Genomic DNA, 72,089 nt, shown 5'->3' with positions numbered 1-72,089 from the left:
TTTTGGTTTTTTAGATCAAGCATTTGTATAAAATGTCAGACTGTTCTTCTTACAAGAGGAAGACAAGACACTTTGATCTACAGAAGCAAGGTAAGATTTTTTTCAGTCATTCCTAAGCAGCAGAGCCATCCTTAATGATTTCATTTTAATGAAATTATATGTGTATTTCAATCTCGGCAGCTACTACATCTTTAAAGAAAAAAGAAGTTGCTCTCTGGTGTGACAGGATGGTATACCTACTCTGCAATCTTGGCAAGTTCATACTGCAGATTATTAGCCCTGAGTTTTATGGAAAGAGCATAGAAATATTATAGACTCCACTCTTCCACAGGGATGTTTTCCATCCCCTAGACTTTATGAATGATTTTATAATTAAAATTGACTGTATTTGACCAGCTTGATTGCACAATGATCAATGAACAGATCTGTTCTGTGCATAATTCTGTAAGTTCACCACCAAGAGGTAGCTAGTCATCTTGCTTAAAAACATGTTTTTCCCTTACTAGGGAAAGGTGGCCAGGCTGAGGGTACAGGACATATGGAGAGGCTGTGGGAGCAGGGTGTGTTCACCCTGAGCAGTGGAGACTGAAGTGGGATTGCCCAGCAGCCTTCCTCCACCCATGGGAGGAGCTGTGGTGAAGACAGCCAGGTCCCTCTCCAAAGTGCACTGGAAAAGGGCAAGTGAATTTGTGCAGAAGCTGCAACATATAGAATTCCAATTGCACAAAACAGAAAAGCTTTTTCCTGTGAGAGAAGTGCAGCCCTGGCACTGGAGAATTCTCATCCTTGAAGATAGTCAAAACTCAGCTGGGCAAGGATTTGAGCAACCTGACCTGGCTTTGGAGTTAACCTTACTTTGAATTTGGTGTTGGACTCAAGGCTTCTTAAAGTCTCTTCCAACCTAAATCTTTTTTATGACTTTCCCCCAATGAAGGACAGTGACATATACACACATAAGGTAGTTTGTATGCATCCTACAGAAGACTTCTGAGGCTTTGAAAAAGGAGCTGATCCTTGACAATAGAGTCATAGAATCTGTAAGGTTGGAAGGGACCTCTGGAGATCATGTAGTCCAACCTCCCCGCTCAGCAGGGTCACCTAGAGAATAACAATAACATATCTTGCTTGGACTTTGGCAGCCTACAAAATGATAAGCACATGTTAGGAGGAGCTGACAGGAAAATCACAGCTTGCTTTCTCTGTACAATAGCCTGTTTTGTGTAGGACAATCCTGTATAGATGACTTGGTTAGCTCTTACCATTAAAAAACAGAAGCAAATTGTGTGCCATTCTCCAGCAGCTTGGCAGAATGGGCAGGATGGACTTTGCAGGATGAGCCTCCCCTTGCCCTCCTCCACTCAAGATATCAGGCTACAACTGGAGGCCAAGCACAGTCTTTCTGGATGCATGGACTGCAGTTTCTGCCCCACCCTAAATACACTTAGGCTTGGTAGCTGGTGTTGCCGCGTCCCTCCATGATGTCTGCAACTGCCAGGCTGTGGAGCAGCAGCCCAGCCAGCTAGTCAGGAGGCCGTGTAAATTGCATGCCTAAACCAAGGCTGAGGGGAGGTGCCCATCTTCTCTGCCTCAAGCTTGCTCTCTTCTCATGCTGAGTGTTGAAGCTACGTCAGTCCATCTCTGTAACAGGTGAAAGCTCTCTTGCTCCCCTGCACATAGTAGCCACAGGGAGAGAGGACAGACCAGTAGCACTGTATTTCCTGGAGCAGCTTGGCTTCCATGATGGAGCTCCTTCGAGACTGTCTGCATATAGAGACAGGACTGGAAAAATTTACCTGGTTCTTCAGTACATTTCCAATAGAGAGCTCATTTCACAACAGAGATGCAGACTTGGCAAAAGGTACTTGAAGGTTGCTGTAAAGGTAGGTAATATGATAAAGTGAGAGACTGATACCTGCCTCTGCCCATCTCAACAACTAGGAGACTTAACATTGTTGAACATCCCCTTGGATGTCCCCTTGGAAGCAGAGACACTCCTTGCTCCCTCCTTAGCATGGTTATCTGAATACATTTCATGCTTCCAGCTATAACTTGGATCTGAAAATCTGTTTTTGTGTGTTTAGTCTGAAGTTGAATGTGTAAATATGTGTCTGTCTCGACAGCCAAATGCAGTGTGAACACTTCCTGGAAAGCAGACATGAGTTGAACAGATAACCCCTGCATGACATGTATAGATCAGCGTCGAATATTATCTCTAGATGAACTTTCTATTAAGCACCAATATTGTAGGTTTCACTATTAAAATTAACAGTAGGCTTAAGAAAGGTGATGGAGGATGAGTCCCTGTGGGTCAGGCCTACTTCACGTGCCTGTCAGCTGCAAAAATCATCAACAAGCAGTCCTGATGTGGAGCTGCAGGCATAGACATGTTAGCACTGTCCTCAGCATGGCCCAGAGTCTCCCCAAGTGGAGCCTGGAGTCTGCTGGGCTGCAGAACCCATCCTAGCTCCTCCACTGTCACATAGTGCTTCTCCCCCAGCCCATGACTAGATAGCTCTTGTGTAGTTGCTGCTCTTCTCTTCACACTGTTACATCTGCTGGCTGGGAGGCCCAGCATCAGAGAGACTACGTGATCTGGGATTCCCTGTCTCTCTTTTCAGTCATCTTCTCTCCTCCTTGACCAGGACTCCTTGTAGCATCTGAGGGTTCTCCAGGTTTCTCTACTTTTTGTTCTTTACAACCCTCCTTGCACTTATGAATTTGCCTTCATTCCCAGCTTCTACCTCCGGTATAACCCTTTCCTGCCTGTATCACTCACCTCCTGGCTCTGTGTTACACCCATTCTGTGGCTGAGTCAGGCTTTTGGCTCAAGGAGGTAGTTTAGGCCCAGGGTCAGTTAGAAATTAAAATGAACTTTGGCACAGAAGAATAATATTAGGAAACATTTGATATTTCTTAACTGTCTTTGGCACCAGTAAGCCCTGCAAAAAGGGGAAAACCCATTACAGCAAAACCAGCCAGCACCCTGCAGACCAGGAGGTTACTGGATTAGGTGATGAAAACAGTATAACAAGCAAGAGAAGAAATGTTTGGCAGCTAAATAATGTTGTTATTACTCTTTTTATTACTATTAATATTTCATGATGTGGGTGCCCTGTCACAGGTCTGGGAGTAAATGAGAGCAGGCTTTCTTGGGAAGGGGGTTGCTATAAGGAGAAACATAGTTGAATCTCATTCCCTGTCAGGAGAGCTGTTGCTAAAGAGGTATTGGCAGATTTGGAAAGGACAAGGTTTTGGTGAGACCAATGTCCCATGAAGGAGGATGCTGTGGTTATGAGGCATAGTGGTAGCTGGGCCAAACTTCTGCCAATTCTGTCCCTTTTTGGCTTCCTTTTGCCTCAAAAGAGGAAGAGGTGCAAGGGTTCAGCTCACACACATCCATGAATCACAGCTTTTGCTGGTAAGAATATTTTTCTAGCTATGTCAAGTGACCATTCAAGCAATGCTTTTCTTTCCCTGTGCACATGGGAAAGCCTGAGATCTTTACTCATACTGTTCATGCTTTACCGGCAGCTTTTCAGCATGGTCCTGAGAGCTTGCTCTCAGAGAGATTGGGATAGTACGGAAACTTTGCTCTCAGTCATACCTTCCCCTTGACAAATGCTTTCAGTAAGGCAGATAGTGCAGTAAAATGAGCAGTCTGTGAACCTCAGCAGTAACTGAGGATGGGACTTAGTTTGTTTATACCATGTTGTCCACAGTAATGAGCACCTTAAATATAAAACTGCAAGGTCTTCTGCCCTAACCTGGCTGTATCCATATGTCCTCTGTCTTTTTTCTTTTCTTTTTCTTTTGGACCCTGAGCAGTCTGTGAGCCACAGACTGGGCCATCCTGGTAGTCAATTATCTTACCTCTACTGAAGTCTGGCTGCTGTCTCAAAGCTAGAATGGGAGCTCACGTTGTTAGCTGTAGATACCTTAATTGCAAAGAGTTACTGCTGAGCTACCTGGGATGGGAAGTACAAAGCACTGTGAGGGAGCAAGTCCTCTACTCCTTGGGGCTGCTCTGATCCCACCCATGATTTGCTGGCCCTGTTGCTGAGATCTTCAAGGTCCTCACGGGGGGTGCTGCAGACCTGCATGTAGGCAAAGGTGCCTCTCTGTCCGCGTGGCCTCGTGCATCACACATAAATGAGTAATTTGCTAATGTGTAGGAACTAAAGCCTTACCAAATTTAGAAAACTGAAGCAGATGGAGAGGGAAACTCCTCTGGCAGGTGCCTTTCCAATTGAAGAGGATGGAAACTCTTCTGGCAGCTGCATTTCCAAAGGAGAGGATAAGCGCATCTTCAGTGTGACCAAAGAAGGACACACTCACCTCACTATGGATGCTGAGGGGCAGCAGTACCTAGTGGTGCCTGAAAAGTGGCACTGGATATGGATGGGATAAGTGCTTCCAGGACATTGTGCACACACAGGGTCAGCCCAGTGTTCTCATCCTGACAGTACTCATGTACACTGGCAATTACAACCCCCCTAGGACTTCAAGTAGGCAAAAGAGGTCATGTCTGGGAAACAAACAGTCCGACAGTATCACTGCAAGGCAGTGATCCTGAATCTTGGGCTGCTCTGATCCTATCTGGAAGAGGACAGCAATGTCTGATGTCTAGTGGTAGCTTTGTGCTTAAGCTGGAGTCAAACTAACAGGACTCCGTGACGCAGGGTATGAGAAGAAACTAATCCCTGTCCCAAGCCCTAGACTGGAATGGTGTTCTAGAGGGAAGGGAAGAGCCTCTCCTGATGATAGGAGCATCTCTATTTCCCTGTAGAGCATGTGGTTATGAAGCAATGGAGCTGCCAGATGTGATGTGGACGTATGTCCATACATAACCTGTCAAAGTAGCTACCCATGTGCAGTGAAGCTGGTAGGTCACACAGTGCTTGCAGCCTTCTTTCTTTCCCAGTCTCACTGCACATTCCTTGTCTGCACCCAAGGGATTACTGCGTGATCATCCCCTTCCCTGCTCCCCCAGCCAGTGTGTGTTTTAGCAATATAGCCTATTGTGACCTGACTTGTTAAATCGTTACATAATCTGGTCTGTGGGGTTCCCTTCCCTCACCAAACACCAGAGGATTTCACAATGCTGTGGAATCGAATGCATCCTAGCATCATTTACATGCTTGCTCCCTTTCTAAATGTGACCCTGTTGTCTCTTGCTTCTAGAGTGGGAACAAGCTCTCCCTTCCCTGGAGCATTTCTGAGCTGATCCAGATTATTACAGGAACAGGGAGGCAAGGAGTCTGGGTACCTTCTTGGCTGAAATGCATACGTACCCACCCCTTTTCAACTGGGTCCCCACCACCAGGAGGCTGCCCATATCTACTTGATCATAGCTGTGTCATTGGGCTGTGCCTTTACTCAAGATGGACGCAGGCTTAAGCCCTCTCCCTGACTTTCCACGTGGTGCACTTGTATTCATCCGCGCCTGGGCCTGGTAGCATTCCCACTGATCCTTAGGATCGTCATTTCTGATAAGCAGCCTAGCCAGGGGTGTACTATGCTACTATGTGGACACATTCTTTGCGATGTTTCCTGTCTCTGTTCTGTAGGGCTTTGCACCCATGACATGCTAGCCTTTCAGCTGTGCTTCTAGCCCCCTACACACACCCCTAGTGTCCACTACGAAACTCTGCTGCACAATGAGTTAGTCATCATTATTTCCTGAGGTTCCCTCCCCTCCCTCCCCCCCCCCCCCCAAAAAAATAAAAGTATTAGAAAATGGTAGAGAATCAGTATGGGAGGTGCAAGTGGCTTGGAGGAAGTAATGGCTCTGTGGCCCTTTGTAAAGAAGTGAGGCAGGAACAGTGGGGTCTGCTGCCACGTGCAGCAAGGGTTTCTATTGCCTTGAACAAAGGGGCTGCCAACAGGACAGAACCACAATAATCTCAAAAAACTAACCGTGGCACATGTGGGGTTCTGCCCTTGTGTACCCAAGCTCCTAGGGAAGGGCCATCCTGCATCCCTCTTCACTATCCACACTGCTGTCCTGGCAGAATAAATAAGCCCAGAGCAATGTGCTGGTGAAGAAAAATTTTGGTTGTGTCTGCTGCCAGTATGGGAGGGACAGGGACCTGTTGTGGGACAGCCGTTTGGAGACAATAAGCAGCATGAACAGAGACAGGGGATGTGCCTTGGAGCTGCAGTACGTCAAATGTTTCTACAGCTGAGAGTATCCTTAGGCAACTGAAGTGGCTGGAGAAGCATTTGCCTGGTGATCAGCTAGATCTGCACATCTGCAGCAAGGAGCAAGGCCTCCTACACAGATTTGTTTAGGTGTGGTGGACACATTCAACTTCTCAGCAAAGCTGACTCTGAGAAAGCTCTGGAGCAACTGTATCTGTGTCAATGAGCAGAGCATCACCTCTGAAGAGAGTGCCCCACACACCAGCCATCCCTGCAACCACTCCTGGAAGCAGCAGCAGATGCATCTAACATGACCTGACTTGGCTGCATTTGCAGGACATCACCCAGGTAATGCTCATGCACCTCATGGGGCCCAAAACATTTAGCTTATCTCTGGGACTAGCCCTAAGGCAATATGAGGTCTTCTCCCCATCTGAGTGTGCTTCCTCCAAATCCAGGCTCAATCACTCACCTCATAAGCAGACAGCTCTATATGGAATTCCCAGACATGGCATGATGTGAAGGGGAGGGGATCTGCAATTCAATTAATTATTTAAGAACAAAATGGCTACTGTTCAATTCTCAGGTAGTCCTCAAGAGCTAGAGAACAGAGAAGAGAAATGCATCTATTGAGAAGGTCTCCAGTGCCGAGCACCCTCAGATCTTCTACAGATGGTCAAGCAGGATTTGCAGTCACCTGGTCACTAGCAGCCTGCAATGGGTACACAGCCTTGTGGTGGGGCTGACATATCTTCACAAGCAGCTGTGCGATCTTGTCCCCAGGTGCACGTAGATGAATGTGGTGGGACAGCAACATGGCACAGATGCGGAGGTCAGTCTCTCCACACTCATCTCAATGGCATCATCTACTTTCAAGGGCAGCCTCTTGGCAGCAGCCCCAGGTTTTTTAACTGGTTCCCCCTAGAATAGGCTGCAACAACACAAAATGTAAGTGCCCTCAGCACAAGGACTCCCTCACCACGCTTCCAGAGATCTGTCCATCCCCTCACATGTGTCGTCTCCTCAGGTCAGAAGTAAATACTGCTGAGATACACCAGCATCGGGAATGTTATTAGGAGAGTGCCAGCCACAGAGATGCTGATCCACACTCTCAGGAGCATTTCTTCATGCAATTGTTTCCTGACAATTGACTCAGCCTGCAAAGGAATAAGTTACTCCAGATTCACTCAAACATCATTGCAAGCTTTGCCATTGGGCTGCAGAACAGCCTTTGCCAGCAGAGCCCCACATGGTAAGTCTTACCGTGAAGTATGCTCCCCTGTACATCTCCTTCACAGAGATGGGTGAAGAGGCAATTGAGAGCATCTGGTCTGAGCTCTCACCCTAAACTGGAGGTTACCCTGAGCTGGAGGTTGCCCTGGTAGAGGTAGAGATGGCAAGTGAACAGCAGCCTCACTCAGTTTTGTAGGGGCTTCTCAGGGGAAATGGCATCATGAGGGAAACAGGGAGGACTGGCCAGCCTTATGCCTTTCCCCTGGAGGGGAGCTGAGAGCTCCTTAGTTCTCCATCACTATCCTCACCTTCCAGGCCACTTTCTTTATGGCAGCTCCCTGGTAGTTGCACGACCACTGCTGGAGCTTGTTCCCAGGAGGACCTCTGTCCAAAGGATGTCTTTATTTTTGCTCTCAGAAAGCCTGGGCGGCACTAGTCTTTGCCTGTAAAGCAAACTTGGCAGAGTTGCCATGTTGTTGCTCTTTGTGGTTTGGACCTGAGATGTGTGGTGGGGAATGTCTGGGTGTAGGGAAGGGCAGAAGGGACAATCAGTAACCTCAGCTTGGATAGCAGTGAGTGTGGGCCTGTTGCCAGACACCTGCAGGTTCCTACACAGAGCTTTAAGGATGGTCTCCAACTCATACACGTCTTACTCTTCTGTGGGTCCCTTCAATGCATTGCACATACCATCTGCCACAAACAGGAGCAGCAGAAGTAGGAGACATAGGAGATTGAGCACCCAGAGGTCCAGCTGGCAGCAGTCATGGGCAGTATATTCTGACACCAAGTGGGCACTCATTGCTCAGCAGAGATGGGGTTGTAGGGAATGGAAACCCTGGGAGCACGAAGACATGGGGATGCGTGGTGTGGGAGAGCAGAGGGACCCAAATATTGTGATAGAGTGAGGTTCAGGAGGGACAGAGTAAAGGTCTACGTGATATATTCTTAGCCAGGGCATGTGCCAATTAACCCACAATTTTGACTGTCTACACTGTAAAGTGTCTACACTGCTCTCAGGACCAGCACATGGGCATGGGCCATGTAGCGTCACTTGGCTCCAGGGCCAGAGGATGGTCCCAGGCACTTCAGCACACTTTGCTCATGTCAGAGCCAGGTGCCAGGATAAAATGCTGCACTTCTGGCCAGGGAAGTAGCTCTGCCGGAGCAGCTGCACTTCAAAAGTGGACAAGAGCTTTGTCTTCTCCCCACCCTCCAGCCTTGCAGGGATTCCTGCACCAGGCTGAGTGCTGTGCCCAGTTTGGGGAGCCCCAATATAAGAAAGACATGGATATTCTGGACTCCAATGGAGGCCACCAAGATGGTTGGGGCTGGAGCACAGGAAGCACAAGGAGAGGCTGGAAAAGCTAGGTTTCTTCAGCCTGGACACAGGAAAGCTTGGGGTGATCTTACTGCTGTCTGCAGCTACTTAATGGGAGGGTTCAAAGAAGATGGAGCCAAATTCTTCTGAGGTACATGGTGAGAGGATGATAGGCAATGGGAACAAGCTGGAACATGCGAAATTCTCCTTAGGTACTAGGAAAAAAAATTCACCATGAAGTTAGTCAAGTATTGGAACAGAGGCTGTGGGCCTGCATTCTTGGTGATACTCAAACATCAACTGGAAAAGCTCCCCAGCAGCTGGATCTAAGCTTTCCCTGCTTTGGACAGAGGGTCAGTCCCTTCCAACCTAAATTATTGTGTTTCTATTATGACACAGCTGTATGGTGCATTAACTTAATTCCCAGGTATTTTATCTCCATTACGCAAGGCTTTCATCTTGGTGGGTTTAGCCTCACAGCTGCTGTGTGTGACGCTTTCTTGCCTCACAGAAGAAGGAGAGCCTTTCAAGAGAGGCTAAGCAAAACTAAGGCTGTGCAAATCTGAAGAGCAAGTTTTCTCCTGCAGAAACCGTGCCAGGCTCTGGGAAGTCTCAGCTGTAGTGGGCAAGACTGAGTCACCCATTGGAGAATGGCATTTTCCTGGGAAATACAAGAAATCCCCAGCACTCTTACCATCTGTCTCTGTTGGTGACCCTCCACTCTGAGGAAGAAGCAACCCTAGATGCTAAAAAATTGCAGCAGGGCTCCCTGTCACCAATTTTGGGGGCCAGCCACCTTCCCTGGGCAGATTCTGCAGTGATCTGTAGACATTCTCAGTTCAGGAGTGTCTGACAAGTTTGAACAGAAAACCTTCACCACTCTGGGAGCAATGTTGGGCCAGCGAGCCCTTTGATTGCAATCAGTGAGTTGGCAAGAATCCCAAGAACTCGTACAAAAATGCTTTGAAGAGGCCAGATGCACAAGGTGTGTCCCTGTGAGCCTGTGGGGTGCGGAGCAGTGATTCATGGCATCTCTATGCGATGGCTGGTGTGCGCACATGCAACCGTCGGACCGCAACTAAGGCCCTTGTCTCCCTCTGATCACCAGGTGCCTTTTTACTCTCCAATTTTTTACCAGTCATGCTCCAAATTCTGCAGAGTTTTTATTTCCCTTTCAGCCTTCTCCTATTGTTGTCCCAGTGCCTGCAAGCTCCAGACAGAAAGGCAGACAGGGAATTTGCTTAAGGTGTTTATGGATACAGGGCTTTGGCTGCTGTGTGCATTCTGGTGCGGTGCTGGGCTTGCTGGGGATCACACTTGCTGCATCCTGCTGAGGAAGCATCACTGTCCTGTGATTCAGAGCAAAAACAGCAGTTTGAAGGAAGGTGTAACAAACTCCTTTCTTTAAGTATCTTTCTTAGAGGCGGGTTTGGAATGTTTCAAAAAGCTAGGAGATTTCTTCCTCTGGGCTAGATGGTGCAAACTCACCCCTAAGAAACTATTGTTTCTTGAAAGCCTTTATAAGCTCCCTGTTCCCAGCTCCACAGCCCAGCTCAGCATTTTGGATGAGTTATGAAACAGGCAGATGCCAGAGCATAGCGTTTACATTATCCGCCAGTAAATGATTGGATGTGATAAACACTGTCCCTGTGTGGGGACAGAGCAAGGGCTGTTCCTTGCCGTGGGGTAAATGACATTACAGGTTTGCAAGACCTGGACACTTTGTTGTTCAGAAGCCATCTGACGCTGACAGCCTGTTATTGATTTGCGAAAACATTGTTTGACGTTGATAACAAGCTTTCAGGAGAAACAAGTAGGACACAGGAAAACAACAGCCAGATATCGCTCTGCTGTTCTCTACCACAACTGGGAAGTGCACAGACTTATCTCCACTAGGAGAAAATGAGCACAGGAACATCAGAAAATCCTCCTCCATGTCATTACGCATTGGCCCCTCAACCTTGGGTAGTACTTGCCCCTCATCCTGGCTGGCCTCTTTTGGTCACTGTCTAATTAGACTGGGTCTGATGGGTGGCAGAGCACAGTGAAGCTGCTGCATCCCTTGGATGAGGTGTCAGGAAACTTGGGGAGGGGGAACTGAAGGCAATTAGCCCTTAGTTGTTCCGGTTCTGAGTCTCATTAACAAAGTATAGATTTCTAGTGTTGCTTCTAGTTTGGTACAGGAGCATCTTGGAGCCATTAGAAGAGAAAGGTGCACAGCCTTCATGCTCCTCTGGATCATGCCCTGCATTTTCTAATATTTCTCCTGTCTCTTTGAAAACTGAAATGAAGTCACAGCGATGTTCACAAGCTGCCAAGAAAACGTGAAACCTGAAGAATGAAAATGAAGCAAAGTCTTTTCCATGTCTTCCTACTGCTTTCAAGGAGTGACCTAGTGTCCATGAGCTGAAAGCGCCAGGCTTGTGGCCAGACTTCAAGCACCAATCCCTCATGCTGCTGATTCCCGAGAGAGAGAAATTACACAAGTGCTCTCCACAGCAACCAAGCAGTGCAGAGGAGCCTGCTCCTCCTGGCCCTTGTCTGGACCCTGTACTCATGTAGGCATCCCTGAGATCCAGTACTGGGGGAACACCAGGAAACCTCTGCCCTGGGCGCCGTCTCTCCTGGTCAGCTTTGCACCTCTTCTTGTGTATCAGCCTCCTGTGGCTTGGCAAAAGCTTGGCAGAAACTGGTCACACCAGCACTGAGGTGTCTGGTTCACTGTAAAACACCTTCTGTGGTGTGGCTTGGCAGAGAGAAACCTCTTTCCTCAAATTCAAAACTTGGTGTGTAACTTCTGATATTTTCTCCATGGAGGAGAGCATGGTTATAGGGCTGGCCCTGCAAAGGGAAAGGGGTCATGATACTATGAACACAGCAACATCCTGTGGTCAGCGGGGCCCAGGGGATTGCTTCGGAACCAAGATTAGGTGCTACACAGGCAGTCCTGTGCAGTCCCTGGCTCCACAGGTATGCCACTTTGCAGGCAGAGGAAGCCTTTCACAAACAGAGAGCTGAAACAGTTCGATCTGGGAGCATCTCAGCAGGGCTGGGGATGGATCCCGGACCCCCAGGCAAGTGCAAGCAATGTGGGGAGCATTTGTCCTCATTCACGTGCAAGCTGGGTTTTACTAACAGAGGCATACCCAGGCTCTTGTCACTGAAACTCCATTTCAATCCAGTTCAGACTAAGGAAAATAATAAAGCACAAGACGAGCAGGCTGGGTGGGAGATGCTCCAGCCCTCCAGCTGCCTGAAAAGAGCACTGTTTCCCACCGAGACCCACAACTCCCCAGTCTGTGAGCCCACCATGGTGAAGGGGACAGTGGTCCCTCTTCCAAACCCCCACCCCTCCCAGCCTTCCCCTCTGCCCACCAGAACTGACACTGTTTTCTCAGTCTGTCCTTTTCGGCACTGGCTGGAGGAGGCAGAGTTAGGACCAGGGCAGGAAGGAGCTGCGTGCCCTGCAGCTGCAGCGCGGGGGCTGTGAGCGAGCCGGCGGGGAGCACGTGGGTGTGTGCAGGCAGGGCTCTATATCCAGTCTGGCAGAGGGTGTGCCTGCTCACACGCTGAAGAGCTGAGCCAGAAGCAGGAGCCTGGAGACATCCTCGGCCAGGGGACGCATGGCAAGGAGGGATTTGGGAGATTAAGCCCAGAACAAGACGTGTTGCCGTTGCCTTGTGTTACGTGCGGTCAGGTGAAGTGCAGCCCCCTCTTCCCCCCGGCCCCACGGTCTGTTTGCAGCCATGCTTCACTCTCCACTGAAAACAGCGCTGGCATATGAATGTTTCCAAGACCAGGCCAGCTCCACGCTGGCCTTGCCCTCGGATCACAAGCTGAAAACTAAGGGCACAGGAAAACAGAGGGTCCAAGAACAAGTGATGATGACGGTGAAACGGCAGAAACAGAAATCATCTGTGTCGTCGAGCATGGGCCACTCCAACAGAGGTAAAATCCCACTGCGCGCCGGACAGCAGGGGGTCCCCCAGTGGAAATAGAGCAGATGCTATGGGGTCCTCCTGCTCAATGCTACTTGCTTTTCTGGGGCTTGGTTTGCAGTGAACAGACTGATTTATATCTGTTGTTACCTGCTGGGTTACTCTGGCTGGGAATGTCAAGGTCTCTTGCACTGGATGGAGGAGCTAGAACAAGATGTGGAGTTGGAGGCAATGATTCCCTTCCCAATGAGAGTCGAAGAGAAAAGTGAATGTAGATCTCCCAGGAGCACAGTGGGGCTGAACTGATCTGCATCTCTGAGGCACTTGGACATTTCAGTATGGTGCTATCAGCCATTTGCTCCCTGACTCTAAAGCTGGAGTACCTTCCTAGCCTTTGTGACTCCTTTCTCTAGGAATGCCTCTGCCTTTGTGACTAACAAAGGCTAACAGCACTTTTCCACCATGCTGTGGAACTAAGAGCTGGCAAAGAGTTGTGGCTCATTTGTCACCTCCTTAATGTTGCTGCAGATGGAGGACAGGTAGCTCTGCCTATGCACAGGACACAAAACTGAGCTCAACTCAGGATTCCCCTCTGAGGCTCCAAGTTGGCCCCATTTGCAGGCTGCATTGCAGAGAAGCTTGTGGGCAGATGAGTCTCAGGGACAACCCAGTGTAAGCTGCAGAAAAGAAGTAAGAGAAGATTAGAAAAGTCTATTTCTTGCTGTGGCCTCTTGTTGTGGTTCAGTGGGGTGTTTCACAGCCTCCTCTGTTTTGCAGATCAGTAGAGTGAGGTGGGAGGATCCAGGCAGCTGGTCCACTGCTGTGCAATGAATTTGTACCATAGAAAGCAAGCAGTCATCTGAGTCCAGGAGCTTTCAGGCTTCCTACTGGAATATCTTCCCTCTTTAGGATAGGGCTTGGCAAATGTTTTGATTCCTGTCCTTCTTGCATCTGGAGAAAACTGCTTTGGAGATAAATCCCAGCTTTCACCAGCTATGCAGCCAGGAGTTGCAAAACCAGAAGGTCACTGCAGCCAAGCACGAAACCTCCTTGGCTCCTGGAGGTGCATTCACAAGCAATTGTTAGTGAGCTTGTTCGCCCAGCCGAGTTCACTGGGAAGAAGAAAGCCTGGGGTTTTGGAGGAGAGAGGGGGGCTGGGGCAGGGGCTGGGTCTGGGTCGTTCAGCTGCATCTGGAGTGAGAAGTAGGTAGAGGAATGTTTGCTGGCAGACTAAATGAGCTAAGCCAATCTCTGCCAAAAATTTGGGGGACTGTGGCCCTGACTCTGCAATGTCTTACTGGCAATTTTCCAGGGCTGAATCACTAGGCAGAATCCAGTGCTGTTAAGGTATCACAGTCCAAATATTTTGAGCTGCTTTGATGATAGGTGCAGGGTGGCAATATGCTGCTAGATGAAGGAATCAAGATGATGGTCTCCACGGGCCACAGGTGCCCTCCTGGCCATATACATTGCAGCTGCTGTGGCAGAGGGAATAGAAAAGCTTTGTGGGAGAAGGCACGTGTGCTGTGACCTGTGACGGGCAGCAGTTGGTACAAATCTCTGACTTTTTTGTTTTTTCTTGTTTGTGGACACAGACACCAAGAGGTGGGTGGAGAACAAATGGATGAAAGGAGCTCTTTTCTGCCGCCAAAATGGAAGGCAATGGGAAATGCAAATTTCCTCCTACCTCAGGAGGTTTTATTGCTTAAAGTATTATGGTGACAGACCTGCAAAATAAAATACAAACTAGAATGCTAAGAGAAGCTCTAGTTGAGGATTGGGCCAGTGCTGGCCTCCCTTTCCGGCAGAGTTTTATTTCAAGGTGAAGCAGGCAGATAGATGTTTTTTGCTGATGCCTGTAGCAGGAAGGGAGAGAGACAGAGGGGGATTGCTGAAGGGAATATTCCCTCTGGAGCGAAGTCCAAATTAAACCTCTTGAGGAGGAAGTGAGGGAGACCAAATTCCCCAGCTGCCTCTCTGCTTGACAAGCCTAAGTTAAACTCCTCCCCTAGACTTTTGGGACTATCTGGGAATTGCCTGGAAATGTACAGCTCCAGTTTCTATGTCCTAGGGAAGCTGAGTCATATTCAGCTCCCAGCTGCTGCCTCCAAACATACGGCAGAAACTTCCCATTCCCACAGCAGGGACCCTGGCCAGCACAGAGATCCCTGATGCCTGCCTTCCTGATCGCACACTTATGCCATGGACAGGCTGTTTTGCTCCCATGGCTGCTCTCTTAGTGGAGTGCGGGATGGACTTCCAAAAAGGCAAGAATCCTCATTTATTCTTCAGTTTTTCTCCTGGGTTGGAAACTGAGAGGGTCAGCTTGGACTTTCAAGGGACTGTTCCAAAAATAATCTGAGCACACCTAGTGAGAAGCAGTCATGTTTCCTACAGACAGGTTACAAGGGACTATTAGAGTTATATGTCTACCTCTTTCAATGCTCCTCCAATGTTAGTTACATGTATCCCTGCATGATTTCTCAGAGACACGCCTCAAAGGCAGCACAAGCTGGGCAATGTGCAAAGCCCCTTGAGAAACGTCCCAGTGCATTGTTCCTTCTGGATTCAGAAAGCTTCCCACATGTGCCTGGTTAGGTATCGGTCTAGGTTCAGCTGTCGCTGTGTTTTGTTATGTAGTTTGGACAGGAACTGAAATGCACAGCAGAGCTTTGCCCAGCTTCAGGAATGTATTTACCTGTCTATATGTGAGATGGGGAGCACGGACATATACCAAGCTTACATGTAGCAGGGAAGGAATTAACATGTCCCATAACTGGAGTTTCTTTAGAGGGCAGCAGACATCTTTCAATGTCCTGCTATTGATGTCTACATAAAATTAGTTGGTTAATTGCAATCCAGCACATCAAGGACTGAAGGCCAATGCCTAAGCCCTGGCTGATGATCTAGTGTCTCCGAGAGTTGTGTACAAGCCACAGAGCATTGATACATCAGATACAGAAGGGCAAGGTGATCCTTCTGAGATTGAACTGATGTGCACAGGGGTAGGGCAATGAGTGGAAACCAACTGCAAGGAGCACAATCCTTCACTGACTAAGAGGCCTTTTCTCAGCACAGCAACCATGTGTGTTTCCAAGGATGGCTGTAGAGCACTTGCGTTTCAGGTCTGTGAGATCTGTCCCAGGGTCATCACTTCTCACGATGTGAACAGCTAACTGAATAGCTCCATCTGATCTGTGAATAACATGTATCTCAAAGAAAAAGAATTTCTCTGGCATGTCAGGAGAAAAGGCCAGGCCAAGCTGAACAAACACATACTAGCTAACAATGATATCTACAAAGTCCTTTGGCTAAAGAAAAGTTTTGACACTGTCTCATCACTGGCCAGCGAGATATACCAGGGAGCAAAGATCTTAGGAAGCCTGAACGTAGGAGTGTTGTGTCCAAATGTCTTGCAGCTGAGTTGTGATATAGAGGTTTACTGTGTTGGCTGCTGCTGAAATGAGTGAAGTCCCACCTAGCTCTAATTCCTTAGAGTTGAGGGAAGAGAAGACTTTGAAGAAAGCGAGTGGTTTGAAGACTTCCATAACCTTCCCTCTACATGAGATGATTCAGTGATCCATTCTTCCACAAAACTTGCTTTTCAGAGTATTGTTTACGGAAGCAGAAACCCTTTAGCTCATAGTTCAGAACCCCAAAATGCACTTCCTGAATGAATCCTGAGTGAATCTCAGCTTCTGAGATTTGACTAACACTTCTCTCCTTGGAGGCATCCAGGCTTTGCTTCATGCTTCCCACAGGCCTTCTTCTCTTACCACTTCTTTCCTATGTTTAATCATCCTCATTGTTTTAAAGTTGTGCATAGTTTATTATGTAACTTGTCTAGCTTGCGCTACCACTGTCTTGCCTTTCCCTGCCATGGATTAATAATAGTTATCCATTGCCACAAACTGCCTGTTAGCTTTATGTGTCCAGCTGAAGTCTTCTACTGTTGTTCTTGAAAAACGACTCTGCTAACACAGTTCTCCTCCTCCCCATGAGCATCTTAGCTTTTAGGAGCATAAAGCTGCCTTTAAAGGATCTAAATAACTCATCAAAAGGAACACATACTGCAAGTAAATTGGGTTAGACCAAAGGCTCGGTTTGCTCTGCAATGGTCAGTAATAACTAAGGAGAGGAAGATGAGGACAAGGCAAGCATGCAGTGGTGCTTACAGCGATTAAGTGCAAGATCCTGCAATCCTTACCTGTTGCAGGTAGTCTTTACTCTATGAACTGTCTCGCTGACCTAGACTTATTAAGTTTTCAAGGAAGTGCCACGGGGGCATAACAATTTGAGTGTGGAAGAGAAGGGTTTCTACGACAGCCCAGCCAGAGCCTAGTCAGCTCTCAGGGGTATTTTCTACCCACAGCCATGATAGCTGAGAGGCTGTGCTTCAACTGAGTGATTTGCATCAATGTTTTTCCTGCCCCGTCCCATCGCTTAACGCTAAAAACACGATGGTTTAAATCGGCTCTTGGCTTAACCAAGTGCAGGTGGACACTTTAGAGATCCAAATTGCTGCTCAGCTGCTGGACACTAGGAGATAGGACCAATCCATGAAGACACAGTTAGGAATCAGCACCCAGGAGGCATGTCCCCCAGAGAGCATTTCCACCCCTGCAAAATGTTTTTTAAGGTGATAATCTATTTTTTTCCCAGGCTCTCAGTATCTGTAGCCAGCTTGTGTGCTCTTTATGTCTGAGCTGGTTGAAGACAGAAATATCCTTCCTCTCCTCTAGGGCTGATTATACAGATCGAAGCTGCCTTTCAGGATAAGTGAGGCAGAGAAGTGTAAAATTACAGGTCAATACAAATCTGATATTTTCATTAGCCACCTCCATCAGAAGATCCACAGGTTCTTCCTGGCTGTCAGACTGAGCTCTCCAAACAATAAATCACACTTTCGTGGAGGCAGGAGAAGCACCTTCTCCAACCAGCAGGGTGGCTTTAAAATGCCTTGAACATGTGAGCCTATATAAATTCTTGGTAATGAAAGCAACTGTTCAGCAACTGAAGAACATAATACTGCATGAACTGCCTAATTTCTTGAATTTGGCCATCTGATGGTGCATTTATTCAAGAGAATAAGAAGTGTGTCTAAAAGGCTTTTTTTTTTTAATGTCTGCTGGCTCAATCCAGAATTCTTTAGTGCTATGCCTAGTAGGAAGAGCACTGTCCCTGATCTGTGTGTTTCCCCTGAGAGGGAAAAGGGAGAAGGAAAATCAATCCAATGAGCCTGTGAGTCATGCTGAGAAATGCAAGTATTAAAGGGAGCTGCTAAACTCTCAAACAGTCTGTCAGGAAAATGCTCACAGATGCTTCAAACTTCAGTTATTTGATGTTCTCACAGAACAAGAGACCAATAAAAACAAGTAATTCTCAGGAAATGAATATCATAAGATTCTTTTATCTTTGCACTCAGAGCTAGTTTTATTGGATAACTCTGTCATCTGATGAAACACCTGAGCCAAAACTATCATTTCACGCCCTATCTTGCTTTTCCTCAAGTCCAGCACTAATGTCATGATCTGCCCCAAAGGGGAAATCTTAGAGTGGGGAAGCACTAAGTGAAGGATGCAGCTATATATTACCTTCATTCTGGTGTCTCTGGCCATTTCTGTTACCCATTTGGGCAAATCTTGTGCAGCTTAATACATATGAACTAATAAGAGCTGGAGAGATATTAATAGGAATCTTGAAATAATGCTCACTAAGTTTATGGAGTTTATGGAAACTGAACTCCTATGGTTTTCTGCTGTTGCTTCTTCTGGGTTCAGTGACATTCCTCAGATGCTGTCTTCTACACAGTGTTGTTCCTCTCTTGTTGACAATAGAAAGCAAATCTTATTATTTATACTATATCTAGGGGAATGATCTTCCTGAGAAAACGCAAGAATTTTAGCCACACATCAAATCGACATAACAGGTTCTGGATGCCTAAGGCAAGGCAATAAATTAGATATATTCCAAGAATCAGTGTCTGTAGAAAACCTGAGTGGCTTCAGGCCTTTGTGGCAGAACTTATCCAGTTTATCTAAGAGATGAGTCTTATCAAACAGTCAAAGAGATTAGGATATTTCTGACATTATCCTCCAGTTTAGGTGCATAACTTAAGACAGGTAACTCCTGATTTTTTAGGTTGTTAAATACTCAGAGCTTCTCCTGGAAGTTAGTTGGAGTGTGGGGTTTGCACTTCCTCATAACGGGACTTGGAATTCACAATCACTGAGCAGTCCTGAAAATGAAATTTAAATGATCTTAAACCCTTTTGGATCATCTGAAGAGTGCTAATGGAATTCCTGCTTGGAAAAAGAATGAGTCTCTTCTTTTTTGCATGTAATGTTGAGTGCAGCCCTCAGTAAAATATTTTCAGGAAGGTTCCAAAGATTGCACTCCCAAGACCTTCTGGAAAGAGTCAACCAGAAGAGATTTTGATAGGGCTGGGACAGTTAGGTCCAAACCCTCTAAATAAAACCCTGAGAAATAGTAATGGCAGGTTAGTTCCTTCTGATCCAAGAAATCTGTGTCTTTGGAAAACATACCTGACATCTAGTCTCACACATCTTCCTAGGTCCCCATAAATAATGATCGAACTTAATACTTTTCAGAAAAAGGATTATAAACACAGAATGCTCTTTTAAAGACCAGAAACGGATATTTAAGCCAGTGGTATTAGATTTTAAGTATCTGACTCATTTAGATCCCCATGTGTTAAACAGACTTGATCATCATGTACTGATCAGGTTTGTTATTTACAATTTGTTGAATTTATCAAAGCTTAATCATAAAACTTGTGTTGATATGATTATTAACTTTCAGATCATGAAACCAGTTTCTCTCTAGTCAGATTGGCAAGAGGTCTGCTTGTAGGTCTTACCTTCAAAGAAAGGGCAAATTTTATTTACCTTCAACTCAGAATAAGAAAGGTGAGTTCTAGGTGTATTGTACAGAATGTCATCTCGTTCCTCTCATGTAGCAAAGACCTAAGATATTGGCCATGCCTTTGATCTTGTCTGCTCTTGTCCCTTTTAGCTTTTGTGGCACTTGGTCTTTTGTGCTGAAGACCTTAGGCTGTCATTCCATTTGTGAGCTAAAGTTTCTAAGAGCCCTTCTGGAATAAACATCTTCTATGAGTTGCCTGCAATGGCAAAGGTAGACTCACAAATTTTCTTTTCTGTGTTCCTGTTAAGTTTTCTAACTCCATTATTCTCCAGTAACAAGTAGAAATGACCTAGACTCACTGGAGAAAAATAGCTTTATGCTCTACAGGGGCACTTGCTGCATCCACTTTCTCCTACTGACAGTTTTTTGTATTTACAGGTTCCATGTACGATGGTCTAGCTGATGGTTATGGCTATGGGACATCCCGGGGCAGCTATTATGCCAAAACCCAAACAGGAAACAGCAGCTGGGGGTATCCGGTAAGATATTCTTTTATCTGGAAACTGTGGCATCCTCTTGAGGTAATGTATACGGAAAGCACCCTCCAGCAGGAGAAGTCATGTAGTAAGCTAATAGCACTTTGGAAACATGAGTGAAAGAGATTATCCATAGCTATGTCTATTTTAGCCAGCAGTTCAATGCAATAGGAGAAGAACAGTAGATCACAGCAACCAGCACTGAAGACCCTATATCTACAGTGTATGTAGTTGAGGATATTACTGTGGACAAGATACAGTTTGATCTACTGGACTAAACATCTCCACAACACAAAAGATTTGAAGCTATCTGAAACATCAGTCATGGGTTCAGATTCTTACATCTCGGTTAAAGGTTGCATGTCCGTCGCCCACTTGAAACAGTTTCCAGTTTTATTTCCTCCGAAAGGAATCTGCTCACATGCAGCAAAACTGCTATGTCTGCAACACTGATGTGGTTCAGTGGGGATGATCAGGAGATTTGCCTTATAACTGTATTGCTGTTCCAAGTCTAAATGCTAATGCTGACTCTTTTATGATGTTCTCTGAGCTTGGAAAAAATGTGCTCCACTTCTCCCATGGTGATTTCTAAAGAAATGTTACAGATTGTCAGAAAAAACATGAGTAAGACTGTGCTTGTCTTTTCACAGTCTGAGCTTATGCATCCCACAGAGGTCCTGGTCTTGTCCTTCATGACAGACTTTCAGTGCATTGAGAATCACCGGTTCTCCAAACTACTCCAATGTCTGTTGAGGCAACTTGTCTTTGTGTTCTCTCTCCACCTTGGGCCTGTACAACGTTCTTTCTTAGTCTCCACCAGATGCAGTGTAGAAAGAAGAACTCATAGATCTGAGATTTTAATATGAGAAAAAGAAAAGGCTCCTTTCAACCACTCTGACTATCTTTAGGGGCTGTAAAGCAGTTGTTCTTTCTACTATCAAAGGTTTGAACCAGGAAAGGTGCTTCAAGCACAGTCAGGACGGATGCTTTTCCTGTTAGCTGCCAACTCCTCTCCCTGTTTTTAGCACCAGTGCTCCTCAGCTACAGAAAGATTTGTTTGTTGTCTTTCTTAATGGCCACTGTGTAGCATGCTTGCTTCAAGGCAGCAATCGTGTCACTTGATAGGTTTGGATTGCTATATTAGCTTCCTACCTCTGGCATTTTCAGTAGGAAGGACTAGAAGCACTGGCATGTCTTTGAAATTTTTCTCTGCAGTCTGTCTATCGGCTTGTTTCACTGTACCTTGTTGATTTGGTTAAATCCTAGGCAGTGATGTTTCTGCTTGATGTGGTGGGTCAGAGCAAAGGTCCATTTAGCCAAATATCCTGTCACTATCACTAAGGCAGAGATGGACCCCTGCAGAAGGGTCTGAGAAGGGTCAGCAGGCAGGGAGGCTTCTCAGTATTTTCCTGTCCATGAGCAAATTGCAGCTGACTCCTCCTAAGGTGGAGCCACCATTAGGTGGATGCCACAGATCTCTCCAACATTTCTGTTACTGTCAAGTGCTTCATGAGTAAAAGAACTGTGATTTTTTTTTGATGATTTATTGTCACTTCTTTATTGTGCCTTCTGAAAGCAGTTTGTTATGCTTTGTCTAAGATGGCTCTGTTAGAGCAATTCCTAGCTATTTTACTTAATATTCTAGCTATTTACCTAACATTCTAGCTATTTTACTTCAGCAGCGAGGAAGATAAGTCCCAGCTCATGCTACAGTACTTGCAACATGACACTGCAGACAGCGCTGCTGGTGTCTGGAGTGTTTTATTTTTCCTTATGTTAATTCCTAATCTTCTTCCCAATTACTGTGACAGTTGGACAAATGTTGGTTAGGTAGAAATGCCAACTCACTGCTGGAGATTTCAGTCCAGCACTGAGGTTGGTGTTTTGGGGAATGGCTCACAAGATGATTATGAAGATCAGAGCGTCTACTAGACACAGAAGTCAGTGCACATGCCAGTTCGGTCAGTTCTGGTTCACCATTGACTTACGCAGCTCATGGCTTTTCCCTGAAGAGTTCTTGTACATTTACTGATCAAACCTAAATGTCTTGTTTTGGTAATAATCTTCAGGACTTGGGCTACTTTAGAAAAAGGGACTGGGATTCACTGCCAATTTGCAGTAAAATTAATCTTACCCAACTCTGTCTATCTGAAAATCTGCCATTTAGTCTTAAGAGGTTGTCTAGGCTCCTCCCATAGCCAACAAAGAGAGAAGTACCAGGAGGTGATTCATCTCCCTTATCTTGGAGATCTGTCAGGTCAGGATGAATCAGACCCTCTGGATGCCTATCTCCTTCCACTGATAACTCGACTGGAGCAAACACCTAACAGATGGATGGCTACAGCTGGGGTGATGAGCCCCAAGTGCCATTGGCACATTGGAACATAGAACCTCAAGCCTAAATCTGCTTAACAAGCTTCACAGACATCATATTCCCCAACCACACTGAGAAACCTCCTCCATTTTGCTTCTTCCAAAGAAGTATTGAAGGTTTACAAACATCCACCACTACTAGCTTTCAGCTTCAGTTAACTTTAAGCTTTGTCTATAGGCTTATCCGAAATCCATGCAGGTTCTAGACATTTTAAAAATGTGTCTGCATTTGTAACCCCAAGCTTTGTAGGACATGGAAGGGAAAAACAAAAAAGTCTATTTTTGAGGACAAAATTGCTCCATTTGTTGCCTTATGCTGTTTCTGAAAAGTCCCAATAGACACTTTTTATCAGTGCATTACCTTGCATTGTGACTCTAAATTACATCTTTTTTAGCAAGAAGCTATATTTCCTATCCTGCTTCACCATTCACCTTCACCAAGAAACTATTATTCCTGACTTTTCCCTTTTGTCTGGTCTTGTGTCCTCCTGGAAATCTGAAGTTTTTACTTCTGAGTTTTCTCCCTTACCTCATGAGATGCTGGTGATGAAATATTAGAGTATATCTATTAAAAAAAAAATAGATCTGGAGGGAAGAGCTTGTTAATAAATGTATTGTCAACACTCCTGGGTAAAACCTTTGATTTACTCATTATTAAAAACGTCTTTCTGATTACTTCTATCATGGAGTGCCTTGTTAGTAACATCACCGTAACTAGGATTATAATGAGTAACTACTTATTACCTGTTTAAGTAACACTGAAATCAACATGTTTACTCCAGGAGCAGGCACTCTACCCCACCTCCGAGGGTAGCAGAGTTAGCCCCCATTGTTTGGTGCATCTGCATCGTTTCTTCGCTCATGTGACAGAGATTGACTTACCCTTCAGGGATGACATCCCCAGTCCCATTTGCATAGTGACCTTAGCAAGAGGCAGTAATGGGAGGCTATCACATTAGTGATGACAAGCCTCTCTGTGTTAAGTGATCTTTCACGGCTAGTTTCAGTCAGGTACTGTTGAGCCTAGAAGACTTCTGCAACATTTATCCCCATGCTGACATATGCGTGAATTGTAAGTAGTGACTAGTTCCCAAAGTCATCAGACCACCAGGAATTTGTTATGCCGTGTCCTGATGTGAAGGCCTGAGCAATATCTGAGGTGAACGTGATGACCACAGTTCATGCAGATAAACTTGAGGAAGCTTTAAGTGATCTAAACTGGGTATCCAGAGCAGGGCAGTTGTGGCAGGAGAGGTTTCAGCATGAACTACACCCTTGGCTCCAACCTCCCCCCTGCCCAGTGCATTGGCGTATCTATTCAGCACCAGGCTCAGAGCCACTGGACCACAGTGTAGTCATGTAACGATGTAGTCAAAGGCCACGGCAGAGAACATCAAGGAGAGGCAGAAAGCATACAGAGGAAGAGAAGACTGAGGGGGGATCTTATCAACATCTATAAGTACCTGAAGGGAGGGTGTCAAGGGGATGGGGACAAACTCTTTTCAGTTGTCCCATGTGACAGGACAAGAGGCAATGGGCTGAAACTGAAGCACAGGAAGTTCCGCCTGAATGTGAGGGGGAATTTCTTCCCTGTGAGAGTGGCGGAGCACTGGAACAGGTTGCCCAGAGAGGTTGTGGAGTCTCCTTCTCTGGAGATATTCAAGGCCCGCCTGGATGCAACCCTGTCTAACATGCTCTAGGTGACCCTGCTGAGCAAGGAGGTTTGACTAGATGATCTCCAGAGGTCCCTTCCAACCTTACTGATTCTATGATTCTATGATACTGGGAGCAGAGCAGATGTTCTGAAGCTTTTTGTCCCATCTGCAACAAATTTGCTTTATGCCTGGGTCTGGTGGTTTGGCAGATTTAGCCACCATCCCTACTAGAGAATCGGGGTGTGGGGCAAAGGTCCCAGGTCTCATGGGTGCCTCAGCACTGTCTGGATGGTGGAGTATCAGGACAAGGTGCCAAAGCATGACAGTCCCCTACATGCCACAGCTTCAACACAAAGGAAATCTATATAAACGGTCTGGGTGGAAGTGGCAGCTTGTTCCCCCAGGCACTGCTCGGAATGAGGAGAGACCAGGCCTTCCTCATGCTGGGTGTGCATCAGTAGGAAAGTAGGTTCATCTGTGACATTAAGACATTCTGCTTCCAACCTCTTGAGCAAATCTTTCTCCCCACAAAGCTTACTCAGCCTGTGAGCTTGTAGCTATTGCAAGTAAGGTTTCCAGGAGCAGTTCCGCTCCCAGGCCAAGGAATATTTGGCATGTCTGATATTGCTGCTATTGAGGCAGTAACCAAGTTGGATCCTGACACAAATAATAGTAGGAGACTGCTGTCTACTGGGTCACTAGCACTCATCATTGCTTTCTTCAGTCATTACACCTGGGTTCTCAGCCTCGGTGCTGCATGGACCCACCCAGCCAGGCTTCTGGAGCAATCGTGTCCTTTTTGACACAAATGAAATATATGCCCTTTGGTGATCCCTATGTTGTAGAAACCGTATGTACATTCCTAAACAATTTTTCTCTGTGGGAACCAGTTGCAGAGCTTTTTTTCCCAAATTCATTATCTGCATGGGGGGAATTCACAGGTAGATATGCCTGCCTGCAGCTCAGTACTCTTCAAACAGATAAGAATGCTCCCTCTTATTCCCTGGCTGTTGTTGCCTCTGTAGACAAACATCTTTCAGTTTAAATGGGAGCTTTGTTCTGTAAGGACTTCAGGATAAAGTTAGTGATTTACTGTAATGACACATTGAAATAAAAAAAAAAAAGAAAGAGGAATGTGTTGAACAGTCTTATTAAAGAACAAAAGGATTTACAGTCATTGCACTGCGTTGGTTGTTCAGACCCTGGTCTCCCTGTGAGATTTTAAAAGAGTCTTTATGCTTTGGCTATTACATGTTGGATATTACCCTCCCTTGACAGAACAAACTGAACCATCAAGACCTAAATCTCAGCTGCTTAAAGGATCAGATGAAAATCATACAGAAAGGCAGCATCCAGGAGAGGTGGGAAAGAGCATTTCAGAAATGGATAAACAATATATTTGCTGGTTCTGCAATTTTTCTCCATTCAATGGAGCAAGTAACAGGCAGTAGCTAAAGCATTTCGCAAGTAGCTTCAAGAGTTTTCCCCACCCATCACTCAGGGTGGGACGCTGTCATATTGCATTGCCTGTGCTTTGCCCTCCAGCCTGGGAGAAACCGGCTTTTGACGTGTTTATACGGAGTCCTTTACTTCTCTCTGTCTGCTGCTCTAGAAACAAACAAATTGCAAGGGAAAAAATTAGAGCTAAGTAACGAACTGATCGCTTTCTTAGATGCAGGAGTCAGAAACACCCAGTTATCTGGGAGGGCCTCTGACTTGGAAAGACAGTCCTGAGATGTGAATGAGATTTCTGGTTCTGGTGTGCCAGGCAATCAGCAACTTGCTTTATGCTTCAATTTCTTTATCTGGAAAGCAGGAAGAGACCAGTGGCTTTTTTTGTTAAACAAAGGGGTTATGGAAGAAAAGCACCAACGAAGGATTCATTATCAATGATTGAAATACTGTGATCATGTCTTTTGCTCTAGCACCATTTTCTTTTCAATTGAAATATGAAGTTAAAGATATTTATTTACCCATTTTGTATGAATGCTGCTTGTTCTAATTAATGATTCTAAAATAGCCTTTATTTCAGGCTGATAACTGGTGATCTCCAAATGCTTATTAATTTAAAGGCGGGTCTTTGTTGGTGCCAGCGACAAAAACATCAAGTCTTCATAAGAGCATCTGTGTGCTGTCTGTGTACTTATCTTTGCTGCCTTTCCTCTGTGCCTCCCCTTCTTGTTTTAATATGAATGAACAGCTCTCAAGGATTGGTCTAAAACATACAAGCCTGTTTCACAGCAGGGAGAAATTCAGATGCTCGCATCATGCAACAGCACATGAGCATCATCCTGTGTCCTGGAAGCGCATGGTGACATCTGGCTGACTTATAAAACTGCCCACGGCCACTGAAGTCCTTCAGGGAGAAGAGCTTGTGCCCTTCTAAAATAACTTCCAGAACTCACAGTGCAGAAGGAATTGCTGATTTCTGTCTTTACTCTGCTCTGAGGGAATTCCTTATCCTTTCCAGAATTTCTCCACAATTCTAAAAAGAGGAGGTGTGCGCCTTCCCTGTGCAAACACCCACAAGCAGTGGGGAGATGCAGTTCAGGACATTAGGAAATCTGGGTGGTTTATAAGATCTGAAAAAGAAAATCGATTACTTTCTTTTACTAATGCCATTCTGCATAGGAAGAGCTTGTTCTAGACATGTAATGGAATCAGCAAAAATTATGAGACTGTTGTCAAGTGGCTCTTTGTAAGATAGACTATTTAATAACAGCACCTTCACCTTCACAGATGACATCTCTTCTCTAGATGGTAAAATACGTTGGTTCTTCTTTGCTGCACTTCCTATCTCAGTGACTGCTGCATTGGATAAAGAGATGCCAAAAGAGGGAACACCACTCCCTTCATCGTGTTTGCACTATTATTATGAGCACAAGTCTGTGACTTAGCTGGCTAAATATCCGAAATGGGGACATAAATGTTAGTTTGACGAAGTTGTGCACTTGGACACTGTGCTTTTCTGAGATCAAGAAGCAGTCAGTTCAGCTATGTTTGTGAGAAGATTCATAGAAACTATTTGCCAAGCAGATTTGAAATCCACTGAAGCTGGCAGCAGACTCCTCATCGATTTGGAGAGGCTTTGAATCAGGCTCTTGCTGCAAAAAGAGTCCTAAGATACCAATTAGGTCCGTGCCACTTGAAAGAGATTAAAATGGGCTCAGTCAAGCATCTAGTAGCATCAGCAATAAAAATCATGCACTGACTTTGGTAATGAGCTTCACATCACACGGGAACTATTTTCCCATGAGTTTGCAAAAGGCTTCCACACCCTGCTGGGACCTGCACTGACTTGCAGCTCAGGGCTCCCTGTGTTGCAGAAAGGAGTCTTTCCAAATAGGCGGTCGCTTTTCTCGCCCTTCTCAGGGCTGGCAGGAAGGAGAATAATGCTATATGTCATTATAAAACACAGCAGGAAATACAGAATTTATAATTCCCACCTATAAATACAGTCACATTCACACCTTTCCTTGCCCATTCTGTTGCCAGAGATCTGCTGTGAGTACACTGAAAAACAAACAATAGCTTTAGGTATGTAGTAAGCTAGCTCTTCCATGGTAAGCTGAATTGGTTTCAGTAAATGCCCAGGGGCTCCACTCTCTGCCAGGCTTCTGACAACCCTACAAAATCACCCTAGCTTATACTGACTCATAAAAAAACCAACAGGGCTAACATCTGGCAAACTACTGCGTGTCCTTTAGCCAGTCCTCTGAGACCAAGTTCCATGCTCAGCTCACCATGGGACAGCAAAGGCTACACAGGACCTTCCTTCTACAGCCTTTTCCCATGCTCTCCTTTCTCTACAGTCCTTAGGATCTCTGACTGCCACCTGCAAGTAGTAGAGCTAATGAGTATCATTTTACCTTTAGGAAGACAGAGTCATTCACAGTGGAGTAGATCATGGCTTCAATGGAAGGACATTTTGCAGTTGCTGAGACAGCCAATTTTGCTGTAGCCAAAGCAAAACCAGGATGGAGAGAATGCCTCAGCAGCATGGCCATCCTGGAAATTTTTATGGACCTGCTCCACTGTTAGGGGAGCCACCAAGACTCATTACTCCTACTCATGTGCTTCGTCCTTGCTTTTCTTATCACAAGCAAATTATTTTTCCAAATTCCCAGGAACTCTGCAATATGCAGCAAACTTGTTATCTGCTGTTCTGCAGTACTAACGTTTTTTTTTACTCTGGAGTAAATACAAAGGAGATCTGCCCTCCTGTTCTCTCCTTCAGCATTTCACCTGTTAAGATGCAAACTTGCCAAATGAAAGTATCAAAGTTACTTCAGACTTGTGCTCAAGTGACAGAGCAATGTGGGTATCAGAGTAGCTGTACTGAAGTGATTCCTCTTATACAGATGGCATGCCTGATATATAACCTGTTCTAAAAGTTTTCAGCCATTACGCACCTATGCAACTCTCTGGGAAACAGCAGAGAGGATTCACTGCATTCCTGAAGTTAATGGAAATATTTAGCTTAATTAATTAACATAATGACAATTCTGTAAAGTGTTAGAGAGAGAAATGACACTGACTGTGCTCAAGGCTGGGATGAAATGGGACAGCAGCAGGAGATGGAGAGATCCTGCATAGGATCTAATTCTGTAATTAGAATTTCTGTAATTTCTATATCACATGGTGTTAGAGAATACCATTCTGTCACATGGTGTTTCTTCATTAGAAAACACAGATTTGTTCAGAAGAGCACAGGCATGGACCAGGCATAGGCTTGTGCCTTGAACCTTCATGGAAATAATAAAGTGCCAGTGTTGACTTTTCTTTCCTAGCCTAACGGACCTGTGGGTGACATGCACAGAAAGAGGATATCTGAAGTACATCTGCCTAAAGTTAGGTGAGAAAAGACCCTGTATGCCACGGTCTTTTCCTGGGCAAACCTTCCCCAAAACAACCTAAGGTAGATGAGGCAGACAGCTAAGTTCTGTGTCACGGTCTTTATTGGATTCTTTTAATGCCTGTTTGATGAATGTCTTAGAGATCTAATAGCCAGGGTGCTCAGGGGAGAAAAGTGGAAGAACTTGATATCATGAGGCAAACAGCATTAAAATGCCTTTTCTTTCCCTTTCTGGAGTACACACCTTAGTGACATATCTCTGACCTGGAGACAGCCATGCAGGCCTCCAAATGCCAGGATTGACATCCAGAAGTTTTAATATTGCAGAAGAATATCAGATCCAGTTCTGATTTGCGGTGTACTTGGGGCAAATCTGGAATATCTTAAGTTAAGTGGTGAAGTCATTCTGAACAGGCAGCAGGGCAGATAAAGCCATTGTTTCTTTGACTAATTAAAGCGTTGTTTTGGGGTTTTTTGGGGAGGTTTTTTATGTTTTTTTTTTCTGGCTTAGTGATTGTCATTTCTTACAGCATATTCCCCGTTGTTCTCAGAACATCTCATTGTATAAGTTGATAATACACACCTGGTAACTCATTAGCAGATATTTGTTGCCTTTACTGGTTTCTTAAGCACAATGGGATTCAAGAATCCCTTTTTACCATGTTTTCTTTCCCCTTTCTCCCTTTCTAAGGAATTGGTCATGGAAGGTGAACAAAAGAGGATAAGGAAATTAAAAATAAGGACATTCACTGCTGGAAGGGCATAAGGGACAACATTACCTGTGATGCAAGAGATGTGACATGACCTTTCATATGAAAATTCCTCTACATTTGTATGGCTACTAGATAAATGTTTGTTCTGTGCTTTGCACATAAGCCCTTATTGACCAATGATAAGAATGAGATATGAAGGATGCCGTTCAGCACCTCATGAGGTTGATGCCTAAAATTAGTCATCTCGTATAGTGTAGGTTTGTCTGAGATGCCTGGGGTTTAATGTCTTTGTACAACGAGGCTGGCACTGCTCTTCCTTCTAGGTTGATACAGCAAGGATTGGGAGACCAGTCCACAAAAATACTGATGAAACATAGGAATTAGGTAGCCACACATGGAGTAGGGCTTGACAGTGTTGATTCTCAGTTCAGCCCTTTCCTAATTTTTTTTTTTGTTGTTGTTTCCTGTTTTCTTATTGATCAGCTGTACAATGGGACACTGAAGCGGGATGCGGAGAACAGACGCTACAGCTCATACAGTCAGATGGAGGGCTGGGGTAGCAAACACTACAGCAAGGCTGCTGTCTGCAGCCCCACCAGAGCTGGCAGCGACTACTGCTTTGTGCAGAACATCAAGAGCAGCCGGAGTGAGCCTGATCTCTACTGCGAACCACCCCGGGGCACACTGAGGAAGAGTCAGGTGGGGAGCCGGGCAGAGCACAAGGCAACCTTGAACCGCCAGAGCATCTACAGCAGCTGTAGCACCCAACAAGGAACTACCAGGACAAGTAAAAAAATGCCAGCACGTGCCCTCTCCTGTCCCTCCAGCAACAAGGCAGATGTGGTCTATGCCCAGCCCATGATGAGTAGCAAGCAGGACGTGGTTTATGGACAGGCTCAGTCCAGCTCCAAGTAAGTCTCACGCAGTGGGATTCATCTAAGTAAATGTGGACATTTGATACGATATTCCAGCTGAGCTAGTGAGTTGAGCTGCTTTATAGCCACTGGAAATCTGTTCACTAGTGCACAATGCACTCAATCTCGTCCTCCAGTAGAGTGTAAAGTAGGTCAGATGAGTCACGCTCCTAAAGGGCTTATTTCTATTTGCTGACTATGAATGGAGATCAATATGACTGGCTCAGTGTAAACATCTTTGCTGCAGGTGTGTGACATTAGGCAAGATGATCCCCTGGTTTCTGATGGTGTTATTCTGCAGCTCCTTTGTAGGACAAAAGTGGGAAGATGAAGAGTGGAAAGGCCAGCGTGCAGTTTAGTTGTCTCTCCTGGTTGCCACACCACTCTGATTTGGTAGAAAATGAACCGGAAATAGAGCCAGCTTTGAAGGGATCAGTTCCTTGGTTTCAGGACTTGGAGCAGAGCTGAGAACTTGCTGAATGGCAGTATTATCCCTTCTGCCTTTCTTCCCAGGCCTTGCTTCATTTCCCAAAGAGGTTTGAATAATTCAGATTCAGGAAAAAATTTGAGTCAGAAATTAAAAAAAACTAGCCTAACTGGAAGAATTTACCTAGCCTGAAAAGAGGAAAGAATGGAAGCTGTGTATTTCCTTCCTGTCCACAGCATCCTATTCCACAGTTCCAAACAGAGTTAGGAACTGTGCAAGGGTGGAGGATTGTCCTTTTTGTCTCATTTAGCACCATATCCCTTCTTGTAAATGCTGCCTACAACAACGTAATACGCACTAGAGAGCTAAGAGCAGACAGTCCCAAGCTGTTGTATCTGTACAACAGAGCATGGCTCTCTGAGGGAAAAATAAACAACTCCCCCCCCCCCCAAAAAAAAAAAAAAAAAAAAAAAAAAACTAGGATTTTACAGCATTGCAGCAATGTTCGTTTAAAGCTGCCCTGAAGCCAACAGCTATATTGCCACCAATTCTGGAGCATGAACCATGTTCTTCTGCTCACAATAGTCCTAGAAGACATTTAGTTCAAGTCTGTAATGTTTTCCTAGCCTAGAGAAAGAGGGTCTGTATCTTCTGCAAGCATTCCCAGGAGCTACCTTTGCTGCATCAGTGTCATACAGGGCTTGCTCTGTGCCAGAGATTATCACAAACCCCCCACAGACATCTCAGACTGTCATACAAACTATAGAAGCTCCTGAGATTATTTCTGGTGGTCCTTGGTAAACTTCCCACATTACTGAAAAAAGGAATTTGCTCACACAGCACAGTGTGTGAGGCTACTTAATAATGATCATAGTCTTTGCTATAACTCACACCAAAGGCCTTAGACTGTTCAGCCTCTGATCCAAAATGTGTTGTAGATATTGAGAAAATCCCCTCCAAGCAGATGCTGTGAGCCAGATCCTGGCCTTGTTCACATCTGAATGCTGCTTTCCAGCTTTATCCATGCCTTTGGCTAATTCTCTGCTCAGCCTCCCTCATTTCAAACTGTGTAGGGGAAATAAGTCCCTGAGTGTGTATGCCAAGAAATGTCGTTTGCTTGTTATCATGTTGTCATGAAACGTTGGCTTTCCATGTGCCCAGTTCCCTTAAGTTTAACACATGCACATTTAGCATCTCCAGCATGGAGCACTAGTGGTACTGGTTGGCTCATCTCAGAAGTTCTGTAATTTCTGTGGAATGGAAGACAGAGACAATATATAAATTAGAAGCAACTAGTTCCAGGGAAATTTCTGACTAAAGAGTGTAAAAGTGGGTGTGATGGCCAAATAAACAAATGTGGGACTGCTGCTGTTTTCTGCATAGGGAAAATTTTGATTTTGAGAAGTTAGTCCCAGGCTTTCTCCAAAGAAAGTCATACACTGCAACACTCTCAATGGCAGTCTTGGTCATTGCTTTGGAAAGGTCACTTGAAGAATAATTAGTTTTTCTGAAGAGAAGAAGAATTGCTGTTGTGAGAGGAATATTCTCCAGCGCTGAATGCCTTCTGGTTAGGGAGTGGTTCCATTTATACACTTCTCCAGGCTGGGGGCATTGCTCATCTGGCAGAACTGGTTCTGATGTGGAAACGTCAGGCTTGAAGTCCTAGGCCCAACAGGGGCTGTGTCCTCTGAGTAAATCTGATCTGGCTAGGGCACTCCTCCCTGATCTCAGTGAAACTCACTGCGGAGCTGGATTAGTTTGGAGAGCAGTTTGTATGAGTGGTTCTGCTCCTGACTCAAAGGAGCTGAGGTTGGCAGTAGTCATCCTTGTAATTTTGGAAACTTATTAAGGAGTTGTCCTCTTTGAAAAAAACGACTGATTTGGAAGGTCAGTCCTTCTTTGAAAGCAGATTATGGCAGGGTTGCTGTTAGCCTTGGTTTGGAGTGTGTTTTTCTTGGGAAGGGGCTCTTACAGTTAGGGCTGTATTTGGGCTCTCTCTGCTGTGTAGGGCTGTTTCTGGCTGGAGAACTCTGCACTTAGCGAACTTGATCTTTATTTAGGTGGCCTGATTTTTGCATAGGGAGAGGTTTGTTTGTATTAATGTCTGCCCTCAGGAAGAGGGCTTAGCTGAGTAATAGGTTAGCCCCCCCCCAAGTCTGGGTCTAGAATAAGAACTTCTATTCTAGTAGTTCTTAAGGTAGATTTTTTGCCTTCAGAACCATTTAGGACCATTTTGTATTTAGATTTCATACTACCTAATTCCTGCGTAGGTGGGTAACCTGTCCACAGTTTGGCTTGACAAACTGTCTCTGTGAGCAATGCAAGTGTTAGATTACTTCCACCCTTTCAGAAGTGATGTGATGGGATAATTCCTATTGCTGTAGGAATCATGCTGGTGGGATCTGAGATCCAGTGGGTCTGTATTTAACACAGAACTGCTCTGTAACACAGTGACTCTGGATGAAGTCAATACTAGTTCAAGAGTTCTGCTCCTCAGATGTCTCATGCTAGGTACCTTCCCAGATGGTGTGAGATGAAAAAGGAGATACTGGATATTCTCAAGTAATGATATTGGTATGTAGGTATCAAAATATGGACTATGCAATAACTGTCAAAGTCTGACTGAGCTGTCTCTCTAGCAGAACTGTACTTGATAACAGTTATTTGATTTCTAGAACTCTTCTTGATTGTGTGATTGCCTTTATTTATTAAACTTGTTTTCCACATCTAAAGCATTTCCTTTTAAGAGACAGAAAAGTTGTATTGGACAAATAACTCTCAGAAGAGGCCTTCCTCATATAGAACAAACTTCAGCTGAGGAAAGTCCCTTTCCTCCAGCTAGGTGATGAGTAGTTTAACACCTGAATGCTTTTTTTGTGGAAATCTTGTGCCATAAATTAAAGCAGGTGGTAGAGTTTTACTTGTCCCATAGTACTATATGATATTGATGAAATCTGAATTTTGCAGTTTGTTCATATCAGGAGGTTATTCCAGAGATACTGGCTTGCTTTGAGAAATGTTCTCTTAAAGTATCTTCCCTTTCACCGCCCGTCATTGTGATACTAGATACTGCCTCAGTGAGCAGAGGGGAACTTTATCATATCCCTGATGGATATACTTCTCTGAAACTACTCAGGGGATTTCTTATAAATCTTTGTAAACATATGTTATGCCATTTTTGCAATAACATTTCCAAGATCAGCATCTCTGGCCTGGGCTCAGGAGCTCATGGATTATTCTGATGGCTCCCAGAGTCATTTCCCAGTATGTACCATTCACTTTTTTCCAGAATACAGCTCTCTGGAGTAGCTATTTCTATCTAATAGAGCTGGAGGGAGACTTTATGGTGTCCAGTGCACCCCATTCTCCCCAGTATGCTTCTCTCCTTTGGACTCTTATGGCCTCCTGCACATCTGCAGCCTTTCATCCTGGGAGGCAACAGCAACAGTGGTTTCAGCAGCTGATGAAAATCAAGCATATTTGCCAGCTTTTCATCACTTCTTCTGATCGATGATACTCGCTTTTCTTTTGTGTCAGTCATGCTCCAATGACTGTGTGTCATGTTGAGCTAGCTTTTAGCTAAGTAACATGTTGTGATTCAGCACAGTCAAGAAAAAATTTCAACACCTTCCTAGGTCACCAGGTAGCAGTAACAAGAAACAGCAATAAAGCATGTGGTATTTAATGTCTCCTAAAAAACCCTGAGTCTTTCTTCCCCTTGAGCTGAAACTCAAGATACAAGAAAACTATTGCTGCCACCAGTTGACGTTATTTTAACCCTACTTCCAAACGTGTTGCTTTGCATGCTTCAGATACTACACACACAAGGCATTGACAGTCCAAGTCCAGGCTAGATTTGTGATAGAGGCTGAGTGTGGCTCTTGCAATAGTCTGTGTGCTTGTCAACCAGTTATGTGCATACCACTTTAGATGCCTGCATCTAAACTAGTTGCCCTGGTCTCTTATTGCCACAGTAGAGATGCAGTCAGGGGCCAATGGAGATGAAATCTGAGGTAGGTCAGCAAGTTACCCCTAACAAGGACAGTATCTCTCTATTGACTTCAGAGGAAACCCAGGTGACTGTCTGAATTGCAGACATTACTGTCAGGTCAGACCAATCTCACCCTTTGTGAAGGATTCAGAGCATTCTCATTTGTAAAGGCAAAGAGGTGGATTGGGGAGTCTGCAGACATTCTCCAGCTTAAGGCTTGCTGATATTGATGAGGAGCCATTAATGGACATCTGCAATATGCATCATCTTCCATAATATCACATGCACCTGTGGCCTCATTTTTATACATTATTGATGAATTTCGTTCTGGCATTCTCTATGGATTCATTCTGGCATTCTCTATGGATGTGAGAAAGATGCTGAAATGCCACTTTAGAGTTCACTTGCAAGTGGGTACCTCTCAAGAGACCTGGGGCAACACTTTGGATTTTTCCTTGTCAGGAGCTCAGTCTCTCTGGGTGTACAGTAGGTAGCAAGAACAGAAGAGCTACTGAAAGAGTCAAAAAAGGAGACTTAGGTTGTTTTCTGATAGATCTCCTCTCTTTAGGGTAGGAGATCAGGACCATAGGAGATCAATATCAAAATACAGGCTCTCTCAGGCTATGCTATACAGTGAAAGCAGAACCAAGTACAAAGATAGGCATCTTCATTTTAATTTGCTCTTTCTTTCAGATAAACTGCTTCTGAAAATGACTGTTTTACAGTATTGGCTCAATGTGATGTGGACTTGTCTGCACTGTATGTTTAGGTCCAAAGGAATTGCAGAGGAGCTGTGCATGATGGTGTCCTGCCAGGGTTCATATAGCAGGATTGCAGATGGTGAAGATCCTCTCCTCCTGGGCTCAATGTCAGTCTGTGCCCATCTCCCTAGTGTTTACACACTGAGCAAAGCCTGCCATGGCACTGAGGTCTTAGTGGAGAGTCCCAGTGACAGATGTGGCTGCTCAGCATGGAGCATGGCCATCAGGTTTGATTTGGTGCAGCCTAGTTCTAGAAGGCTTGAATGCCCTGGAGAGATGCAGCCATGGATTTGAGTGTCTTCAATCTCATTTTGTTAATGAGCAATCTTAGAAATTTCCATTTTCCTCCTCTCCTGGGACTAATAGCCCTAATAACCAGGATGGAGATTTAGATCAGATTAGCACAAACCAATTTGCTAATATGAAGTGAACCAAAGGCATTAGTATCAAACATGAGAATTTGCCTTTCTGTTATACTGATCCTATTAAGTATTTGTTTCCCTTCCAGACCTGAATCTGATCATCTAATTGTTGAATCATTTCTAATTGAGGTCCCTATTCTGTTTGCTTCTTTATTGTGGAAGAAGAACAACCTTTGTAGTTCTTCCTAGCAGGTGCATTGGCCCTGGCTGGAGATGCCCACAGCCTAAGAATTTCTAATGGAGCAGGTTGTTGTTCGCATAGTGTTAATCTGTTTAGAAATATCCCTGACTGGCTGATGAACAATCTCTCTGTTAATCCAGACCTTGCCAGGGTGATTATATTCTCAACTGGAAAAAAAAAATCATTGCTTCTGACTTTTCAGGTGGTATGACTGAACCTAGCTGCTCATCCTTTGTGAACTTCTCCTGTTTGTGATCCAGCAGAGGAAATGGATTCTGCTTGGCCATCTTTTCCCATACAGAATTGGATCTGGCTGCTGAATTTTTCACTGTTTAAGGAGGATTTGGTCCTCTTGTGGAATGGATATGTAGAAAATTGCCATCCTTAAGTAGCTAGACATCTTTCTCATAAAATTTGCTCTTGGGTTCAGGTTTTTCCAGAGAAATGGAAGTGAAATGATGTTCATCTAATCCTAGTAATTGAAAACTAAATATCCCATCCAAGATCATTGTCTCAGATTCCTGTTTATCAACAGAGGCATAGGCATCTCCAGAGGGAAGATCCTCTTGTCTTAAGTTAAATAGCTAAGACATATAGGCAAATTGTTCTTTGGAAGCATCTATTTCTCTCCTTTCATTACACAGTTGCTTACATGAGTAAGTTAAACTGGATGAAACTTTACCAGTAAGAGTAGGGGAGGTGAATCTTGCCTGACAACAGTCTGCTACTGTCTTCCAGTGTCACACCACAATTGTTGACTTTTGATATTTTCTATGACATTTGTTATAGAATGGTGCGGATTATTCATTAGCCTGTGCTGTATGGAGGTGTGAGTCTTTGGATATTTAAAGATAAAATATTTATCTTATAGTAAGTTGCTGGTCCTTTCTAGACCTTTATTTTTACAGTTCTTTGGCACAACCAAAATGAGTCTGCACATCCTGTGTGTATGATAGTTAGTCCCTCCTAGTAATATTTAATGCTTCAAATGTATTAGGTTCATTTAAAGATATTATTTAAAAGATTCTCTTTTGTTAGTCTGTTGAATTGTCTCATGAAGATCAGCCCTTCTACCTAGGCACTAACCAGGCTGACATGAAGCAAGAGCTAGTATATGAATTGATATGGCTCAAACAGGAACCAATTACCCCAATTTCCAAGTAAAACTCTATCAGTCTCAGCTGGAATCTGAACGAAGAACGACGTCAGTCAGGCAGCAGAACTGTTAGGTAATTTTCCTAGCAAGCCTCCCAAACTTTTTGATTTCTTCTACTATTAACAAAGTGTTTCCCATTTGTTTTTCATCACTACTTAAACAGTAAAAAGCATATAGGACATTGGTTTTGGAGTCTTCTCAGTCCTGAACTTTGTTATTTACTTCATGTGAATTAATGCAAGCATTGCTGTCGTGAGCTGAAGCCCTTGTAAAGCCAGGTGTAGGCCTAAGAGGCAAGGATGCTAAGAAGAAATAATAGCTTTTTCTAGACTTAGTGATATAATTGGAAAAAAGAGGCAAGCTTTGTGGTTCAGAGCCCCTTCATCAGTCTGTTATTTCATACCTTTTTCTGATTTTATGTAGCTCAGTATCAGTACCAAGCTCCAGACAGCTGGAGCTTGGTCCTTCTAAGCAAGGGGTGACGAATCTTTAAATGTCTTTTCCCAAGCCTTTCAATCCTATTCCTAGCCAGAGCTATTCATAATCTTCCTCTGGATTCTTTTATCATCTCATTTTGAGACAGAGAAGGGCACTAGGGGTGCACCATATGATTTATATGGTGATGTGATCATGTTTTGCATTTTGTGTTTGATTCCTTCATACTAATTTCTAGTACTGAAGTAGCCCTTTTGTCTGTGACTGAGTACCAAATCAATGCTGTATTTCTCCTTAATGCAGAATATGTGGTGATGAAATAGACAGCGGTGCAATGACCATCCAGAAAGCCATACAACTTCTGTGCTCCTCTGATGACAAATACCAAGCTATGGGTGCTTACTACCTCCAGCACACCTGCTTCCAGGATGAATCTGCCAAGCAAGAGGTGAGCCAACTTCTTCACAACTCTGCAGTCACATTGGATATGAGGGCATATTAGCTGGATGAAACTGTTTTCCACTAGTGCCTGGCATCCATAACTCTTCTTGATTTTGATTATGGACTATCAAATGTCATTAGTCCCACTTGGGAATTAATTAAGTGGATTTTTCAATTATTAGTGGCCACTTTTTCTTAATAGCAATGGGGTCAGGATTTTTAACACAGTTATCAGGCAATAAAAGAGACTGTGGCCACATTATCACCCTCTGTGATATGGATGGGTGGGTTTTGATGACAGGAGAAGCTACCCAAATGCAGTCTCCTCTCCTGCATACAGTTGCACCTGGTTCCACAGGAATCTCCTGCTATCTCAGAGCTGCAGTGACCAAGTCATACAAGACTACCCTAAATCCTGCTGCAATCTTTTCATTGCACATTGCTCTACAACATTTCAGCCATTCATCTAATCCAGTGGGTTAATCAGTGGTAATTTATAAAGATACTTAATCAAACAGAAGTGCTCCTCATAACACAGCTTTTTTTTTTTTTTTTTTTTTTTAATGTTCTTACTCTCTCATTACTATTTTTATGGCAACACACAGCAAATGAGGCAGCCTAAAGGATGGATCTGCTGTAGCAACACTTTTTCATAAAAGTTTATCCCCATCCCGACTTGTTTGCAGTCATGAAAATGTGAATTTCTCAAGATTGCATCTGTATATGGGTGGCTTTCTATTTTCTGGCATAATGATGGAGTCAGATAGGCTGGCACAGTGTGTGAACATACCTTTGTCCTTGGTGCAGCTGAACCCAAGTGCAGGGACCCCTGCATGTGTTATAATCACTAACTGTGATGTGACCACTCCCTTCGCTACCGTAGAGAACGCAGCAGCCTGTCCCATTACTTCCCAGAAGAATGTGTTAGAGCATGTATACAATGAGTCATCTGAATAGATACTTGTTTTCTTTGCTTTTTAAAAGGCACACATTCATTTTCTGTTGTCAGCAACTCTTCAGCCAATAGGTTTGTTTGTGTGACTAGGTGCTCCACTGGGACTTAGGTCTCTAGCAGATCTGGCACAGTAGGGAACCCTATGGCAGGAGACTTTATTATTTCAGAAAGTCTCAACTGCTGGAATTCACGTGGCTTTCAAGCCCACCTTAGCATGTGTGTTATGTTCTTTAGGTCTGGATTCACATCCCTTTCCAGCGTGGCCTTATATACCCTCCCCTTTTCAGTATTAGAATACGGTCCATTACTTACACCTCTACGGCATTTGCACTGTACCACTTCCATCCCTCTAGTTCAGCCTGTGATTTCAGGATGCAAATAAATTACTGTGTTTTATTATACTGCTACAGATGTCCTTTGCATATTTACAGGACCTCATTTTCACCTGACATAAACTGATGGAGGTAAATGAGAGTTTGTGGGAGCAAGCAGTTTTATATCAATGAAGGATTTGCCCCATGGCTCATATGCATCCATTATTAAAAGCTGGACTTCAATCTCAAGGGCAGCACCAGGGTGCCCACCACCTGTGGCCTGAACATATGCCATTTGCAGGCTCTAGCCATTCTTTACTGCCAGGTCTATTTTTCACATTCCTGCAAGTATGTGCCATGTTGACTCTTTGCAGTTCTGTGACTGTTAAAGTTAGCCCTCTGTGAGCGATGTTTTGCACATTGCACTGATGGTGGCATGTTTTTCATGGCACAGGTCTATCGGCTGGGGGGAATCGCCAAGCTCGTTGAGTTGCTCCGCAGCACAAACCAGAATGTTCAGCGAGCGGCAGCTGGAGCTCTCCGAAATTTGGTCTTCAGGAATCCAACCAACAAGATAGAAACTCGACGGCAGAATGGGATAAGGGAGTGTGTGAGCCTTCTACGGAGAACGGGGAACACGGAAATTCAGAAACAATTGACAGGTGCACAGCAGATTGCCAAGAGTCCCTTGGCTGGCATCAGCCCACATACTGACTATACCAGCCTTGAGTATGCAAGGGGCTTGCCTATCAACAAGGACCATGATCCTCCCTGTCTGTAGTCTGTATTGCTCAGCACTTAGAGGCCCATTAACCACGGTGCTGCCATATCACAAAGAGGAAGTTTTATGCTCCTGTTGCATGAAATAACAACTCAAAGCACAAAGCAGAGGAGGTCCTGGCCCTTCGATATCCTGCAGGGACCCCCCATGCCACAGGTGCCAGCTGGGGCTGCATCTGCCCCAGGTTTCCCTCCACAGCTGTGGCTGCCCAGACATTCTCGTGCCTTCCTGCACCCTTGGCCACCATGCTGTTCCCAGAGAAGGCCCAAGGCACTGCCAGCTCACAGAAGGTTGGTCAGGTTGTGTGGTTGGCGTCATAGTTTTTCTTGAAAGATTGATACAGATTTGTTGGCACAGGTCACCCTCAGCTGTGCTTGAGATCCTGTGTTTGAACCTTCACACAATCTCTGGAGAGATGCCTTCCCCTTGCTGAATGAATGGCAATAAATGCCAATTTGGGGAGGCAGGAGGATGCTCAGATGCCCATCTGCATGTGATAAAAGGCTCAGGTGCCCATTCTGCCTTTCTTCTTTAGGGATGGACAGAGATTAGGGTTTAGGGCAGCCTCTGCCTCTCGTCAGTTCAAAGAGAGATGGAGAGAAACAAGGATGTTTTTTTTTCTTTTTTGGCTGGAATTCACTCTGATCTAAAGAAAGCTTCTACTGCACTGTGACTTTCTGCTAGAGCTTATCTCCTATTTCCCTTCTAGGACTGCTCTGGAACCTCTCTTCCACTGACGAATTAAAAGAAGAGTTGATACAGGAGGCCCTCCCTGTCTTGACAGACTGTGTTATCATCCCTTTCTCTGGTTGGTCTGATGGCAGCTGCAACAGGACAAGAGAAATTATTGACCCAGAAGTATTCTTCAACGCTACAGGGTGTTTGAGGTGAGTCATCAAGCAGGGACTTACTGCAGTTTGCCTGTCTGTTGACATAAGCTGAAGATGTCTAAATCCCCTTACAATAGTTTCATTAATACGTTTACGGTAAGTATATTTTTACATATTCTCCTTGAGAAAGTTTTCCTGACTGGAGGGAGTAGACGAACTTCCACATAAAATATTTTTAGCAGAACAGTATCTTCTTTTTTCTTCAAAATACATTTGTCCTTGCAAAGTCTCTTCTGAAAAATTACAAGTTTTTCTGTCATTGGAGAGTTGCAATACTGAAACCTGACACTGTTCAGTTTAGACCAGGAAACCTGACACCTTCTGCCCTTAGAATCTGAGGTTTCAAAAGACAGTTTTGGTTGCTAGAAAAAAAAATTGGTCTGAATTTTAGGTGATAAAAGAAAGAATTCTTTATGTGGGGAAAACAAACATTTTCCCACTGATTTTAATAACTGTTTAACTACAGAATATTTTCATTTCCCTGGACCTTTCCTAACACTCCTTGACATAGGCAATTTACTGTCTATCAGCTCGTTTCAACAGATGGGCTGGCTACAAAACGGGAGGTACAGATCAAGGCCAGAGTAGGTTATCTTTTCACAGAAAAGCCAGAGCCCTTTTGCAGGGAATCTTTGTCTTGACTTGTTAGTTCTCCTGCCACCTCCTCCACTTGGATGCAAGCTTCTTGTCTCACTGGGAACAAGTGGGGAGAAAAAAAAACAGTATAATTAGGTACTTTCATCAACAGAAGCTCTCCCTGAGGGAGTGCAGAGCCGACCACACCCTTACCAGACATGCAGCTAGTAGGAGCTGTATCTGCTTATGAAACAAAATGGGTGAATACAATAGAGGCCTTTTGAGACTTGATACTATCATCTTCTGAAGCTGGGAAACATGTCTGAAAGATAGTGAATGCAGTTCCTTTCCCTGTCTTGGAAGGCAACCTTCCTCGTGCAATTGCATATCAGGGTGTGTGGTATATGTAGCATATGAGTTGCTCCACTTATAAGATCATCTAAACCCACCAAGCTAGTCCATAAGGACTTATGGATGTAAGTCCATAACTTCCAATAAGGGAAGAAGTATGATGTTAGAGTCCTTAAAAGGGCTTTCCAAGGAGTTTAGCTCAAGGCAGGCTCTGTCTCCTAAGACTTGTTTATCACAATCTGTGACAGTAATGTATGACACCACCACTAACCACTATCAGACTACAGGTCAGTGAGGGAGCTCCAAAAGCTTGGAGAAACAAGACTCAGGAGTACCTAGAGGAAGGAAAGCAGGGCAGTTGGATGAGCTGAGAGAACTATGACTCATTGCACTGCAACACCATAATGCAGAGATGAGAACAGCCTTGAGTTTGCCCCGAGGTTGAGCCATTGCTGCTCAAGCATTTCTGGATTGCAGATGAATTCATGTTAACGAGGAGACTGCAAATCACAGTGAACATCAAATCCAGTTCTGAGATGCCTGGAGTGTCTATCTCACAACAATTGCCAACCTCTTTCTGGTTTTCATTTGCAAGCTACAAGACATTAAAACAGAAAAAAAAATAAAAAAAAATAAATAAAAGCATTTCTTGTTCCTGGAAAAACTCCTCGGTCCTGACAGCAGCTTGCTGGAGTGCTCAGGGATACAGTACACCCTGGTCAATCCCTCTGGTCAGAGCTATTGCTGCAGTTCATCATGCCTTCCTGTGTTTCACATACAAATTGCTGTCTACTCTGTGTAGCTCCATGGTCACAAACGTTTACACATTCCTTATTTTCGTAACAATTACAGGTGGTCTTTATTCAACCTTCTCTTTGGAAACACCTCCAAAAAGGCAATCAGTCTGTGCAATATCACATACATAGCCTCTAAGGCAAAATACTGCTGTTTGTTAGTTATTCTGATCAGAAGATGTTTTCTGTATAGAGTTCTTCAAGAGGACATTTTCCCAGATAAAATCCAAATAAAAGAGAAAGATGAGAGCTATGTGGTCCCATAGAAGGCCTTCAAAATGGAAGCAATACACCACCTTGCTGAATCCTCAAATAAAACCCTTGAATTTGACCAGAGGCATAGACAGAATGGAGATCATAAAAACTTATGAGTGAACTCAACTAATCCTCTTTCCTCTTTCTCGCCTGATATGCTGTGAAATGTTTTTCTTAATGTCTTTCTTCAGAAATTTGAGTTCTGCAGATATGGGGCGCCAGACCATGAGGAATTACCCTGGCCTGATTGATTCAGTCATGACTTATGCCCAGAACTGTGTGGCTTCTAACCGACCTGATGATAAGGTACCAGATGCTCCTCCCAGGCTGTCTGCTAGAGTTCAGTCCTAGCAGACCCAATTAATAATTGCAACCTTGAGAAGATCTCAAAATCCCTTTCAGATTCAAATTCAAGAGGTGACGGAACTTTGTGGTTTCTCTTGTTCTACCAAATCCCATTGTGATCTATTCTAAGATTGCAAAGCCTCTGTGCTGTTGGCCTGAAGTAACGTGGGTTTTACAATTTCCCTTTACCAAACACAGCGCCATAGAAAAATATTTTGGCTCCTGTGCCCTTAAGCTTCCCTATATCTCCCCACCCCAGCAACCTTCTGGCATCTTGACCTATCTCTCTTGGTTACCCTATCACATATGCATTCCTCAAGCAGGACTTAAGTTTATAAAGAAAATATTTATTGGAAAGGAAAGGAAAGGAAAGGAAAGGAAAGGAAAGGAAAGGAAAGGAAAGGAAAGGAAAAGAAAATGCTCTGCTCTTTTGGGCACAGCTTTTGCCAATAGATCTGTTCCAGCAACACATGCTGAACACAGCTCTTTGAAAACATAACTGCGTGTCCGCATGTTTTGGTGTTGGCTACAGGTATCTAGCAAAAATTCTCCCTTCTTCTTTATACTGGTGTGTGTACTCACTGGCACCCAGGTAAAGCAGGTTTAAAAGCATGTTCTTGGTAAAAAATGTCCCCCAATCTGTAGCTATTATTTGGATAAAGTCACTAGAAGTTGAATATGGAATGAGAAAGACTCTCAAGATTTGACATATTAAATTTTTGCCAAGCAGTCCAATAAACCCACCTTCTGCATTCATCCTCTTTCGCTTCCTATTCATCAGTTCAGCAGTGACAGTAGGACCTAATAAAGCTAATTCAGTCAGTCAGTTCATTGAGATCTACAATAGCCCATTGCACAGAGCCACAAGGCTCTGTGACCTTAGTTCATGACTACTCTACCTCCTTTTCCCTGTTTGTCTCCCATCCATTGCTCCATTAAGCAGGGTCAAGACCTCACACAGTAGAACACCAAAAAAAGATAACTATGTTGGGGTCTATGTCCTCTCCATAGCTATAGCACGTACTACCCTTTCTTTCTACCCAGTGTAATGCTTACATCTTTCTTCTGGGGGTGATTTCAGTCTGTGGAGAATTGCATCTGCATCCTGCACAATCTCTCCTACCGCCTGGATGCTGAAGTTCCCAACAGATACACTCAGCTCAACCACATGGCCCGGAGTGTTTATATGGACAAAACTCTCACAGGCTGCTTCAACAGCAGGAGTGGCAAAATGGAGGTAAGATATGCAGCAGAGGGCTTGGAAATGTGATATTCAGCCCCAGGCATGGGCTGCAAGTGAGTAGCAGGACCTGAACTTGCAGTCTGTCATCTCTCCACAGAATGATGAGTATGGTGTCCCCCTTCCTGAGGAGGATTATAAACCTAAAGGACCAAGTTGGCTCTACCACTCAGACGCCATCCGCACCTATCTGTCCCTAATGGAACACAGCAAGAAGGATGCCACTTTGGAAGCTTGTGCGGGGGCCCTGCAGAACCTCACTGCAAGCCGAGGGCTGGTAAACTCTCCTTCCCTCTCCTCTGTCACTCGTAGGCAAACATATCAGCATCTTACTGTAGTCAGAAAGGAAAATGATCTTTTTAAACCCCAGGGCACTAACACGATTCTTTCCACACCAGGTGGTCCAGGTTAGGTGTTTATAAACTCCAAAGATAGCATCTCATGGGGATCTAGAATCAGTGGAATTAGCAGAATCAATGGATCTGCCCTAGATCTATATTCCTTTTCAGGGGAATCTCCAGATTTCCTGATCTGCCTGTCACAACACTAGCATCTGCTGATATTGGCTTCCTCACCCCAGGATACTACTGTGGGTGTGCTCAGAAGTGCACACGTGGACAGTCGTCGCATGTGTTAAATTGTCCACAAGAGAGAAAGGACATATGTGTGCAGTCACCTGTGCATGTTTTTATGGTAGGAGGTGGCTCTAATAACAGAGTGGATTGTGAGTGGATTGTAGACCATGCTTACATTGGAGCTACTTATAGAGTACATATCACAGGTGCTCCTAGTCCTCTGGATATGGCAGTGAGGAGGTGACATGGACTGTACAATGCCATGGGTATTGCAGGGGCTGGAGAATGACAAGTACCACACCGCAACAGCACTTCTGCTTGCAGTACCCGGTATCATTATGGCATGTCTTCACAGGCTGTGTTCACATGGACAAACCTCAGCTTGTCTGTTTGTGTTGAACTTCATCAACTCTAATTTAAATAAGATGGCTAGGTAGATAAATAGATAATTATTTCGTACACAGGAGAGGTGTGTCACGTGTGAGAAGTGTTCCACCCAGAAACACGGAGTGACTCACTGAAGGAGCCTTTGCTGCTAGGATGGCATTAACTTGCCAGTGCCAATCTCCTCCTAGGGGCTTTTATTACAAGTCTTTCAATACAAAAATACTTTTGGATTTTTTTTCAGCTTAAGTAAATGGTGCCACTAACAAGAGGGAGGGAGCTTGTCACAGTGTGGGACAGAGGTGATTGGAGAAATGGGGCTGGAGCTATGTACTACATAGAAATCAAAGGGCTTTCAGCAATCATCACACCAAAATGTCTTTTTAGAGGGGGAAGAAAGCAAACAAACAAAGAAGGCTTTAGCTGGGTTGAAACAACTCCTTTTGACCTTCTGGAAGGGAATAGTTGGCATTTACCAGAATATACAGAAATGTCTTTTTCTTTCAAAAGTCTTATTCCAGCTCAGAGCTGGAGTTGGAATGGGTTGCTAGCTTTGTTTTTAAGGAAAAGGAAGACTGATTAGAAGCTTGCAAAGGGATGCCGTTAACCTTAGCTTTTAGAAAAGGATCCTGAATCTCTTCTCAGTCTCAGCTTCACATATCTCAACCTGCTGGTGTAAATCCGTAACACAGCATATGTGCCTCCTGGAGTGTGGGAGGGGAACTAGAACTCAGCCCAGTGGAAGGGGGTTGCCTTCCAGCTCATTCCCTCCATCCTCTTGTTGCTGTTGGTGGATGTGTGTCACTCTGGTGGTGTGATTATCTCCAGCAGCCTGTCCGATGGTGCAATAGCTGAGAAGGTCAGTTTGAACTCTACCAATAAGTGGGCAACTTAATATTCTATGCTTCAAAATTCATGAGCACTTGGCTGCATCAGCTCAACCCAAAGATCCTCTAGATTTACAAAAATTGTGATCCCAGACATACGTTGTTGGCCTTCAGTTTGTTTCTTAAACGTATCATTAATTGTTTCTACTTTGAAGCAGCCTATTGCTTTTGGCATAGTAGGGAGCTAAGCCAGGACAATGTAGATATGAAGGTGAAAATTCTCCAACTACTGAGTATATAAGTTGGGTGAGCAACTGTCCTCTATTCAGGCCTCCAGAAAGAGGACAGAAGTCCCAGTCATATCACAGAGGATGAGAGTGACTTTTCAAAGTGCTTACGAAGAAGAGGGGTAAATGATAAAGTAGATGGGATTATGATAGCAGAAGAAGATATTATATGGATGCCTATTTTATAGCATGGCTGTATTTGGCTCTATACATTGTTCCCATTGCGTTCTTCCTGTATTAGAAGTCATCAGACATCTCTGATCTGTCTCCTAGATGTCCAATGCCATGAGCCAATTGATTGGTTTGAAAGAAAAAGGTTTGCCTCGCATAGCACGGCTCCTTCATTCCAACAGCTCTGAAGTTGTCCGGTCTGGAGCTTCTTTGCTGAGCAACATGTCCCGACATCCTATTCTCCACAAAACCATGGGTAAGTAATTTCTACCACAGAGTATTCCAAAACAATGTCCTGTTTCTACTCTACTAATATCTGCCCACCTCATTTTGTAAACTCCCCAGCCAGGATTCAGCCAAGCACCCAGATGGGACAAAAGGATGTTATTTGTTCTGGCCAAATGGACCATTACAGATGATATCTGCTTTCTTAACAAAACGCATATTATTGCAAAGTCCACATAAGCATGTGGTATGCTTATGTGCTTATGTATAGATAATGAAAAATCTGCAGAGTCACTGAATTACCACCTGGATGAGTGTTTTGGGAATTGGACTTCATTACTCCGATCTATACCATTGCATTTCCAAAGGCTTACAGAACTAATCTTGGCTGCGAAAATCAACATTGGCCATTGTGCTGTTACTGTCTAACATTATTAGTGTCTCCTTCAGGGGATAATACTTCACTCTTGTATTGAATTGTGCTTACTCAAGTAATATCATTCATTTTTGTTAGGTTTTATTTAAATGTTGATTGGAACATTCCACCTCTTTAGCTCACCAGGTGCTTCCAGATGTATCACGTCTCCTATCATTCCAGTCTGGAAATACCAGCAGCTTTGGAGAGATCATGACATCAGCCTGTTACACTCTGAGGAACCTCATCATGTCCAACCCACATCTGGGAAAGTCTTACTTGACAAGCAACATGATAAATAATGTAGTAAGCCTGTGCCGAAATGGGTGAGTTTGGAGCAGAAGGCATATAGAGCTTCATGTGCAGACATTTTTGAGCCTGTGCACTCTGTGCAAAACTAGAGTAATTCCAGAGCCTCTAGAGCACAGATTCAGAGCACCAGGGACTAAGTAAAACATTCTTCTTTCCCTGTCCTTGTAACTGAGAGTGCTGAAAAGTTTCTAGCCTGTTAGCAGACAGAAGTCCTCAGCACTAATTCCTTGGTAACACATGTGAGCCATCCAGAGTGGGATTTGTAAAGGAGCCTGTGGAAAAGTGCTGATTGAATTTAAAGAAATTCTAAAAGGAATTGTGGGACCAACATCTTAAACTCTGTTAAAATGCCAGCTGTCAGTACAGGGGATATGAAGTATGCAACTTGATGTTGTAGCACCTGGGTTTCTGATACATAGCTTTCTTCAGTCCTTATCATGAAGGTCAGGTGTGAGATTCAAGCACAGCTAATATACTGCCATAATGAGAACCTAATGCATCACAAGTAGTTGGGATTATGCTTATAGTTTTAATGTTCAGGTTTGTTCATCTTTCCATTGGAGCATGGCAAAGATGTGACAAAGACGGAGCTGTGATGAAGCGTACATATATATGTATTTATAAATTTTTCCTCTAGTTTACTCACATATATTCCATGAACAGCAACAACTGAGCAGTCTCAAAATGTTTTACACACTATTTCTCTTTGACTTGGTTTGGTTTTTGGTGGTAGTAATTCCGTCCTGCTAGTTGTCCACACTCCTTACATTTCAATGCAAAAGACTATAAACTCTTGCCATATGATTTGTTCATTTAGGTCCAAATTGGTATTTAACTTATAATGGAACTTACAGTCTTTGACCATGTGTTCTCTTTCCTTGACTTTCGCCTCTCCTATCATCTGTCTTTGCTTTAAAATACCTTATGCAAATAATAGACATTAATAATAATAGAATAGACATTCACATCTGCTCTCTATCATCCTTTGATAAACCACTTACAGCTTGCCACTTGTTTCATGATGGCATAGAGAGTCTCAGTCAATAGAAGTGGCCTCTTTCCTTAGTTTGGACCTCAGCCAACAACTGTTGGTCCTTTTGCTACTTTTATAGGCTTCCACTCTACTACAAGCCCAATTAACATCAAGCCCTGCCCTCTTCTAAGTCGATGTTCATTGTTTTGAATGATCTTCATTCAAAACAGATAACTTCTGCTTAAAGTCTTGTTTCAGTTCCCTTAGACCAGCTGTCAGCTAATTTGCTACTTCAGCAAAGTATTGCACAACTCGGATTGTACTTGTACACTTGTACACACTTTAATTGTCTTGACTGTTTTGTGTCATGAGCTTTGTTTTCAATGACTCACTAAACTGTGAGGAGTTACTAAACTCCAAAGATGTTTCCAGTGTTTCCTCCTATGTTGATAGGAGGAAAGATGTTTCCTCCTATCGTTGTTGAAATTCTGAGAAACTCCTCAATTTTTATTATTTCCAAAACTTGAGTTGTTCCTATTACTTCATTATCCATTTCTGTCCCAGAGCACTTTCATCCTGCTACATTCTGATGAAAAAAATGCCAGAAATTTACACCCAAGATTAATCTTTACTTATTCCAACTATCATTTGAGACTATTCCCATAAAGCAAATGTGAAAGAGGTCTCTCCTCTAGCAGCTTGATCTGCTAATTCACAAATCAGCTTATTTTGCTCACTGTAGAGTCTATGAAGAGAAACAGGACATTTTAGGGTGGGATTTGTCCAGTCCTTCTCCTTCAGAGAGAGCTGAGACTCACTGGCTCCTGACAGTAATGACTAAATCCAGCTCCTCTGCCAGTCCCTGTTGCCTAGTCTAGTTTGATGTCTACAGTGACATCTGGTGTGATGAATCCCATGCTATGAACCTCCTTCTTCCCAGTATGACAGCTTGCAGGAACAGGGAATAGAGAAGGAATAAATGGTGACCAAATCATCATGGATTGGAGAATACCATGCTATGTTGTACCTTGTTAGCGTATTGCAGATTTTTCCCTATTAATTTGTCTCAGTTCCACTGTGGATGCACTTTCCTTGCCTCAAGCATTGTCTTATGGTTGGTTGATGTGTCTGCATAATACCTCCCCAGTACATGCTGCTTCTACATTTTTTAGGCCATTCACCAAACTATTGTTGGGGTTATCATTTTATTGATGCTTCCTGTGGTTATATTCTGAGTTAAAGACATAAACTGTTATACAGTTTTTCTGACAGCTGTGGTTTCTTCTCCTTCCTGAAACATCCCAGTCAGATAATTGTCTCAGTCTCCTGTCTATATACTCATCCATGACATGGGCTCCATAGTGATGCTGCTGTTTGTTCACTCTTTATTATTTTTTTTAATCCAAGTTGCCAAAATATTGATTACCCTCCTTTTAATTGGGGTTTCTGAAAAGCAAGCTAACATTACTAATTTATTGTGATATCCTTTCATCTTTCTTCTCCAACTGTCTGAAAAATATTCCTCTGATCATTTTCAAGGAACATTATTTTACTGATAAAATTATCTTTTTTTTCTCAATAATTTTCCTGACTGCACTAAAAGCTTTTCTCCAAAGTCTCTTTCTATAAATTTAGAATATTGAATTTACAGTTCTCCCAATCCCATTGTCACTGATTTGTTTCAATTTGATTTTCTTTGTTCTTTAAGTTATCTCAGCTTTTCTGTTACACAATTTATTTATGCAATATAACTCTATTATAAAATTTAACCAAGATTAATCTTTGAAGAAAATCAAGTCTCCCATTGATTATTTTCTGTAAGAGTTCTTCTCATCCATGAATTTCCAATTTTATCGTTGCTACCAAAGATTTCACTTTGATATCAATTTTATAAATTTATGACATCCTTATGGATTCTCTGTTCAAGGCATTTTTTTGGGCATCTCCTGTGTCATGCATAATGTTCTTGATATTCTTATGCTTTGAGGAAATAGATCATTTTCCCCCACTATCTGATATGATTGTACAAAAAATTGTCTTTTGTGCTGCTGTCATGCTTTCACTTCCTATCTCCTTCTAATCAGATCCTTGTTTGTGTTTTGAGAAATCAATAGTTTCATATGTTTCATGACTGTTGCCACTGCCACCAGAGACATCAATTTTCTTTGATGTCCTTGTCCACGTTATACACTATTATAGCTATACACTATTACCAGCATTTCCATTCAGGATATATTAGTTTCCATATTTAAGGTTTTCACCACAGTTCCATCAGTTCATCCTTAATCTATTTACACCTAAATAGTAGCATTAGATGCCATGCAAACCAGAGCCAATATTAACCCTTCAAACTAAGAGTGGACAATTTTTTTTGACTGGATTTGGAAACACCTCAAATATCAGGGGCTAGTAATTTCAGTTTGAAAAAAAAATCTATTGAGGTATGCTCAGAAGATACAGTGGCAAAAAGTGCATATTTTGGAAAATATATGCGTAATGCATATTTTCATAAAAAGCAAATTTAAGGGGAAAGGGGGGGGGAAATAAGCAAACTTAGAAAAAGGGAAAGAAAACCTTCTTGTAAAAAACTGTGCAGGACATTCACTGACCATCTAATTATAAACACAGGGAAAAGCTGCTTTCAGACACAAGAAATTTTTAAGGGAGAAAACATCTTTTTAAACATAATCATTCTAATGATAGGAAGTAGGATAGATGTAACTGGAGAAGAGATTTTCCCAACAAAATGCAATTCTCCTGACCCAAAATATTGCTCAAGAACTTCTGATTATCTGCAGCTTCCCCTGATCTCCACACAGTGCCAGCATGTTCAGTCTCCATATGTGATGGTTGAGTGTGATCTGCAGAATCCCTTGGGAGATTATGACCAGGTTAAACTCCTGTTAGGCCAGAAGGTCTTCTGTACCAAATGTTGCATATGCCAGAGAAATGCCCCAAAAATTCACCAAATAGGGCTATGCGCCTGCCATTTTACACTCTTGAGTTCAGAGTTTGCAGGTCCCGGGTTGTTCCTGGTGATGACTTTCCATAGTGTGACATAGTATTTTGAGGATACAATGTTTTGTGTTTGGGAGCTGGGGGAGGTTCTGAGTTTGATCTTGTACTTCTCAGTCACCTTGGTTGTGACAGACTGGGACTGTCATGCTAAACCCCGAAGTCTTCCACAGCTAGCCCAGGAGTAGTGATAAGAACCAGCAATGAGTTTTATATCTAGGTGTATGAAATGTTCCAAAATTATAGAAGATACCGTATATGACTCATGGTTTCGGAGCTGTTATGTGAGCAAGTATCCATTAACTTATGCTGAGTAAGGACTTATGATTACTGTTGTTAGTATTACTAATCTTCAGATGCCTTCCATCCTCACCAGACAACACAGAGCCCTTTCCTGAATTGATGTGATTCACCCATGCAGAGTCCAGAGAGGGGTTGGCACCATTTCCCTTTTGTTTCACTGTTTCCCAGATTTTGCACTCCAAAAATGGCTCTTCAGCTCAACTTAATCTCCTTATTCGATTCAAATTCTTCCCTCCCTTTCTATTAGCCCTGTTTTGGTCCCAGGGGTCATTGTCATATAACATTATTGGGAGAGTAGTGAAGATTTTGTTGATGGACCTCCATCAAGACTAGCTAGCCCCTCAGCAAAAGATAGGCTTATTCAAAGACCATTGATAATGCATAGAGGTATCTGTGGGTTGCTGCCCTGTGGCCTTCCATAATTCACTGGGGTTGCTCTCATCTTCCCAGCTCCTGTCCAAAAGCAGCTGAAGCTGCTCGCCTCCTCCTGACAGATCTTTGGTCAAACAGGGAGCTGCAGAGTGTGCTCAAGCAGGTAAGGAAAATACTTCTGCTTTTCAGCTGGTGGAAGAAACCTAATCTTGACTCACTCACAAAAATTGGTGACTTTACAAAGATCATGAGAAGTCCAAGGCATTGGGATGCCCAGCAATGCTCTCAGCAGAGGGGCAACTGGGTAAGATCAGAGCAAGAGAGAGTGAGTTGCAATAGCAGCTCCCCGGGCTGTCTTTAGAGACAAAGCGAATGACAGCATGTTTGTGTCAGGCAGTGCAATACAGAGAGGCACCCTGGAGCTAGTGCTAGCTCAAGTGGGCTCTGCTGTAATGCAGCCACAATACTCCAGGAATTGAAGCTGTTGTATGTGCAGGCTCCGTGCTGGGAATGGACCAGGTTCCTTCGTGCTAGCTTGGGAGATCCCTGCATTGCAGTCCATCATGTAGGGTATACATGTCCCAACAGATCTCTGACGATGTTCCTCCTCTCTTTCCCCACATCTTCTTCTGTATCCATAATCCTACTCTGTGGTCACATCATCTTTATAGTCAGGGTAATCTTTTAAAACAAAAAGAGAAGTATTTAGGACTTGTTTTCCTCCCTGCAACAGAAACTCCAAAGGTGCAGAGCTGGATGGGGCACTGAGCCAGCCTTCCAGCTCTTCGTGGCTTTCTTTGAACAAGATGGGTTTTTCCAACACACCATCAACAGCACCTGCACAGAGTAAAGGGCCAAATTAAAGTGGAGTAACATCCACAAAGGGAATACCCTGCGGGTGGGAAGATAGAGAGTACCCAAATATCCTTATATTAATGTTTAGGGACTTTCTCCCTAGGAACTTGTGTAGCTTTGCATCAGGCTCTGCTTAGGAGACTGTGCCAGCTCATTTTAATGTGACTGAGTCCCTCCTGCATATTCCACAGATGTTCATTGCATAGGTATACACCAGAAAAGGAGGATGGAAGTTTGCAAGGGTATGTGCATCATGCATATGTCTTTTGCCATTTTTTCTGGTACAGGGAATAAGATTAAATAACATTCAGTGCAGGGTTAAGTAAAGGTTTTCTCCATTAAAGCTAGAGAAGTCCAGCTCTTAGCAGATGGAAAGAGATTCAGGGAAGTCCATCAATAAGGGTGACTGTGTATGTGTCAAAGACACACAGAGGTAGAACAGAGCAGGCTGTTTGTACAGAGTATGAAGTACACTTTTTAAGTGAAGGCCAGGTTTTGTGGAACAGGAGGTTCTCCCTCATGACAATGGACTGTCAGTTTTGAAACAACCACGTATTCACTGCACTTCATATGTATCTGCTTTTTTCAGCAAGGATTTGATAAGAATATGATGGGATCTTTAGCTGGAACAACCTTCAGGACCCTCTCTTCCAGATTCTAGGAGCCTTTGTATGTGTGTTCCTGCTGCAGGTAAGAGTGGGTCCTTAATCATCGAAGAAAGGGAGATTCTCGGGGCAAAGGAACAGTGCATGAGCCACATGAGTTTTTTGCTCACAAACTCCCTAAAATAGGTTTGTGACATTTTTATCAAAATCCTATCAGCCCAAACTGCAAAGTATGTGGTATGTCAAAAAGTCAGAAGGCATGCGGTTCTTAGTTTTAGTGCAGTTGCTGTCCATTGTATGCAGCTGTGTATTTTAGACATGTTGAGCATAGATGTCAAAGAATGGACAAAGCTGCTGGACATGACTATAGCTCGCATGTCTTTGATGTGCACACAATACCCCTCCTCTTTATGGACTGACAGTGCTTTGCTGCTTCTACCTTCTTTTCTAACTAAGCAGAGTAACTGCAGTTTGCTGAATCCTCTCACGTGGGACTTTTCAAAGGAATTTCTCCGAGAGTATTTTCATTCTTGAATTCTGAGAAGTGTTAACCAGAGAGTATCAGTAACATGCAACTAATTCCAGCACTTGCTATTGCACTTGCCATCAGCCTTAAGCATTTTATGATCATTTAAAAATTTGCCCAAAAGCTTCATGTCAAAATTTGGACCTATACGCTACCATCTGAATAACTCCAACAGAGGAACCAGGTTACAGAGTTCAAGAGAGGAATTTTCAAGGCATCACTATAACTTTTTATTCAGTGTGAGATGAGGCTTGAGTCTGTAAGTACTGCTGATTCATAATTCTCACTGAAGAGAAAAAAGGTTTAAGTAGTTCTACATTTCTCAAATATCAGATGTTTCTATGGTAGGGACTGAGATCATACAAAATGATTTGCTTCCTTCCTGAACATGCTCTTTGTGATCAAACTAAACACAGTCCTAATGTAAGAAAAGAAGGTGCAAGCGCCCATTTATTTCCTCTGCCCAAGAATGGATTTCACTTCTTGCTTTGCTGGGCTGTTTTTACTTAGAATCAGTCTGATCTTTGAGAGTAGTGTTGAAGACTAGTGAAACAAAAGCTCAGGATAGCTCAGAAATTGGAGACAGGCCAAGGGAAAAGATTAAAAGCTGTGTTTGAATGGAAAGAAAAGATTTCTTGAACACTTTAATTATCTGGGTTTTTCTTCTTTCTTTGTTTTTCTCCATTCAGCATATGGATTTGGTTCATCTCCAGGAAGACAACCCTTGCAGAATTACTTAGGATGTTAAAGATGTAGAGTGTTTCTGAGTTAAACTCAACTGTAAAGCAAACTAAACATGCGGATTTCATCTGGATGATACAGATATTTTTAATCATTTTCTTCTTTTTAGTGGGAAGAAGGGACTTTTATTGAGGTTATACTTTCTTGATGTCAATAATTATTTTTTTTTGCAAAAAGTGTGTCTGTGTAACTATGTATGTGTAGCTGTGTATGTGTGCATGCCCACAACATACATGTGCACACATGATGAGTAGGATCTTCCTACAGGCATAGTCCCCTGTCCTCCACTGAAAATCAGTGTGAATTGTGCAATTAACCCCCTTGCAGAGTTTTGGCAAATTTCACTCTATCTGTGCACCAAATACTGCCACACTAAATACTTGTTGCAACCTAGGTTTACCTACAGGTATAAAATTGCCAATTATATGCTAAGTCTTTACCCCATTGCGTATAGCTCTTATAAACAGATACACACCACAATGCTCTTCTTTAAAAAAGCTTGTTATTCTCAACATTTATGAACATGGGCTTCCTTTCTGCTTTTGAATAGTTCTCAAATGAGCTCTTATAGTTATTAGTATTTTCTTTCATGTCACATGAATTCTTTTTCTTAAGAAGCAAATTCTTGTCTGCAAACTCTCTCCTGGGTCTCAGTAGCCATTCTCTGAAGCTATATGCTAGGGGCAACTATAACACATCTGCAGAGCATGAATATACTGGGGTCCCAAATCATTCTGAGCACCAGAACAATCATTCTGAACACTAGAACAACTCAATGATGTGAAATATGTCCAATTCTTTCCTTTTTAATGCTGTACCTAGACAAATGTGGCATTTGAGAAGCTGAGCTGAAGACATCAAACACTATTTTTCCCAGGATCATTGACTGCCACATAGAGCTTGAACACGAGGGATGTGGTGTTTTTATGACATTTTGTTCGTACTAATCATTGTAAAGAATTAGTATTAAATTGAAAGGAATGTAAACAATCATGTGAAGTCAGATTTGAAAATATTTTATTTCTCACTGTCTTTAATTACCTGAATCACCCTGTCCTGCTAAAGCTGTTCTAGGAGACTGTTGAGCTCCTTTTAGGGCAACCCACCTTCTCCTGTGACACTAACCATGTCATGAAAGCCCCCTACCCAGGAGGAAATATAGCTCACAAGCCCACAAGAACAGGATCAACTACATTTTCTGAATGTACTGGCTGGCTATCCCACACACAAGATTATTGCTTCTTTGAACAATGCAGGGACACAGGACACTGTTCTGCAAATTTAAAATGCCCAGGAAGTGCTTGGGAAGGATAAATTACAGAACGGGGTCTGGATAGGGAAAAGTGTATTGTTTTTTGTGAGCAGGGTAAAAGCTGGTGTCAGATTCCTGAGTTGCTGGAAATCAGCATAGCCCCATTCACTTCATATAAATGCCGTGATTTGTTCCCGCTGAGGATCTGTCCATAAAGTTCAGATTTGCTCTGATATGGCTCTAGACGTAAGAAATGCAGTGACATGACCACATGGAGCACATGTCTGCAGAGAGGGTACCAGAAGGAAATGATTTGCCAACTGGTTTTTCTCTTGGACTACAAAGAGTGGCTTCACCTTTAGGTGGCTTTGCACTTTAATGAGCAACAACTATTTGCTTGCATTCACCCACGTTCAGTTGAGAGCTCTCTGAGCAGAGCTCTCAGCCAAATGAAAGAGAAAAAAAACACCTTTGAAGTGGGGAGCAAGAACCAGATGAATCCAGTAGGACAGTTTCAGGAGCATTTAAGCAGCAGCAGAGGAGCCTGGGCCTGTGGGCATGCCCTAGCCATACCTATCAGTTGTTAAGTGTTTGGCTATATCTTCTCAGGTACGTGGTTCAAAATGTTTTCAGCAGCAGCCAAGACTATGTATGTCCAAAATGACTGCAATATCCACAGGCAAGATGTTACAGTTTTGGTGTGTGTTGTGTGCAATTTTGTGTTCAGATTTGTTCCTGTAATTACATGTTTTCAGCAGAAGTCCTGGGAGCTAATGTTTTTTTCCTCTGTAAAATTAATTGGAAGGTAATTCAAATTTGAACAAAATGTAACAATGGAATATTGAGAAAATTCATTCTAACTGGCTGTTATTTAAACTTTATTTTAAAACAGTTCTGCCTTCACTGGTAATTTAATTTACTGTATAGCCATATAAGGCACAAAGAGCTGTAGCTATATAATGATACGACAATTATATCTTTTACAAGCACTGGAGATTTCATCAGTAATTATTAAACAAGAACAAACAGATACATCATTCACATAAATTCTATTAAGTTCAGCAGACTGCTTTTGCCAAAGCTAATAAAATAATAAAAATAAAATCTGTCTCCATCCTTGGAGATCTTCAGAACTAGACTAGACAAGGCCCTGTGCAACCTGATCTGGCTTCTAAGTTATCCTTGGTTGGAGCAGGAGGTCAAACCAGACAGGTCCCTTCCAACCTACATTTTTTTATGACGCTGTATAGTACTGCTCTCATACCTCAAAATAAAGAGAGAGCAGTGTGCTGTGTAAATTGTAACCACTCAGTCATCATCAGAGCTATTTTGCAGCTATTCTTTCCCAGGAAATGCTCTGATGCTTAACTCTACTTTCCTCTCACTCTCTCTTTTTAAAATCTAGACTATAGACTCTAACCATGTCAGTGAAGTGACACTGATGTCATTTTGTTAAGAAAAGGAAAATAAGACTTATAGGAGTAACTGATGCTGTTTATAACCAGCAGTTTGAGGAATTTCTTTTCCAAACAACTCTCTTACCAGGGACAGAGTTCAGTGAGGTACTCGCTGTGGTAAATAGATGCTATTCCAAGTTTTGTTATTCTTTCTAGGGAGACATTGTTTCTTAAAGATATGTCTTCAACTGTGATATCCTCTTCGATGAGCTATTTTCCCCATTTTTGCTTGTTTGAGAGCCAAGGTAGGGCATATCCCCAATTTTACTGATGAGGGCAGACCTACAGTACACAGCATACACTCTGAGTCATGGTGATGGAGAACTCCTGAGGAGGGAAGGACCATAGCTAGCAGCACTGTTAGCTCTGCCAGCAATGGAAATAAGAGCAGTTAGGGCATGATTTGTGCACAGGACATGCATCATGTAAATAAGGACCATACTTGTTTGTCCTGGGCATAGAAGAATGTTTTGGTCTATTTTCTCATAAGTGCTTTGTTTGTTTTGTTTATGTAAAATCCAACCCACCCCAGCATTTCATAAGCCTTGTGGACGAGTAGAAGGCAGTAGGCAGTTCTATTTTTCTTTGACCACACACCAATTTGAGATCAACTTTGCCTACCAGTCCATAGCTATACAGTGTACTCTGTAAGATATAGGTATGTGAGAATAATGTATCAGAGTTTTGTTTTGGCTGTACTGTATGTATTTGCTTCATTGCAAAAGCTGAAATCAATAAAAATTACTGAAATTTCTTCAAGCTTCTCATTTGGTATGATTTTATTTTGGTTTTCTTGCCAGAAAGTTATATCTATTTGAAAGGTTTGTAAAAGCCTGTTACCTTGCAGAAGTGCAGTCAGTCACCGACTCTCTGTCTGGACTGTTCTGTCTTATGCCAGTTTGAGGAACAAAGCTGTAAATCCGGTTTCCTTCACCATCGCACCTGTGGCAATCCTCAGTAGGATTCTTCCCCATGAGCTTGTACAGTCACCCCTTGAACCTGTGAAACTTTTAAGTGTCAATAGCATCATTCGTTTCAGTGCTATAAGGATCTCCAGCTCATTGTGGGGAAAACCACCAGCTTACTTTCTTCTGAACCTGGCCCATATGAGTAGTGTTTGAAGCTCCCTAGGTCTTATATTAAAAATGGGCTAACTTTGTTCCAGGCTGAAAAGTCTCAGCTTACAAACTAGTTCCTCAGACAGAGCCATCAGTTTGTAAGTGTGTTGACCTTCTCTGAACCTTTTCCAATTAAACTATTTTCCTTCTGGGACAAGGAGACCAGAGCTGCACGCAACCTGCAAAGTGTAAATCATGGGTTCATACAGGGGTGTAACAGCCACTTTTATGTTTTCTTCTTCCCTAACAATTCCTAACTTTCAGCTTGGATTTTTTTTTCACTACTTCTGTGTGTTGAACTGTCATTGGTATTGGATTGTGTACCATAGATTTCCCTACAAGTGGTTGTGGTTATCTCTGAGCCATTAGCTACTCATGAAGAAAGAATTTTTGCCACATGTGTATCACAGCACTTCTCTATGCTGATGTTCTGCCATTTATCATCCATTTGTCTTCATTATTGTTTATCACAGTTTCTATTAACTTGCCCAGCATGAGTATCTTCCTTACTGATCTGTAGTTCCCCAAAACTTTTATAGACATCACTGTCAGTCCTCAGGTGAGTGGTATTGTGAGTTTTCCCATAGCAGGTATGGAGTAGTTTAGGACTCTTCCCCATTTCAAAAAAAAAGCCCTTTTCTTTTCACACCCTTGTCCTTTCTGAGTGCTCCTTTCATCTCTGATATTTACTGACCCTCCAGTCTCTGTCAGGCCCTGATATGTTTGAAGATACTTGTTACATATGGCTATCCTTATGACCTTTGCCCATTCTTCCTTCAACTCCTTTTTTGGCATATTTAGTATGGCTTACGTTTAACCTGGCAGAGTTTCTGAAGTCTTTCTTATTTCTGTCTTCAGCTATTTGAAAGACACATTCTAATAACCTCCCTCGCCTGTTGTTTAGCCAAGCTAGCTTCTTTCTGCCCTTCTGTCCTCAAGGATTTCTTAATTGATCAGATGTACTGGGATTATGCCTGCAGTATGATGTTAAATACAGTACATGTTGTCTGTAAAGTTTAATTGTGCCTTTTCACTTCCCTGCCTTAACAAGTACTGTCCTTTAAGTTCCCCTTTCTGAAGGTGAGTACACAGCAGCAGATATTTAGGATTTTGTTGATCTAGATGCTGATAGCAGCTCTACAAACATAAGGTTTTGGGACACACCCCCCAAACCTGTCCTCATGTTAATCAGGACTAAATCCAGGGTGTCATCTGCTCTGGTGACTTCCTAGGCTCCTGCAAGAAACTGCTGTTGACAGCATTTAAGAATTTAGCCTCTGTATCACATCCTGCAGTAACTTTAACTCAGTGTATTTGAGGATAACTGAAGTTCAGGATACCCAGAAGACTTTTACTTCCAAAGTGTGTGAGCACTATAGCATATAAATAAATGCTGTCTGCAGCATTGCAAAAGAAATAAGGAAGCAGCATTCTCTTAAGCTTGTCAGAAGGCGGCTCTTCAAAGAAGAAACCTGGCAAAAGGGAATGTGAGCTTAAGAGGTGTGTTCAGTTCATGATGCAAGGCTGACAAATAATCCTTACAACTGACGAGTATCTCATGAAAAGAAGATTCACAGCCTTTCAGACAAGCTTGGCACTTCCTGTAAATCCACGTATAGGAAAAAGGGAAGGCATCGCCCTATGTCACATCACTCAGAACTCATTTCCAGGAGCACCTCTGCTGTTCTGCTGAGATTTCTGAAGGGTGGATAAACATCAAAGGATTAACCACAAATGCAAAGCACCGAAACCCAAACTTCTGAGTTTTGGATAGACTTTGTTCAACAATGCTTCAAAACTTAAATTTTTTTGGCAATGGTAGTCATTCCTTACTCAATCTGGTTCTAGGCTGCAATCCAGCAGGCATGGAGGTGTTACCAAAAAACGGAAAATAAAACTCCTTAACACCAATGTAGTATTAAGAAGTAGGCATTCCCATAATAGGCGTCGGGGACGTAGGGAATCCTTCTACCTAATATGCCCCCTGAGACCATGAATCATTTAGCTTATATCTGATACCTCTCATACATATTCATTACAGTTAATTTGGATATTCATTACTTTTCCAGGAATTTGCTTATATTTTTACATATTATTACACGTGTGCATTGAGTCCATAAGGGGCTGGTTTTAGGGGTTGCAGGGGTCTATAGTGGAAAGTAGATGTCGTACCAGGAGTACCAGGCTGACCCTTGGTTATATTTTCTTCCCCAGAACTTCCATATAAGTCTCGACTTGGCTCTTCTCCTTGTTTCTTGTACCTCTTGGTGATACAGTTCAGGTCAGATCAGTCTGTTTGGCTTTACTCTGGTAGTCCTCTTGTTGCTGTCTCCATGATCATAGTCTAGTTGAGTCTAGGCCTCAAGGCCTAGCTGTTCTTTTACAGTTTTAGTTATCTACTAAGTTTATCATGTGGGACCCTGGAGAACTCCACCCTTTGTGCTCCAGCTCACTTAGTCATTCCTTTAGTTGTTATTTAAACCATTAAAGAAATCTAGATCCAGACCCTAAATGACTATTGTTACTTTGTACGTCATAGTGAATTGCTTGTTCCTGGATCAGCAAATCCTTCCCAGTCCTTCCTTCACAAGACACGGTCCTAGACCCTGTAGGTCTGACCAGCATCCTTTGGTTCTAGGTACCACTTCTGTCTTTCACGATATTCAAAGGTGTGTTGTTTGAAGGGGCTACCTTACCAAATGACACATGTTTCTGTCTCATTGTCCTGGCCATATCATTGGCTGTCAGTCTACAGGCATGCGTGACTCATATAAACACTGTCAGAGGTGATTACACCCGTCCTTTCAAAGCATTAATGGCACTGCTGAGCAGCACAAGGTCATACACTGATCACTATACTGCAGAAACCCCTGAGGAAGCCATCTACTGAGATAAGATTCCTCACTGCAAGTCACATTTTTGCTTATGCACCAGCCAGTTCATCTAGTTAAAATGTGCTCATTTTAGCTCTGCTCACCTGGGCAGGTTCTTCTTCCTAGGACCTGAGGCTTGTTCAGTCATGGTGTCTGTTTCCCCATCCTCATGAATTTTGTATGAATAATTCTACTTTTATATTCCTAAGCAGGCTCTCTGGATGCTCCAGGAGTGCAGGACATACCTCATAGTAGTTCTCAGCACATCAGAGTATACCTCAAATCTGGAAATTAAGGGAGCCAATACACAATAAACAATGGAGCCAATGCACAATAGTGCTTGCGTCTCTCTCTATCCATTTATAGAATGTAAAATGAATACCATGAAAGTAATGTGTGTTTTTATATCAAGATCTGTATCTTGTGTATGAGCACATAGGGAAATATCCTGTTTTTTGACAGGGCAGTCAGCAGACACATAAAAAGACCAGAGGGCAGACTGCAGGAAAAGGACAAGGAAGGTACTCCTCATGTGATTCAAATGCAACAAAAGGTCACATCCCCTCTAGATGCTGGGCTAGAGGCCAGAGACTTTTGTGGTAGCAGACAGTCATGGAAACACTGATTAAATCTGAATGCATTGGTACTGCAACATGATCCAAAGGAAAGCTTCACTGCCCTCCTGAGGAGATGGATGTGCTGGGGTTTCTTGGAGACAAGTTCACAACTCCTCAGCATCATGGACGTCAGCATTGCCAATGCACACCACCATCTAAGGATCACCTGAGGACTGAGGAGTCCAAAAAATAGGTCCTGCAGGATGTAGAGTGTTTATACAGCATTACTATTCTGAACTACATCACATGCTAAGTCTGTGGAGATCTTACTGTGCCCTTATTCCACAGCACGTGGGACCCCAAATAATACATGAGACTCTTCCAGAAAAGCTTTATCCCACTGAGAAAGCAACTGCCAGTACAGCATCCCTCTATTCCACAGTACCCCTTCTGAGTCCTTTATCACTGTCTATAATGCTTCAGCACAGACCCACTCTCTATGTTCAGGCCCATGGGATACCGTCGCCACAGATCCCAGGCATCTCCAGAAATACTCCACTACCCCAGGCCAGACCCCAAAGAATAGTCACTTCACAGCCAAAAGCAGTTCCCAGTTTGGTCTTATTTCACTGCACAGAGACCACATTGTACTGCATGGGGCATCTCTAAGGCACACCAAGCCCCAGCCAGGTGCCCTGACAGCCCCATAGCACTGCCGTTTCAGAGAAGGACACACAAGATGTGTTTCCTTTATCTTAGTTTCCTACTCTTTGTGTGAGATCACTCCAAGCAGCAGCAACGCAATGTCATCCCAGCCCCACCCAAAACCTTAGGAGTGACACAGCCCCACATAACACTCCTGGAGTACATGTGGTAGGCCATACCTGAAAGCTGTGCGTCACAAACCAAGGCATACGCAGAAGAGCTTGAGCATATGCATAGCACCTGCAGCCCATTGCCCCCATAGCACTTGTGCACCCACACCCCAGGGCATCTCTACCACTGAAGCTGGGGGCTTGGGTCAGAAGAAAGTATGATGCTCATGCATAAGGCACAGTGACTCATTCTCTGTTTGCCTTTTCCCATAACGTGCATGACTTTATGCTCCTCTATTGTATAACTCTCATTTATATCTTTCCCACAGCTGAGTACTAGCAGATTTAATCTCTCCTAACACAGAAGCTATTACCTATCCAACATTGTCTTGGTGTTTTCTAAGCATGCCTTTGTTTCTTTTGAGACATCACATGAGAGCCTTTTGAAGGATCCCAAACACAGAACCACATGCCTTTCTCTCAGATAACACCAGGAGGTCTCTACTTTTTATTACTGAGATGTAGGAAAAATATCACAGCCTTACAGTCTTTACAGACTCCTTTGCTCTATCAAGGTGGTTGGAGTAGAGACATCCAGAAGTCCCTTGCCGGCAACATTTCTCTGCTTTAGGAAACACTATGTGCAGTTTCTCAGGGCATGGTTCAGGTACAGTTCCACTATCAGATACCCAAATTTAGTAACCTCTGTCTGACCAAGCCCTAACATGACTTTGCTTCCAGCTGCCATTACTAGCCCTCTGGAATTTGGTAGTCTCAAGCAGGAGGCAGGCAAGAGGGGTTTGACCGAGTGCATAATTACTGCCTCATTCCTGCTCACCAGCATGCTCTCTGTGGTGTTAGACATTCTGCATTGAACTTGCCTGCACTTCGTGGGAGAGAAAAAAAATCCCTTGTACTTCCAGCCTCCCAAACCTGACAGCCACCAGGAGCAGCTCAGCCCCAGTGAGGCTGAGCAAGGGAAGGTTTCAACATTTTAAAAAAAAGTGATGTAGGAATCTTTGCAGAGTACGTTGGGATTGCACTGGGGGTAGAGAATTGCTGACACTAATTTTTAAGTAGCAGAGCTGTTCTGATTAACACATTGGTCAATATTACAGGTCTCGAGTGAGATCTCAGGCATCCTAAAAATGCGAGATGGCCAGATCCAGGCAACTCCAGTTTCTGAAATGGCTCCAGAGTGCAATGCTGTCATCCAGCATGCAGAGATAGCAGGAGATCTACACAAGTCTGTTTCTCCCTTGCCCTTCCGCCTTGTGGAGTTTCTCCTGAAAATGAGGGGTAAAGCAAGTTAAAATACCCCCCACTGGAGCAGCAGCAATCTACCCCTATGTTGCACAGTTAAAATACCCTCAGAGTGGCAGCAATTACTCCTATGTTACACAGGCATATCTGGCTTCCCAAGGCAACACAGCAGAAAAAAAGCAAATAGAAACTTCAAAAAGTAGTGCTATTGGAAGTTCTTAGCAATATTAAAAAAAAAAATACTTTCCCAGAGAACTGGAGTTCCTCCCTCCTTTCACTAGTGCTTGTCTTCATGAAAAGCCTTACAAGTGTGCTCACTACAAGTTCTTACTTAACAGATTGGAGCTCAGGCAGTAATTTTAACTGCTTTGGGGTCCTGAGGACAAGTTTCCATCTCGTAGATGACCCAGACTGAGAACTGTACAACGAAGGGCAGCAAAGCTTTGGTTTGCACATCTTATTTTATTCCTTTTCTTTTTTTTTTCCCCAGGAAGCCTCTTAATCTCATAATACAAGTAACTCCTGCTTCAATCAACAAAGATCTGTCCTGGCAGAACAGGAAAATCAGTCTCATGTCAGCAGGGCTGAAAAAATACTCAAAAAAATGTAAAGGAAAAAAAAAAATCAGAGATTATGTGAATGCTCTCAAGTTCCACCCTGAGCTTTTCTATAGCACATTTTACTCATGAGAAAAAGGATTGTTGCCACTTATCACTAGAAGGGAAACAGAGACATGAGGAGGTAAATGCGATGCTTTGGCATCACAGAGGAGCCATAGGAAGCATCACAGTGAGACTCTGGATTTCCCAAGTGACAGTATACATTCTAAATGAATCTTGTCGTTTTTCTCTGTGCTATGGGAAACCAGTTGTATCTCTCCCAGCTATGCTGGTGGTATGTGTGGGATTTGGGGTTTGTTTGTTTGTTTTTGTTTTCCCAGCAGTAACACAGAAGCAATGTAGAAATGATTTCCTGCGGGATGCAAGGGAGCAGAGGGTTAAAGAGCCACTTTTGTAAAGGGAAGGGGAGAAGGAGGAGATGGTGCAGGTGAATGTTTATGCTATCCAAAGTGATGACTCTGTGGTACATGGAGCAAAATCCGCACCCATCGCCTTTCTGCTCCTGGAACCTGCCTGCTGCAAGCCTCTGGATGAAGCACTAACACTACTGACAGGCTCAGCCACCGTGGGAAAGTCAGCGGAGCTATGGCAAGCCCTGCTGAGCAGTGAGACCCAGATGCAGGTGAGTCAGAGCCCCACCTTGCTTAGAGAAGGAAGAAACAGGGCTTGTGGAGAGGCACCTGAGACAAGGCAGCGTGTGGAGCTTCTCTGGTACTATCCGCAGAGGCCCTCAGGAACCAATTTGCACTCCCAGGAGCTGCAGCCTAGGAAGCTGCAGTTAAAGCAGGGATCAAGCCATGCACTGGATTAGCCAGTGTTGACAGCCAGTGAAGTAACAAGAGACGATGGAGGAGTTTCCCTCTAGTGTTCAAAGCATACCAAAGACTGACATTGACTGGCAGGTTTCCAGCAGGCAGGAAGGGAATGGGATGAGCAGTCACTATTACTCATGGGCATGTTGCTAACTGCTCAGCTGTGCCCTGGGAAGGGTCAAACAGAGCCCAGTATTAAAAGACAAGTCCATTGCATGTGGTAATACCTTCTCAACAGCTCTACACTGAAGTGCAGGCTTGCCACTGTTCTACTATGGACCACACTGTTGCAGGGGAAAGCCCCAGCACAAAATGGCTCTGCTTTCAGCTGTGCAACCCCTAGAAATCACATCTGGGTCTCTGGTTTCCCATCACCTGGCATTTGGCAGAGGAAGGGATTGTTTTCACTGTCCTCCTGGTAGGAAGGACAGGAACAGAGTCATGGGCAATGCCATGCACCCACGTTGGCCATGCTAAGGATGGGGTTCTGAGCGTGAAACAGTATCAGCAAAGCTGCAGGCATCTTCTATAAACTTTCCAAAGGGGAGCACAGCCTTCCTGGGAGTGCCAGGTAATTGTTCAAAAGCAGCACCTTCATACACTACAGGGCAAAACTGCTGCTGCTCTGTGAGATTAAGGACACACATCTCATGTGTCACCACAGGAGTACCAGCATGGCAGAACCTGAGGTCAAGGCTTGGGGATGAGCCAGGCCAATCTGAGTTTCATTTGGAAACATGCTTCAGGGGCAAATCCTATGCACACTGAGGCTCTTTTCATACATTCTCTCATGGAGGTGCCACTGGGCTATTCTTCCTTCCCTGAGAGACCGGGAGCATGAGGTTCTGCTGCCCAGACTGTTATCACCACCCTGTCATCCTCCTTTGGAGCCACAGAATGCAGACAGGAGACCAGTACAAGCGGCAACACTGATGCTCTCCCATTCCACTTTGCAGGTCCAGACTGGAGTGAATCTATCTCGTTTACAGATATGCAGTCCACCTCTTGGGTGCCCATTTTTCCTCTTCCAGATTTTGAGGTGGTCCCAAGCCATCAGTATGTGGAGCCTGCTTCAGTGCGGAGGTGGTTACACTACATCCTATAGGCCAGGACAAGTAGGAGTCCCAGGAAGCCTGCTCTGCCCTTTCATCCCCAGACGTCCTCGCACAAAACTCCCCACATAACCTCAAAGGCTCTGAGAAAATCCCACATACTTGCTGGCTGTTACAAGGGCTCAGCACCCAGGTTGCACATCCGTGATCAGGAATCTGCTTATAGCACAGTACTCTTGCTGTGTCCTTGGGAGAGAGCGCAAAATCTGAGCCTTTGTGTCTAAAGCCAGCATTTCTGAACCCAGATTCCTGTTTTTAACATCCTGCAGAGCAGCAACTCTCTTGGCTTCCAACAGACTTTGGCATCTACTGAAATCAGACTACGCATTCAGGGCTTTACTTTTCACTCACCAGGGAAAGGCTATCCAAAGCCAGGATTGATTTTGCATGATCCTCTATTCCAAGGCCCAAATCTGAAATGCTTTAACTGGATCTTGGGATTTTCAAAGGGGATGGAGAGATAAGTGATTTCAGAAAATTTAGGTCCTTATGTATTTTGAGAGATCTATTCTGTTAAAGTCAACTTGAAGCTTTCCAATTGTAATTATTCAGCACAAATTTGCCATGCTGCTGACAGAGGTGGTAGCAGCTGGGGTGCTGTGAGGGCAGGGTCTCTGTGCCAGACTGCAGACAGTGTGGAAGGACATGATCTACTATTGCCTCCTCTCCCCACCCCCAGCTGCTGATTGGGGGTCAACTGAGAAGACAGCAGACTGCCCAGGCATGGACCAAAAACACAGGCTGACCAGTGAATCAACAGCTATTGATTGCCCATAACTAACCTGTTTTCTCAATCACACAACTTTGAAGAGCTTGCAGGACAACTTGGTTTTATTTTTTAAGCTTCCAAACACCATTTCACCATAAGATGGGGTAAACAGCCACTTCTAAAAAACTTTTCCTACCACCCTGGTCTTTATTGCTCCTTTTGTTGTCGGGAGAAATCTCTTAGGACTAATCCATCCTCACCTGGACAATTTAAAATTAGATTGAAATCTGAGATAGTCACTCTGGTTTTCCTTCACAGGTGGTGGAGAGAAGTAATCCAGAATGCGATTCAACCCATCAAAAAACAGAGGTGGAAGTAGGAGCAAATTCATAATTTTCTAATTCCACTGCTGGTTGTGGAAGCTGATTAAGATAAGTGATATTCAGACAGAGGTAGGTAGCCTGAACCTCAGTCTGTATCTTTTGTGAGAGCACACAGACACACAAAACCACCCACCCTAATGGGATAATCTTCTCTCTCAGAATGTCAGAACAGCTCTACCCTGGCAGGATGGGATGGTAAACAACTTCTTTCATGTGTCTTCCTGACATTAGACTGAAGTAAGTGACATACCAAAGAACTTAGTGAAAACCTGATGGAGAAGCTTTATAAGGCTCCTGTAACCCTGCGCTGCACCCATGAAGCGCTCACCACTTTTCATCTTGTTATCAGCACTTATACCATTTCTGGCTTCGTGAAAAATCCATCTCATGGAGCCATAGAGATACCTGCGGTGTTGCCCTTCTTTTATTTCCAGGCAATAGTTTTCAGAGAAAAGTTTCATGTGCTTTATACTGCTCATGTGCTGGAGGTTCACACATCTGTGCTTAGAATTAAGAGGATTTCACTCATGTCCATAGCTTGGTTTATTTTCCTCTCCCTTGCATGGAGACCATTCTAACCGTATTTCCTTAGTAATTTGTAGCTGCTTTTATTATATCAGGTTGGACTTAATGCTATGCAAAAAGTCCGGATTGCTAACAGTGTGTGTGTGTGTGTTTATGCATGTGCAAAAGATGTATGTCTCATTGCTCAATCTAGACTTCTTCCACAGAGACTAGATACCTATAATACAGCTGAAGCACATTCAGGTCAAACTGGAGACTCAGGCTGGTGGTCTACGAAGCAAGGAGGTCAGCCTAGATGCCACTATTCCCTCAAAAGCACATGGATAGTTACACCTAATAGTGGTCTCTCTCATTCAGTAAGTTGCTGCATGTTTATATGGGGCCCTTATAATGGGGCCACAGGGCCAAGAGACTTCAGACAACCAATTATGAAGGTGCAATTCCTTGCAGTAGGCCTCATCTCTTCATCATTTTCTTTTGAAATGCCTCTGGTAAGATCCCCAAATTGCCAGATACACAACTACTGGCCAGCTATGTAGGCAGAGCTGTTATACCCACTGTACTCCACAGGGTATGACCGCTGTCTGGCCAGCATGTCTTTTGTAGACACAAAAATAATATTTTCAATATTACTTATTCTCTTTGAACATAACCAGACACACATGAGCTGCTTTGCGCAGACAGATGCTAATTCATCTAACACATAACCTTCTGGGCTATTTAATTTTGTGTATCTTTATAAAGCTTTCAGGTTCTCAGATGCTGAACTTGACTCCTAAGACATCCATCATGGTATAAATCAAAAAAATCCACTGGTCTCATACTTCCCTTTCCTATTAAAGTGCAAACTAATAGGAAGCAAACTGAAATTAATGGTGCAAATTGCAGTTTATACTGATGTGCTTTTCAGGTGTTCTGTCAAGGTAAGTGTAAATCTTAGAATGATTGCCAATTATATATGTAAATATGTACATATGTTAAGCCACCTTATTCTGCCTGGCTGGTGTTAAGGAGCTTTGGTATTAAGAGGCTTTGAGCACAATGAAATTGCATTGGCAAAGAGCTATACTGAAATAAGGACAGAACTGGGCGTGTGGACAATTCATTTTTCAGTGTTTGTTAAGCATCTTAGGCTGAACCAGGACTTTATTGCTCTGTCACAAAAAAAAAAAAAAAAAAAAGATTACAGATAATGAGCTAATAACATTTCACTCTCCCAGACTGCTTTGCATCTTCAAAGCACACTACAAGAACAAACTAATTAACTGTCCAGAGAAGAAGCTCATGACTAAGAGCTAAGAAACCATGTGAGTCAATCTGCTTGCAACAAGTCTTTGCAGATTTCAGTAAAAACTCATTTTGTAGGAAGGTCTATTTACTGGCCTAACTGGTCACACCAATCTGAGGCCACATTCCACGGGTGTGGGAAGCGTGGACGGACCCAGCCTGGGAGAAACCCCATGGGCTTCAAAAGAACAACACCTCACCTGGAATGCCCCAAAAGCAACAGAGCGGCTTCCTTCTTTTAATAAGTGTGTGTATGTGTGCGTGCGCGCGCACACACTTGATGTGAGTTAAAACTGCTGAGCTAACAGTCCCACAGCATCGCACCTCTGCAGTTCTCCATGAAAGAGGAACACACACCTGCCAGCTATCTGCTTGGGAGCCATTATTTGCAAACAGCCTTTTTTTCAGGTTCCCAATACCATTACTCAGAAACAACATACTGTAACAGGGTCTTTTAATGGAGAATTAGCATTCTTAATGCAACCTTGGGTGCTACCAATCTCACATAGCCTTGGAGCTGTATCACCAGCTTGAGGAGCTGTGGCAGATCTCTTATTCTTTCCTTCGGGCAAGTTACTAAGCTTCCACAAGAATGCAACTTCTCTTGAAGGTCATTGGATTTTTTGGGGAAATGTGGGTCACATTTATCTGAGAAAAATGGAGATGAGAAGACTGGTTTTGTCTACACCTAGATGAACTCAGAGACCCAGCCCTACAAAAAGCCTTAAGTAGAATTCAGGTATTTCCAGCCAAAAATGTTGTCTTGGAAACTCCTGCCTAGCTGCACATATCTCCACCTAGCCTGCCTCTGAGGAATGAATCTGAATCTCTAAATGAATGATCAAATTAAACCCTGGTTTCCCAGATCCTCAGAAAATTTCAACCTGATGGCCCTTGGTTGTTGGGGCCTGGTGAGGAAGACATGCAACCATAGGACTTTCTAAAAGTTAGGTTCCTTTCTAAGATAGGAGCTAAATCCCAAGAGACATTTCAGAGATGCAAGTACCCACCTCACAACATCTCAGTCCCAGTGGGGCTGGGATTTCAACGTACAACTTCCACTCCTTCTCATTAGCTTAGGCGTCTATGCCATTCTGCATGCAAGCTGGTAAGGACCCTGGGAGGAAGCACTTAGCTGTCCCTCTGACTTCTCTAAAGCATTAGGAAGCCTGAGTCAAAACTGCAAATTCCACTGAAGGATTCAGGTGCCTTAAAGCAACCTCTTTCTGTAGCTGTAACCCTCATATCTCTGAGGCAGGCATAATAGGCCAAATGCTTTTTTAAAGAATAGGGATAGATTTCCAAAATCTCTGTCTCGGCAGCTTTGTAAAAAGCCTATGCAGATTTGTGGCCATAAGAGACTATGTCTTTGTGAAATGTTTGGAGTTGCTATTTATGCAGTACAATGTCTTTATGGAGAGATTCACAGCTGGGACTTCATTTAGCAGAGAGCGATTACCCCCTGTGCGTTCCTTGCCTGGTTTCATGGACAGAGGTTTTGAGGAGTTTCATATTGTTTCTCCTTCTTCGTAGATACAGTCAGAGAATCAGTAAGGTTGGAAGGGACCTCTGGAGATCATCTAGTCCAACCCCCCTGCTCAGTAGGGAAACAACTGGCCTGTATGGGGACTGAACCTACAACCTTGGCATTATTAGTACTAAGCTCTAACCAACTGAGATAATTTCTTGCCAAAAGAGAAGTGCTTCTTTCTGAATTGTTTATTGGCTTGCACGCAAGGAGCTGCTAGTAGGTTGGCATGTCCTTAGCCTGAGGCCCTGCAAGCTGAGCAATTGTGACTTTTCAGTAGCTGCCAAGAAATGCCAACAATTTCCAGAATCCTTTA

At 43.7% G+C, this 72,089-nt stretch overlaps 1 protein-coding gene across 1 annotated transcript; it reads left to right on the top strand.

Moving 5' to 3' along the window:
- Window positions 1-12,438: 12,438 nt before the first annotated feature.
- PKP1 (plakophilin 1) lies at window positions 12,439-54,251 on the top strand. The gene is made up of 13 exons (XM_062595094.1): window positions 12,439-12,640; window positions 19,954-20,054; window positions 30,131-30,558; window positions 38,238-38,382; window positions 40,099-40,306; window positions 41,135-41,312; window positions 43,483-43,597; window positions 44,718-44,873; window positions 44,977-45,153; window positions 47,223-47,376; window positions 47,900-48,086; window positions 52,814-52,898; window positions 54,180-54,251. Exons 1-13 carry the CDS (start codon window positions 12,439-12,441, stop codon window positions 54,249-54,251), a joined length of 2,208 nt encoding a protein of 735 aa, XP_062451078.1.
- Window positions 54,252-72,089: the final 17,838 nt, after the last annotated feature.

This window comes from Rhea pennata, chromosome 25 (genome assembly GCF_028389875.1).
Source record: "Rhea pennata isolate bPtePen1 chromosome 25, bPtePen1.pri, whole genome shotgun sequence".
NCBI lineage: Eukaryota > Metazoa > Chordata > Aves > Rheiformes > Rheidae > Rhea > Rhea pennata.
This window is presented reverse-complemented; position numbering and strand designations above follow the sequence as displayed.

Coding starts and splice junctions, on each gene's coding strand:
- PKP1 (XM_062595094.1), top strand. CDS start 12,439: ATGCTTCACTCTCCACTGAAAACAGCGCTGGCATATGAATGTTTCCAA. Junction 44,874..44,976: donor GCAGGAGTGGCAAAATGGAG/GTAAGATATGCA, acceptor ATCTCTCCACAG/AATGATGAGTATGGTGTCCC. Junction 45,154..47,222: donor TCACTGCAAGCCGAGGGCTG/GTAAACTCTCCT, acceptor TCTGTCTCCTAG/ATGTCCAATGCCATGAGCCA.